Raw genomic sequence first — 72,089 nt, 5'->3', positions numbered from 1 at the left:
ACCGTACAGGTCCAAGTAGCATGCAAATACCTGTGGGGTCAGTGGAACAGAAAAATAAACATTCCTATTCTTCTTTAAACAAATAAAGGCCAGACACAACTGTTCCTATCCCATTCTACTGCTCACACAGCAGTGGTAGGGTACATTGTCTAAAAACACTACATATGAGGATAGCACAAGTGGCCGGTCGGAGTGGCCGTGCGGTTCTAGGTGCTGCAGTCTGGAGCCGAGCGACCGCTACGGTCGCAGGTTCGAATCCTGCCTCTGGCATAGATGTGTGTGATGTCCTTAGGTTAGTGAGGTTTAATTAGTTCTAAGTTCTAGGCGACTGATGACCTCAGACGTTAAGTCGCATAGTGCGCAGAGTCATTTTTGATAGCACAAGTGGGCTGTAAGGACACAAGTGTTCTTGCACCATTTTATATTATTGGTAAGTGTGTTTCTGAATTTCCCTCCCTTTTTCTAGTTTCCTGCCGTTTTATGTTCATCAAAATTGGCACAAGTCGCCATCTTGGATTTTTCAGCTTCCTGCCATTTTAAACTGGTCTCAAGTGAGCTATTTTGAATATCCTGCCATTTTACACTTTGGTTAACTGGTCTAGATCCTCTTCATTGGATTTTGTAATTTTCCAACATTTTCATATTTTCGCCATTTTAAATGTAGGACATTTGGATTAAGTATGCCATCTTGGTTTTGGTCATCACAGGTGTTGGAGAGGAATGGCGTAAAATTTAGTAGCGTTGAATGACACTGTAAACAGATGTCACCTCAAATCTGGTAAACGTGCGGCCTAGGCCGGTAGGCCATTTCTCCTACTACTCCCATGCCGTTGTAACACCAGTCAAACAATACATTAGGGAATCATTACTTGATAAAGGAGTAAGACAGCGTCGTGGACTATGGCCTAAGTCATTAAAGCTGCTTATTCATCAAGCACTAAAGAAAACCAAACAGAAATTTGGAATGAAAATGAATGTTCTGGGAGAGTATTTGAAACTTTGACATTTGGCAGCGGAGTTGTATAACTTTCAGACGCTGTTGAGGACCTGAAGTATCAGTTAAATGGAATGATGATGTCACAAAATGAAGTTAGACGATGATCTCCAACAAAAGTAAAACAATGACAATATAGCATACACGTATTAAAATGGGTGATTATGAAGGAATTCGAATAATAAATCAGATGTTAAAAGTAGTAGATGAGTTTCGCAATCTGAGGAAACAAATTCCAGACGATGGGGGAAGTAGATACGATATAAAATGCAGGCTGAGAATAGCAAGATAACTGTTTATGGAAAAGAGGAAATGGTTAACACTGAACTTAAATGTAAATATTGATAGATTTCATGCAAGTAGTTGACGTTAGTGACAAGTGTAAGATAATCAGTATAGACATGAGGCAGAGAGAAGATTTGCAAATGTGGTGATACAAAAGAATGTTACAGATTAGATGGGTAGAAGAGGTAGCTAATGAAGTGTATGTCAAATTTAGGAGAAATCGGCTATATGATAGAACCTGACTAACACAACGTTTAAGTCATTAGTGAAAACAACCCTGAGGAAGCAAGGAGTAGTTGATTCTGTAGTGTAGGGGGGGGGGGGGGGGATATATTAGTTACACACAGAGGTGAAAGGACTTTTACAGGATAGGAAAGCTTCATCCGAGCCCACAACAGCAACAAATAACTTGACCAGTTGGAATCTCTGCCTCAACATCGACAGGACGTTGAGCATTAATGATTTTTAGAGATACGAGAGTGGAGATCAGATGAAAAGTAGGGGCAGGGGGGGGGGGGTAGGTGGTAATAAAATCAATCTGGACAATATTTCTTTAATCTTAAGATAAGCAACCTAACTTGAATCAGCTGTATCCGGGACAGATGATGTAAATTGGAGTGCCTGTCTTAGGGTGCAGGAAATATTGTCTTGTTTTATTTTGTCCAGTCTGTATGAAACAGTAAACCCTTGATTCTTTGAAGTCTCGAATTCCCATGCATAAAGCAGCTCTGGCCTTTTTACTTTATACATGAATTAATGTGTTAAATGTGAGACGTTTAGTTTGTAAGTGAGAAAAAGGTTGGATATGGATTGAAACTATGTTTAAAAGTTATTGGAAGTCACTAAGTGCTTTCATTGTGAAACACAGGATGAATGTAGTCTGTGCAATTTGCGCTCCATTTTAAGCAAAAGTAAGTTTCTCGTGATTCTCAGTGTCTGTGATGTCATATAACCTGAAATATGTGTCGTAAATTGGTTCAATTTGGCACGTACAGTCAGCACTATATGTAGATGCTGTCTGCAAAGTGTTTTGAAAACAAAGTAAGTGGTAAGGAAATCACCTAACACGTCATGGTTCATGTAGTATTACTGTGAGCCATTTTAATCAGAAGCCAGTTTTACTCGCATCTAAATGTCTATGAGATTGTATCTCCTGAGCTCTGTGTCATACAATGGAATAATTTTGCAGGTTTCTTCTGTGGTATAGATGGATACTGCCAGCAAATTGTGTTGCACATAGTCAGTAGTAAGGAATTAATAAATTAAGCCTTATCTGATGCTGAGGTTTTAGTACCAAGTACATGAAAAGGGAAAATGTAGACCTTTATAAACTTTTTTTCTCTGTTTACTTTGTCAACTTGAACCATTTTCCTAAAATTTTGAAATTAGTGTGAAGTTTGTCGGAAGTCGTTAAGAACTCTAATTCTTAAATACCCGATGCATGAAGTCTGGGTATTTGAGCTCCGTCAGTTGCTAACTTTAATACTCGTCTCGTTGTATTAAACATTTAATGTAATATTATACTTCTTCATGAATACATCATGACATCATTTTAAATTTTTAAATTCGGTCAATAATAACCTGAAATTGTTGCCCGTAGAAACCGTTTGATAGGCAACCTATATGTGGTACAAGATTTGGGATTCCGGGACAGATGCTTAGCTACACTGACAGGAAAAGAAATCACACCAAGAAGGAATTGTGTGGCATATGCGAAAGCTGCTAAGCGTGTTTCTACATCTCAAAGATGATGTCTACCCATATTTCGTGCCAGTCGCATAAGAGTAGCGCTAGTAACCCCACTATGAGGATGAAAAATTAGGTTTCCTTCAAATACACGTAATAACGGCTGTGAGCTTTTGTTACCTTCGAGACTGGACGTGATGAGTTGATGTTAGTGAAGAAAGCCTTTAAGGCGACAAAGACGCCGTTATCCACACCTCACTGAGTTTAAGCGAGGTTCTGTAATAGCGCTATGAGAAGTTGGATGTTCCTTCTGCGATACTTCAGAAAAACGTGGCAGGAACGTTGCCACTGTACGTGTTCGTTGGCAGTAGTAGTCACTGGATTTTACAGTCGTAACACGGCGGGGCTCTTGCCGAGCACGTGGCACTACCGAGAGGGAAGGCCATCGTGTTTGGCACATGGGTCTGTGACGTCGTACCTGATCTCCAACAGCAATATGATCAGTAGTTGGCACCACAGTGTCACAACACACTGTTACAAATCGGTTACTTCAAGGACAGCACCGAGCCAGACATTCTGTAGACTTTGTTCCACAGAACCCAGAAATCCAGACCACCGCCATTTGTGACTTCGGTGGTGTGAAGCGAGAGCTCGATGAAGGGCAGGTGGAGATCTGTTGTCCCTTGGTGACAGTGATGCCCGTTGGTTGGAGGAGGCCAGTTTTGGGGCTGCAATCAACCTGCCTGTGTGTTAAGCACACTGCACCTACACCAGAGTTTTGTTTTAGCGTCCGATTTCGTATGACAGCAGGAACACTATCGTGGCTATCTCACGCACTCTGGCTCCAACCTTTTACGTCAGGATGGTGATTTGATCTGTTGTGCTGCTAGTCGTAATCAGCACGTCAAGGCTTGTTTTCCAACAGGATAACGTTCACTCTCACATGTCGACATGTTGCCTTGCGCTGCTCGATCACCAGATCTGTCTCCAATAAAACACATGTGGAACATCATCGGACCACATCTCCAGCGCCATCCAGAACCAGCATTAACCGTCCCTGTATTGACTGATTATGTGCAACAGGTGTAGAACAGGTATAGATCAATCTGACATCTAGCAACCGTACAACACAATGCATGCATGTCTGCAAGCTTGGATCCAACATTCTAGCGGTTACAAAGGTTACACTCCAGCAGTGTTTCACATTTTCATTGGATTACCTTGCGCTTAATGTAAGCTGAAATCTTGAAATGCTAATCACTTACATATGTTACGTAGGCAAGTGTATTCCTGAAATTTTATTACTCTATATCAATTACTCTTTGATGTTGCGACTTTTTTCCGTCGGTGTGTGTAGACTGATCAAATATTAGTTTCACAACCCTTACCCAGAATAATCACTAAATCGCGTTTTAGTTCCATATCCTGGTTTATACGTGTCTGCCTCAGTTGTCATATAGGTTCCTTTCCTTTAGCTCACTACCTTTACATTAAAGCGTAATACAGTGAGTGTGTCGCTATGTGATTGTTACTGATTATTCCCACAGTTACTAAACGTTTATCTTGTTTGCCATACTCAAATCTGTATACATTTCTTCAAGGTAATAAATAATGTATATATGCAGACTCGAGCGATGAATGACAGTTTGTACCAATGGCAGGATTCGAGGACAGATCCTCTAACCATCACACCACCATGGCGCAGTGGCTCTGAGCATGCCTCCCTCCACAGTATATATTTGCATTCACATGTTAGCCCACTTGGTGTTCCCCGTAAACTCAAACTGCATTTCAGAGGCGCTACAGCTGTAATGGAACATCATAGATGTCTGAGACTTAAAAAGGTCTCTGGAACCATATAGTTTCATTTGATTAAGGCAGCTGTGCCTGGCTTTCAGGCAGCATCCCCCATTTCGTTCGATGCTGAGGTGCTATTCCAAGACTCTTAGACAGGCAGTGGAATGCTGTTCAAGTTTGGGGGGAATACATAGGGGGCAGAGATGGGAATAGGAAATTTTGCTGAGGAGGGAGGCGCTCTAGGGTAGTCAGTGCAACTGTATTCCTGGGGTGGCGTAGTGGTTGGCGCATCTGCCTGAGTAAGCAAGAGACACGATTTCGAATCCCGACCTTGGTACAAAGTTCCATTCGTCATTTCTATGTACATACATCACAGATGTTTGAGATCTGACTCGGTGTTCAGAACCAAATAGTTTAATTTGAATCTAACCAATTTCCTACAGAAATAAAAGAATGGACTGACAATAATACATTGTCAAATACACCTGTGTGAAAACTACAGTGGATTTTTTTTTTCAATCAGAACTTTTCCACTAATCGTTGATTATTTACTTCCATATCGAAATATTAGTGCTGAAGATTAAGTGGAACGTTGTGATGTTTGAGTTGGACCACCAAAAACAAACATTGAGATGTGACATCTTGAAAAATCGAGGCCAGAATACCACTGAAACTCACTATATGTCAGACGCAGCATTTGTTGTAGGTGGGAGGTGAGGAACACACATTTGGTATACTGTTGGAATCAAGATGTCTACGTTCTGAGCGACATTTTTCTGGAAGCTATAGTTACAGACTTCCAAAACGATCATATGCATAGTGATAATAATGAAAACACCATGTCTGTTCAGTACAACAGTCGAAATCACGTACTGGGGTTCTTTGCAATCTTGCGTTACCTGCAGACTGAAAGGTCCACAACTAATGTGTCAAATGGCTACAGCTGTCTGCGTAATAGTCGAAAACTAGAAGTAACTGAAGCTCTTCATATGGTTAACCCTACATGTGTGTAAAACATAGTCAGATGTAGACTGCGGGAGCTGTTTCCCCACACTTGGATAGATCGGGTAGAAATGGCTTGTGAGTTCTGAGGGTGATTCAGCAGCATCAAACTATGGTTTTATGCAACCCGAAACACCTTCAGAACGCACACCAGATTTTCATTTTCTCTCACTCACTACACACAAACTATTACTCCTACAAAAAAAACTAGCAGGAAATATTTGTAGGGAATTTAATGTAGTGGAATTTTGTACCAGGATACGTTACCACTAAAGGCCAGGGTTTTCGAGCTATTCAAGAAAAACGCGTTTAAAGGTCACTTTTCTACGTTTTTCTTGAGAAACTCGGCATCTATGATCTCCACCCAAAATGTATACCTACACAAAATTTAATTACATAAAATTTCCTACAAAAATCTCCTGTCCATTTTTCCTGTCTGACAAACAGTTTGCACACAGCGATCAAGAGAATATGAAAATTTGTGTGTGGCATTTGAAGGCGTTGTGGATTTCATATAACTCATACGTAGGGACTGCTGAATCCCCCTGCATATTTGAAAAACTGATGTAAATAATATTGTAGTTATGATGTCAACTGAAATTGTTCATTGTGTCTTGAGAGCATAACTCTGGATATTTAACATGAAAATGTAATATCATGTAGGAAAACAATAGCTCTGGAAGAAGTTCAAGTAGTGAACAATAATATTGACACATTCGCAATTTTCATGGCGTCTTCTGTAAACGTCAGAAAACACTGGTAGCCAGAGATTAATGTTTTCATAGAATAAAGCTATCACCACCGTGTTACGTAAATCTTGCAGTGAAAGTTTCGAAGAGGTGTTGCATTCGAAATTTGATCTTCAGCATGATGCGAGAAGAAACATCATGTTTTTTACCTATTAATTATCTTATGTGCTATAAGATTCAATCATAACAACCCTGCGTCCAGTGTCTATTCTAGTTTGATGATTAGCTTCCCTGAAACTTTACCGCTAAGAAACCATAAGTTAATTTCAGTTACTTTGAGCGTTCAACGATATTGGTATTCACAACAATTTGACTGATTAGAGGCATTAATGACGAGCTGTAGCACAGACCTGTACAACACATCGTGACACGAAGTCATATACAACATTTCCTTCCAGAGGTCACCCACTATAGTAGTTCTGACACATGGCATGAATAAGAAGGTTCCCTCGTGCAATGTGATGGGTGGGATAGGCCTGGCAGTCTGCGTAGTGGTAGCAGAGATACTCATCGAAAGATGATATTGTTTGATAGAGGGGTGTTATACGACCGCCGGATGCCATAAACTTAGCAGGTCTCTGACAGAGGCATTTTGAGACTAAATTTTCCACAAGACACGTTCATGCCAAGTAGATGTAAATGGTTAACATTATTCGTTCACAACTGTGAGCATAAACAACATACATTCTTCAGGGTGATGGGAGACGTCACAACGTGACACAAAAAACGAGGTAACTGAACCTCGACAAAGATAGTGGAAGCCTCCAGTTCAACGGCAGAAGATCTTACCAAGGAACGAATCGTGTATCACTTTGTTTCTGTCAAATGGAGGTGTAAGGACATTATTGATTACAGCTCAGTATATATCATCAAAGCGTGAATTTGGCGCAGAAACCGATATGGCACAGACCTTTTTTAAATTATTTGGTCTTGTTATTCCAGTTCCTAAACAGGTAGTGCAAAAGTTGTTCAACCAGTACCGCTAAGTTTCTGCTATGGTGATTGTAGTTACGGTCTTGAATTTTAACTTCTCATTTCCAAGTCAGTGGTCTAACGAAATGTTTGTGTATCTAATATTGTAGCCACCCAAATACCCTAATTCATATACACTAAAGCATTTCTGGAATGATTTGCAGCTCCGACAGACAGTCACGCCAGGCAGATGAAAATATCTTCAAAGTATGAAACAAAAATCGTCAATTAACTAAGGTTGTAAATGATAAAGCTGTAGTTATCTGCTTTTAATAAATTTACCTGTGGGGTTAACGCCTATTATGCCGTCAGATGGTGAACATTGGCACCATTATAACACTAGGGAAACATTGTTATATCTCATATTGGACCTTTATGATAACATAGTAACAATGGCACTTACTGCATACCCATCTATGCTATATGCTTATGTTTAAGGTTCAAATCAAGCAAGGTGCATTTTTCTTCCACTAATATATGGTTATTTAGATCAGATTTTCGGCTTATTGCATCATCATCTGGAAACAGCTGAACAGCGGCAACAAGAGACGCTAGTGTGTCGGAAACGAAATATTAGAAGCAAAATAAATATCAACACAGAAATAGCATACACAAAATCTTTTTCATGACGTTAGTTGAGAAATGTCAAGTGGATCACTCTCGCTCCTCTTACGCACTAAACATAAACTGCCGTTCTAAACTTCAGTTTACAGGATGGATAGTACCAGAGTGTTCTGGGAATGAGTGTAGGATAGCAGACTCAGGAATCCTACATCGCCGTTCTTGTTTGAAGTGTCAAGCGTCTATCTGTGTCGCGTCGATGGCTGTGATGACAACTTGTACAATATAGCGCTGGGTTTCTTTTGTTATTGATGAACGAAGGTGAAAATTTCTTGTAATACTTTTAAAATCGTGTTCGTAAATGTAAAGTTGTTATCTGAGAACTGTGTAAAACTTGTTTTGATATCAAAATGCGTACATCTTGGTACAGGGCAACAGAACTGTGTAACAAATTTAATATTGAACGGAAATATGTGAAGCGATTTGACATCCAGACTAACCGGTCCATCAAACAACTCGTCTGCGAGAATACAAAGCAATCTACATTTGTCATTTGACTGCAAAATGATTCAGATTAAAATGTTGGCCCCGAATACTGCCAACCTTTATCTTTAGTCTTGAAAACAATCACTGTATCAGAAATGTTACTGTTATTACGTAGAAAATGAACATAAAAATTACCGCTTTTGACGAAATTGCTTGGAAATTAACATGGTAACACCGTGCTGAAATCTTCTAGTGGTATTAAGCCTCTGAACAAATACGATGTTTGTCCACGAATACACTCCGACAGTCATTGTACCTTACAGTGTAGATGACCGTTGATGATGATTAATTTGTTAACGTACCTGCGCGCACGGAACGTTCGTCTGCTCTGCAGCTTGTTGCTATTAGGCGTAATGATGTAACTGCTAAAAATCAAATTTGGTTTGTCGTATTTGCGATGTACAATGCAAGACGGAATGTTACCAGTTTTCACAAAATACTTCTCAGTATACAACTAGCTATGTACAGTTAGTGTGTGCGAAGGAAGTCAAGACAGTAAATGAAAATGGAGAACTAATCTTAACTACTGATAAAGAAGAAAAAAGACTCCAAGTTTTACTATGCTTCATGACGCCATGTCAACAACACACCTTTTTATAAAGTTCTCGCACCTAAACAAGTTATCAAAAATATTTCTTAACAACTCTCCTGCGTACAATTGCCTTTCTTGACACTTGTTTCAACTATAAGACAAAATCAGATGTTGCATTATAAAACTTCTACAGCAAACTTCAGCCATACGCAATGCTCTAAAGATAAGAAGCTACACAGTTACAAACATAAAACACTGGATTACTTCAGAAGTTGGCTTTTGTCGTTGTTCCATTAACATAATTTAAGTTGAGCAATATCTTTTCTCAGACCATATTATTACAAAATCTCTTTTTACACAATGCTGTCTCCGCTATATGGGTTCCATCATATCAAACCAAGTACATTGCAAGACTAAGCAGCACACACTGCTACTCTCTGAGTTACTCTGATGAACATCTCTGGTCTCAAACAGTCTACAGAGGATAAGCACATTTATCAAATTCACAACTTCATTCACATTTGTGATCAAAACTTCCTGAAAATCATCGTGGCAGATAGGACAGCCACCTTCCAAAGGTAGAGGGTGAAACTTGGTGCCGGCACAGAGCCTACTTCTGTCGAATAGCACCAATGAGATCCCATCCGACGAATGGATTATCTTTTGCAGTCTCTCATGCCCTCACTTCATGAGGCACTGAGCAGATGTTTGGAATTTAGTGTAGGACATAGGCGCGAAGACTGGTGATCAGGAACTTTCCGCCACCACCTCTCCTCCCCATGCAAGCAAAATACAGGAACTGAAATTTTTCCCCCGCCAGGATTCAAACTTGCTTATCTCTGAGCCATACGTCACTACACATGTATGCATTAGTGATCTCGGCTAGAAGGAGGGTACTGGAGGTTACAGGGAGAAAGAAAGTGAGGTACAATGCCAGTTATGTGGTGGTACAAATTTGTAAAACCGAATGTGATCACTCTGCCTGAGGTCAAGGATTGTGTGGCTGGTTGATTTGATCATGCCACACGCTCGCTGCGCTTCATACTGTCCATACTGTTAATTAACTGTGGCATTTAATACGCTTGGTACGTGACCCGTGTAATGAGTGTTCCATTTGACATTCCTCATTTAGTCGCATAACCAAAAACTATGTGTGTATGTTGACATCATCACTACGGATGTTCATATTTTCATTTTACTCTTTATAAATCCCAGGAATGTGCGGGAGGTGGCAGAGTTTCCCTCGGATCTGAAAGTCGGCGGCAGAGAAGGCTCGCCGATGGACAATGCAGTCGACTCTGACAATTCTGTGTCAATGAGAGAGGCAGCCATCGAGCGGAATACGATCCTCAGAGACTTACAGCTGACGGAAGACACGAGACATCTGCCCGGACACGTGAGTACAGGGGCTTTTCAAAAGCTGATACTCAATTTGAAACATAATTCTGTCCACTACAAACATATCAGTGACCTTATCGAGTGAATGCAACATCTCAAGTTGTCTCCAATCCCTGAATCCCTGTGTGAAGGTACACAACAGCGTTTTACAGTAATATGTATGAAAACTGCAACAGTAACATGGATTCATGCGAAAGGTATGGACTTCATGCCACAGATATAGTACCAGTACATGGCAGCAATCACGTGATTAAGAGTATATAATGAGTGTGTTTGAAACAAAGGAAAAAACTGTTGCATCGCGTAGTTGGTTGGGAGACCCTGCCAATCAGGTTCAGCTACCTGTTCGGAAATAGTTTTCTTCCTCCTTGCCCCTCTTTCCTTGCGGTGTGTCTTAAGTGTATATGTTGAGAGTATGTGAATTTGATGTCTGTACAGGGCGACAATTATTGAACTATATGAAATAAAATCGTCATAATTTCTGAACGGTTTGCGGTACGACGCTCAACCTGCACGGTTGGCCGCATGCATGATCCGAATTAGTTGCGCATGCCTTATTGTTTTCCGCCATTTCCACGTGGAAATGCGTTCGCCTGGTTAGCGGAGAGGCAGTCTGCCTTCAGCAGCGACACAGTGCAGACCGTGCTGCCCTCCGGCTGCGCTGTAGTGCACACGACTGTTTGTTTACGCCGGAGCAGCTTCACGTTTGCCGTGTTTTGAGTCTAGAACATGATGGCGCACTCGTGCAGAAAAACGGCTTTGAAGATCAACCAAAGGCACACGAGATTGAACGTTTTTATAAGTAACAACATTAAAATCGTTCCACGAGGAATAGTGGGAATCGATTAATCGATCGTTTAAAGCGTCGTATTTGCCAAGCTTATTGACGATGTGGCTTGTGAAAGACATCTCCAACGGTTACCGAACGGATATCGTTTCTGTCATGGTGCAGTGACAGTCGAGCATGTGGGAATGGGGATACGCACCATACGGATCTGAGAGATTCCGTTTGAGGTCCCATATGAATTTGTGCTCGATGCCTTTCGATCATACAATACAGTTCTATCCCACGTTGCCGAAAAATAGGCTAGTTTTACCACATACCCCGTTCTAAATGGGGTGAGACTAGTACGGATAGAACTGAGAAACCACATCCCCTCATATTTGTATATAGGGGGTTGTCGAGCGATTATAATATATAGTGGACAACCTTGCACTTGCTCAGGGTGCGGGAAAGAAGGACACATTTGCTGAGAATGCCTCCAGTGTCGTTTAGTGGAACCCTGCGGTGACCCAACAGATGACTGTATTACCGATGATGACCTTTGTGGAGGCCCTGAGAGAAGAAGTGAGTGACAGTTTCGATGGGCGCCAGCAGCTGCACGCTATGGAGAACATGGAAACCAACGGATCGGGACTGTGACCACCAGTTCCATTTCAGCAGGCACAGGAACCCACACAAGAGATGCAGCTGAAGGTTCCTCCAGGCTCAACTGTGGTGGGTGCCAGTGCCTCCACTGTGAGCGTGATAGACTAGGCCCAAGACGGAGGATATGCCATCGAAACAGCCTACATGGAAACATGACAATGGAAACAACGTTTGCCGAAAAGGAGAATAGCCATAGTCCCGAGGGGACAGTAGACGACACCGACAGTATCGACCTGCGACTAGAGGATTCCACAGATACAGAGATGACGTTGCACAGCGACGATAAGTTGAATTCTCCTTCTGGTGACCGGAAGGCAGGATTGGAGATGACGATTGTCCAACATCAGAGTAATAACACCGATGTCTGCCATCCTTCGGCTGGATCTGGAAATATGCTGTGGTACTGGGTGCAGGAAATGGACCAACAGGTGCAGGATGAAGATACGGACACGGCGATTGAGAATAGTCGTGGCCATCTGCCGGGAGGGGCCAGGGAATGTTGAATAACCCACAGCAGTTCACTTTTTAGCACCATCGCTTGATGACACCCCGCTTTCACTAATAAAGACACGCCAGATGTACCGCATTGCGATGGACAACATTAGTGGCACTTGGACACCACTTAAAATTCAAATGCTGAAAGAAATGTTACGCACCGCAGACGTGGGTATTTTACTCCTATAAGAACTGCGTTTCACATCGCCGCCAGAGTTCTGTGGCTACGATGCACACTATTCAGTGCACTATGAGAGTCGGTGTGGTATGATGATCCTCATCAGGGAAGGAATAGTAGTTGGGGGAAGTCATGTCTCTCCCTTCAGTACGTGAAATAGCGATCACTGTCGACGGCGTTCGTTTCATCAATGTATACACACCGTCTGGCTCCACAGAAAGAAGAGAAAGGGCGACCTTTTACACCGAAGAGATAGCACCGTTGTTCGCCGTCCAATATGACAATTACGTACTGGGCGGCGACTTTAATTGTGTCCTCGCCCGAAAGTACCAAGTCCTCATTATGTGCCATGCATGTAATTGGCAGCTTTGACTACCGAAATGGCGCTTCTGTATATCTGGGAACTGCAGCGTGGCGATAGAGCGGGTTACACGTATTTAACGGGATACACGGCGAGTAGACTTGACAGAGTATATGTGACGTGCACTCTACCGACGGCGATACTGGGTGCCGAAATCTGGCCAGCCGCTTTTACAGATCATATGGCGTACGTCTGTACGATTTCACTAACGCAGCAGAAGATGGGGTGGAGTAAGGGTCACTGGAAAATGAACACAGCACTTTTACATGCCGCTGCTTGTCGCCGGTCGATAGAGACGCTCTGGGAGACCTGTGTTCGTCGCCAACGGGCATACATCTCGGTTTTCCAGTGGTGGATCAAGTGCGCAAAACCAATGTTACAGAGAACATTGATACGATACGGGCAGGACAAATCGCAGTGGAACAGTACGATGGCGGATTTTCATTTTACAGCTCTGAGGAAGCTGATCACCCAACAACCATCGCCAGAAAGGCACACGGCCATGCACAGGAAAAAGTCAAGTTATTATAGCTGACGATACAAAGAATGGAAGGGCGAGATTGACGGACACAGTTGCTACCGAAGCCCCCTCAATGCACCACGTAGTACGTGAACGCCAACTACGATGAAGGACATTGATCAGGGAAATAATCTCTGGCCAGCAAGTTGTGACCCAGCGTGACATTGCGCAAGTGTGCAGGCTTTCACGGCCGGAATAGTCTTCAGTTAAAACTTCCGGGCTGAGAGGCCGTGGTCGATGTATAAAATTTCCACCTGACGTTTCGTCTCCAGCTGCGGGAGACATCTTCCGAGGTCGTCCGGCTACTGCCACTGAGGCTCCAGGTACTCTCGCATTTATAGAGCGCATAGAGGGCACCACCATTCGTCACGTGATGCCGACAGTATGCCTATCTTTGGAGGCGTCATTATTCTCGATTAAGAGTAATCGATTGTCATTCTTCTTGCGCAACGTCGACATCCATATTTTGTCCAATTTTAAAACTTCCTCTTTTCTATTAAAATTGTTGTGGTGTTTGTGGATCTCTATTGCTTCCCTATACATGCGTGCATGATAATGGGATGTTCGTGCTAGAACGCTAGTCTCATTAAATTTAATTTCGTGGTTCCCATCTCGAAAAACATGCTCAGCTACGGCCGATTTTTCCATGTGTCCTAAGCGACAGTTTCTCTTATGTTCGGCTAAGCGGGTGTTTACACTTCTTTTTGTTGTTCCAATGTATACTTGTCCACAACTGCATGGAATTTTTTATACCCCAGGTGTTGCTAGGGGGTGTCGAGCGTCTTTTGCAGTTCTTAAATATTCCTTAATCTTCTTGGTGGGTCTGAAGATAGTTTCGATCCCATGTTTAGCCAAAACTTTGCCGATGCGGTCCGTGACTTTATTAATGAACGGTAAGAAAACTTTTCCAGTAGGTGACCGTTGTTGCTCTGGAATTCTGGCTTCTTTTCTTCTTTGATGGAGGGCTCGACCAATTTCCTTGCTGGTATATCCGTTTTTCATGAAGGCCGAACGTAAGTGATATAATTCGTCTTGCAAGTAAGCCGGCTCGCAGATTTTGTTGGCTCTGTCCACCAAGGTTTTCATGACACCTCTCTTTTGCCTAGGATGATGGTTTGATTCCTTGTGGAGGTATCGATCCGTGTGAGTGTTCTTTCTATATACCTTGTGGCCCAGCGTCCCATCCACCCGTTTAATTACCGACACATCCAGGAAATTGAGTTGACCGTTGCTCTCTTTCTCCATCGTAAACTGTATCTTCGGGTTAATGCTGTTCAGGTGCACCAAGAAGACATCCAGCTCTTCTTCACCATGAGTCCACACTACAAATGTGTCATCAACATAGCGGTACCATTTAGCTGGCTTTTTACTGGCAGTCTGCAGCGCTCGCTGTTCGAAGATCTCCATAAATAAATTGGCAACTGCTGGTCTGAGAGGGCTTCCCATCGCCACCCCGTCGATCTGTTCGTAAAACTCGTTGTTGTACTGGAAATAAGTTGTCGTCAGGCAGTGTCTAAATAAAGCCACTAAGTCAGTCGGGAAAATATCTGCTATATATGAAATAGCTTCGTTTACAGGCACCATGGTGAACAATGACACTACATCGAAGCTCACAAGAATATCACTTATGGAAAAACTGAGGGAGATTAACGTTAGCTCAATGACGCCTCCAAAGATAGGCATACTGTCGGCATCACGTGACGAATGGTGGTGCCCTCTATGCGCTCTATAAATGCGAGAGTACCTGGAGCCTCAGTGGCAGTAGCCGGACGACCTCGGAAGATGTCTCCCGCAGCTGGAGACGAAACGTCAGGTGGAAATTTTATACATCGACCACGGCCTCTCAGCCCGGAAGTTTTAACTGAAGATTGCGCAAGTGTTCACCGACTATTTCCGCCAGTTATACGGAACTGCACAAGTGAACCATGAAACACTAAATGATGTCATCTTTGAAATGCCAGATAGAGGACCATTACTGTATGCAGAGTTTCATCACAGTAATAACGGAGGACGAGATAATAGACGCAATTGCCAGGGGAGCTCCAGGACAGGACGGCTTCCCCACTGAATTTTAGCCGCGCCTTTGCATACCTCATGGGACAGACGTGGATTCAGATGTATAATGAACTCCTGTTACCACAGTCTGAGATACCTGTCAGATTCACGGAGAGTATCATAGTCCCAATACTCAAACCACGTGGTGGCAGAAGGTCAGGAGATTATAGACTATTTAGCCTCCTGAACTTGACTACAAGATTTTTGCGCGCTTTCCTTGGGCTCGCCTGAAGTCTTCAATTTCTGATAGACTCCTCAGAGATCAAACGTGCCTCGGTAGTAGGAGTAATGTCCATACGGCGGTTGATGATTACCGAGATACCGCCGCATTAGTAGCGGCGTGCTGTCTGCGCAGGGCACTAATCCCTATTGACTTCGATCATGCGTTCGACAGGGTGGATCATACCTTTTTGCACACCATGATGGGCAGTTTGTGAAATCCACAGGCCTTCGTTCTAGTGATCATGCGACTGTTACACAGTGAGCGATCCAAGGTCTCAGTGAATGGGCGGGGCACTAACTACATTGTCATTTCACGGTCAGTTCGTCAAGGTTACCCTCTTTCGATATTTTTCTATGCGATGGCGTTGGAACCCTGCCTATATGGTCTCCGAAGGCGGCTGGAGGGAGTGCCGTAGACACACCTGACCTTTTATTGGCGCGCTTATGCTAACGATGTGCTCCTGCTGGTACTGACAGGCGACGAAGAGCGTACGGCGTTGGTATGGCTACAGCGAGACCGGATGGCGGCCGGAAGCGTGCTTAATTTAAAGAAGTCACGCTACATGAATGTCAGTCGAGGATTACGACTGGGGGTAGGTAGGCCCGCTCATGTTAGTTAACATCATAAAATGTTTAGGTGTGTCAGAGAAGCCTTCCCAACAACACGACTACCGACGTCACGAGATGTTTACCAAATATTACTGCACCGGTGCCCCAGAAATACCCAGGAAAAGAAGTACCCAGACAAGAACAGGCGACAGATATGGCGTATTATACGGAATGTTTACCTCTCAACGTCCTTACACTCAACATGGCATGTGGTAGTAAATAGGACGTTCGCAACAAACCAACGGCGGCATGCGATTCATTTGTCAGACATTCCATTACGTTTAAGCTGTGCAACAGTGGACGCTGATGAACATCGTTTAGCATGTCGTGGGACGCCTCCAGCGTGGCACTTGGCACGACAGATATTGGCGTTCCTGTTACGCACCGCCCCTCACACAATTCCACACAATTTTACCCCAAGAATCTTATTTTCCACTGCATATAGCAAATGCAGCGACATGGGTACGGAGAATGGTTGTGGGCTACGTCTACAAAGAATCGGAAAAGGAAAAAATGAATTTTTGGCATATACTCCTGGCTGGACACGTGAAGCTGAAACAGCATAAGAAATATTGGCAAGTCTTCGCTAATTGTCCACGGCAGACATTTACCGACCCACCGGCCAGATAGGGTGTGATGGGTGAGAGATGAGATAGACGAAGTAAGCCGAGACAGACATCGATCACACTCAACGGAACCTTAATTTTTTCAAGAAGATGACCCAGTCTTACGGCAACGTCTGGAGAACGGGTCGATAGATGGCTCTATTGCTCTATCGACCATCGGAGGGTGATCAGGCTTCGCCCCCCGCCCCAAATTGAATTTCGTTTCATTGCTGTAGGAGCATCTACATCAACATCTACATCCCTACTCTGCAAGCCACCTGACGGTGTGTGGCGGAGGATACTTCGAGTACCTCTACCGGTTCTCCCTTCTGTTCCAGTTTCGTATTGCTCGTGGAAAGAAGGATTGTCGGTGTGCCTCTGTGTGGGCTCTAACCTCTCTGACTTTATCCTCATGGTCCCCTCGCGAGATATACGTAGGAGGGAGCAATATACTGCTTGACTCCTCGGTGAAGGTATGATCTCGAAACTTCAACAAAAGCCCGTAAAGAGCTACTCTCCTGCAGAGTCTTCCACTGGAGTTTATCTGTCATCTCCGTAACACTTTCGGGATTACTAAATGATCCTGTAACGAAGCGCGCTGCTCTCTGTTGGATCTTCTCTATCTCTTCTATCAACCCTATCTGATACGGACCCCACAGAGCTGAGCAGTATACAAGCAGTGGGCGAACAAGCGTACTGTAACCTACTTCCTTTGTTTTCGGATTGCATTTCCTTAGGATTCTTCCAATGAATCTCAGTCTGGTATCTGCTTTACCGACGATCAACTTTATATGATCATTCCATTTTAAATCACTCCTAATGCCTACTCCCAGATAATTTATGGAATTAACTGCTACCAGTTGCTGACCTGCTATTTTGTAGCTAAATGATAAAGGATCTATCTTTCTATGTATTCGCAGCACATTACACTTGTCTACATTGAGATCCAATTGCCACTCCCTACACCATGCCCCGCTGCAGATCCTCCTGCATTTCAGTACAATTTTCCATTGTTACAATTTCTCGATATACCACAGCATGTTTCTTTTGTGTTTCTACTACTCGTAATGTCATCATTTGGACATTTTCAATTTTATTAATTTCCTTACTTAACTAACTTCTAATTAAGAAAAATCGGATAGAACGTCTGCAAAACAAAGAAAAGAAGAAAAGGAAAATGGTTACGTCCTTGCCTTCTGTGCAGCGGGTTTGATTCCCGACCCTTTTGGAGATTTTTTTCCCCCGTGGACTGGGTGTTGTGTTGTCCTCATCATCCTCTCGTCATCATCGACGGGCATATCACCTAAATGGCTTCACATGAAATAAGGCTTGCAACACGGCGGCCGAACCGGGACGGGACACCCGGCCAACAGTGCTACACGATCATTTAATTTTATCATGTGAAAATGTCACGGTACAACCTGCCTGAACGTATAGTGCTTTTGAAGACCTACTATGCCAGCAATAACACTCCAAGTGCTGCTCAAAGGATGCTGAAGGCAACCGATCTTTGATTCGCAAGTTTGAGAGAACGGATAGTGTTTGTGATGATGGGGCTGGCAATATCGGTCGTCCAAAAAGGCAAAAAGGGTGAAAACGCATGAAAACATCGAAAAGACATGCGCTGTGTTTCAAACCAGACTCAAGAAATCGATCAGACGAGCAGCATGCCAAGAGAAAATCAACCGGGAGACACTGCGACAAATTGTTGTTAACGAATTGCGTCTCTTGCCATACAAAATTCAAAACCAATCATCCATGAAGCCCCAGTGAATGGAACAATGATTGTGTTTCGTCAACACCATTTTCCACAGAATTAACGAACAGGACTTTGTTAGGAATATGGTTTGGTTTAGTGACGAATCCCATTTTCATATTTGGAAGGGTGCGTCAATAACCAAAATTGGTGCATTTGGGGACTGAGAATCCGCATTTTGCGATAGAAAAATCTCTTCACACTCAATGGAAGACTGTGTGGTGCGCAGGGTTCAGTCACGAAATACTCGGTGCAATATTACTTGATGGCACAGTGACTACCGAACGGTACGTGAAGGTTTTGGAAGATGATTTCATCCCCAGTATTAATATGCACCCGTGGTCTACATTCCGCCTTTAGCCGCGGAGCAGCTCGGACTTGTTTACGTCCCGGCTGCGAACGTTCGCGGAAGAAGCGGTGTTTACACCGTCGTCACTCGCGTGTGTTACTGTTTGAATCGAAAGCCATGGCACACAATTTCCGAAAAACCACGATGCAGTTCACGTTCTGTAACGAGTATGCACGACCGAAGGCTTTCGAAATCGAACGTTTCTTGAGGGACGAAGTGCAACTTAATTACACGGAGATTATTGGAATTCATTTATCAATCGTGAGCAGCACTCTTTACGTAAAGATGATTGACGACGCAGCATGCGATAGGATCATTGAAGCCGCCAAACGAGGATTCCAGTTCCGACAATCCGATGGTCATATTGGCGAAGTTTTAGTCGCTCATTCGGGCCTGGGCGTGCGTACGATTCGAGTCTTCGAGCTGCCTTTCGAGGTACCAGAATCATTGGTCACTGAATCGCTCCAGCCATATGGCAGAGTTATCAGTCATACGGCCGAACGTTGGGCAAGTTTTAGCACGTATCCAGTGCTCAATGGTGTCCGACAGGTGCGAATTGCCCTTACGAAACATGTGCCATCGTACATCAACATCGGCGGCTGTCGAGCTATTGTCATCTATGATGGACAGCCCCGGACATGCTCCGGGTGTGGTGGTGAAGGACATCTTCGATCTGCGTGTATGCAGAGGAGACTCGTGCAACTCCCCAGCGGAGACCTCCAGAATCCGACTACACCAACGTCACTACCGATGACTTACGTGGCGGCGCTTCGCGGAGAGGTGACGCCGAGATCGGAACGCACTATCGAACCGACGCCGCACTTGATTGAGGCGCCCTCGGACCCCACTGACAAAGGAATGACTCCGACCAACCTCCAATCCCAGACGTTACAGGTGGTGCAAAAAGAGGTTGACAGCATCACAACAGGCATGGAAGCTGAAGTGGAACGGCCCCAGGGCGTTGTGGCGACGGCGAGACTGCACGAGATACAAGATTCACCGACACCAGAGGCCGAGGTGAGGGCCCGTAAACAACGCTCGCCAAAGCGCCGCAAGAAGCGCCGACTAAACTCTGCGGAGACGCTATCTTCTCTTCTTGGGAGCCCAGAGGAGACTAACACTATGGACCTGTCTGACTTGGAACCACAAGCTTCGGATGTCGCAGACCATATGAATTCGGACAGTGAAAAGATGTCATGTCGCTCAGACGACGCATCCGCTCAGGGGCCTGCTACCCCTTCTGCGATGGAGTCTAAAGCTGCGAAAGAACAACAGCTGTCACTCATCAATGCTGCACAGGAAAATTTGGAGCACCACAATTATATCAGCTGGTATGAGCAGGACGATGAAATCACCGATGCGGACCATTCTGCTGGTGGGGACTCGCATCCGTCTGCATCTCAAGAAACCTAATACCGCAGGGACACGTCCGTCGGGCGGCCCTCTGCGGATGTGCAAAGGGACTGTCGATACGGTGAAACTTTGTTATTTTAACATCATGTGGAGACGACAGCTACTCGACCCCAGGCATACAGAATAGGGACAGTGAATGTAAATACCATTAGATCGCCCGTGAAACAGCAGTTGTTTAGGGACATGATATACGCGTCGGATGTGGATATACTGATGGTGCAGGAAATCTACATTCCTGAGTTCCAGGAAGTCCATGGCTACATCTCTTACACCTCGCCGCACTCGAACAACGACAGTGGAACGGCGATATTGGTCCGAGACGGGATTCCGGTTCGCGACCTGGCTTATCTACCTTCGGCACGAGGACTGGCGATAACTGTTAATGGAATTCGCATTTTCAATGTTTATGCCCCTTTCGGCACCGACAACAGACGGGCGCGTGCGAGATATTATTCGGAAGAGATTGTGCCCTTATTTACCGGCAGATTCGATCATTTCATTATAGGTGGTGACTTCAATTGTGTTTTAGCCCAAAAAGACCAGACTCCACATTACAATACCTCTCGTGAATTGCATGTGCTATGCCGGGATCTGGAGTTAAGCGACACCTATGACATGATTCATAGGAACCGTGAGGGATATACTTTTTATACCAGTCACTCGGCGAGCAGACTCGATCGAATATATGTTTCGGTTGGCCTACAGGATAAGGTGATCGACGCGGAACGATGGCTTGCGGCATTTACTGATCTTCTGGCTTACATTTGTACCATATCACTCCCTAGGCAAAGTGTGTGGAGAAGCCGCGGGACATGGAAGCTCAATTCGTCACTTTTGGCAGTCCCCGAATGTCGTCAGAGAGTCGAGGAGGTATGGGCTACATGTCAACGCCGTCTACCAACATATACCTCCGTGCTTCAATGGTGGCTCGAGTGTACTAAGCCGCAATAAGAAGAGCGCTCATACAGTATGGTCGGGATAAGACGAGATGGCAAAGAGACACTCTTGATTATTATTACACCATGCTTCGTGAGCTGTCCTTCCAGGTGCCGTCTCCAGAACATCAAGCGGAAGTTCATCGTGTCAAGGCACAAATCCTATCGATCACGCGACAACGACTGGATGGCATCCCAATACGGGCACGATGTCTCGACACCATCAATGGGTAACGTACCTCGATGCACCATGTGTCGCCGGAACATAAAAGTTACCGCCGGGCATTGGTAACAGTGCTGAACGGTTTAGATGGCCGTCCACTGACAACACAACAGGACATTGCAAATGAATTTTTAGAGCAATTCCGCCACCTCTATGCCGGTACACCGACGGACCGTCTCGTGGGGGAAGAGATGCTGAAACATCTGCAAACGACACTGACAGCGACGGATAAGGCAGCGCTTATGGAGCCACTCACAGAAGACGATATAAAGGTGGCACTCACAAAAGGAGCGGCCCATAAATCACCAGGGCCAGATGGGATTACGCTAGAGTTTTATCGAGAATTCGTGGACATGATGATGCCACAGTTGGTGTCGATGTACAATGAGGCGATGCGTCCGGACATGCCCCTACCGTCGGATTTTGTGACGGGCTTTCTTCTTCCCATCCCGAAGATGGCGGGGAGTTGCAGTGTTAATCAATATCGGCCTCTCACTATGCTAAACACCGGTTATAAAATCTTTGCACGACTACTAGCGTCTCGTCTCAAGCTGGCGATATCCACGACAATATCCCCTGATCAGGCTTGCCTAGGGGTGCGAAGCAACATCTCTTCGGCGTTAAGTGAATACCGTGACGTTATCGCCCTTGCGGAAACGAGTAAAATGCGAGCAGCGATGATATCTGTGGACTTCGATCGCGCGTTCGATAGGATAAACCATGACTTCTTGGCGTCAGTCATGAGCCGAATGGCGATTCCACCTGTTTTCATCTCCATCGTTATGAGGCTAATACGAGGGGCTACATCGAAGGTGATTGTAAACGGCCGGGAAGCGGGCTCGATTCCCATTAACAGCTCAGTCCGACAAGGGTGCCCACTCTCCATGATGCTGTTTGCGATAGCGCTTGAGCCGCTGATGTGTGTTATGAGGCGCTCACTTATTGCGATAGCGCTTAATGAGAACTCTTTCGTTTGCCGCGCATATGCGGACGACATGATCCTCCTTGTCAGATCAGGACATGAAGTGCGTCAGGCTGTTGAACATCTAGACTCTTACGGGACGGCGGCAGGCAGTGTCGTTAACATGACGAAATCCAAAATAATGGACATTGGACGGGGTCTGGAAGACGTACCGGGACCGTTTCAGACGGTGGAATCGCTGAGATGTCTGGGGATTACATTTACCCGTTCACTACGACGGTCAGCGGCAGCGAGTTCTCGGCGGCTTCTGCAGAATGTTCGTATGACGATACGCAACAACTCACTCAGAGCCTTTGACATGATCCAACGTGTGGCATACACCAACGTTCACATAGCGTCACGACTGCCCCATTTAGCGCAGATCCTACCAATACCGAAGGGTATTGCAGATCGCCTCATGGCTGCCTTTGGTTACTATGTTAGTACTGGGATGTTATTTAAGGTCAAGTATGATACGTTAACACTACAGTTCCGGAACGGTGGCCTTAACCTCACAAACGTGAGAAACAAAGCTCTGGCGCTTTACATGCGAGCGATGATACGAAATAGGCAACAAAGAAAGCATACCATAACGTCAGCTCTTATAGAAGTACTTGTGCCGCCTTCGTACGAACCCCCTATTGCGATGGGCAATATTTCGCCTCCTCTTGCACACATTGCCTCATTTCTTGTTGATTACAGTTATGTTCGTCTGAAAGTACCTTCGACGAGAATGCCCACGACTCGGGAGATCTATAGATGCTTGATGGACCACCATGGCCGCAATATAATGGAATTCAAATACCCGTCGAGAACGTGGAACCACATTTGGTGTGCAGTGCATACTCCATTACTGTCAACAGCAGCGAGATCGATGTGGTATATTCTTATAAACCGTAAACTTGTGACCAGGAGTCGATTACATACAATTCATATGGTCGATTCTCCTCTTTGCACCAACTGTGGACTGTTAGCAACGGAAGAACATGGTTTAGTGTGTGGCGCAGTGAGGGACGTCTGGACGCTGACGCGTCGAATACTGGCCTTCCTTCAGCGCACTAACTACACAGAAATCACATCGGATGTACTTTTTCTACCGGACAAGACCTTTTTTCCCAAACAAAAGACATATGCGGTCAATTGGATCGCTGGACATGCGACGAAATATTTGTATTCGTACGATATTAAGTCCGTGATGGATTATTGTATGTATTTACAAGAACAACACGAGCTCATACGGAGTCATACGAAATACAGGACTTACTTTTCCAATTTTTTAGGAAGTGATAGCTGGGGTGTCCGCCCGTGACTAGGATTGTCATTTACTTTATTGCTGTTAAAAAAAAAGGGCGGCCTTTGTGTTGATTTGTTGGTTTCCAAATTGTTTTTGCTGTCTCGATACTTTTCTGATCCCTAGGACAGCACAATTGTACGAATAAAGATTGTTTGTTTCCCTGCCTTCCTGTTCAAAATTAAAAAATAATAATAATAAAAAATAACAAAAGCGTAATCATTAGCGCAAAAAAAGGGGGTAGCGTCTTTGATTCACAATCAAGAATGTCTTCGGTCCCGGGTTCGATCCCCGCCACTGCCTAAATTTTGATAAATAATCAGCATTGACGACTGAAGACTTCTGGCATAAGAAGTCGTCCTCATTCTGCCAACGGCCTTGTCAAAGAGGGCGGAGGAGCGGATAGAGGTTCAGGGCACTCTCTTGTCCTAGGGGTGGGAAATTGCCCCTAAATGCGGAAGAATCAGCAATGATCAACGACATGAGGATGCAGAAGGCAATGGAAACCACTGCATTAAAGGCACGTAACGTGTATCCACAGAACATGTGGTCTGTAGTTGAAGAAGTGTCATGATGATCTCCCCATTGGCAAAAGATTCCGGAATAGTCCCCATTCGGATCTCCGGGAGGGGACTGCCAAGGGGGAGGTTACCATGAGAAAAAGATTGAATAATCAACGAAAGGAAATGTTCTACGAGTCGTGGCGTGGAATGTCAGAAGCTTGAACGGGGTAGGGAAACTAGAAAATCTGAAAAGGGACATGCAAAGGCTCAATCTAGATATAGTAGGGGTCAGTGAAGTGAAGTGGAAGGAAGACAAGGATTTCTGGTCAGATGAGTATCGGGTAATATCAACAGCAGCAGAAAATGGTATAATAGGTGTAGGATTCGTTATGAATAGGAAGGTAGGGAAGAGGGTGTGTTACTGTGAACTGTTCAGTAACCGGGTTGTTCTAATCAGAATCGACAGCAGACCAACACCGACAACGACAGTTCAGGTATACATGCCGACGTCGCAAGCTGAAGATGAACAGATAGAGAAAGTGTATGAGGATATTGAAAGGGTAATGCAGTATGTAAAGGGGGACGAAAATCTAATAGCCATGGGCGACTGGAATGCAGTTGTAGGGGAAGGAGTAGAAGAAAAGGTTACAGGAGAATATGGGCTTGGGACAAGGAATGAAAGAGGACTAATTGAGTTCTGTAACATGTTTCAGCTAGTAATATCGAATACCCTGTTCAAGAATCACAAGAGGAGGAGGTATACTTGGAAAAGGCCGGGATATACGGGAAGATTTCAATTAGATTACATCATGGTTAGACAGAGATTCCGAAATCCGATATTGGATTGTAAGGCGTACCCAGGAGCAAATATAGACTCAGATCACAATATAGTAGTGATGAAGAGTAAGCTGAAGTTCAAGACATTAGTCAGAAAGAATCAATACGCAAAGAAGTGGGATGCGGAAGTTCTAAGGAATGGCGAGATACGTTTGAAGTTCTCTAACGCTATAGATACAGCAATAAGGAACAGCGCAGTAGGCATTACAGTTTAAGAGGAATGGATATCTCTAAAAAGGGTCATCACAGATGTTGGGAAGGAAAACATAGGTACAAAGAAGGTAGCTGCGAAGAAACCATGGTTAACAGAAGACATACTTCAGTTGATTGAAGAAAGGAGGAAGTACAAACATGTTCCGGGGAAATCAGGAATACAGAAATACAAGTCGCTGAGGAATGAAATAAATAGGAAGTGCAGGGAAGCTAAGACGAAATGGCTGCAGGAAAAATGTGAAGACATCCAAAAAGATATGATTGTCGGAAGGACAGACTCAGCATAGAGGAAAGTCAAAACAACCTTTGGTGACATTAAAAGCAACGGTGGTAACATTAAGAGTGCAACGGGAATTCCACTGTTAAATGCAGAGGAGAGAGCAGATAGGTGGAAAGAATACATTGAAAGCCTCTATGAGGATGAAGATTTGTCTGATGTGGTAAAAGAAGAAACAGGAGTCGATTTAGAAGAGATAGGGGATCCAGTATTAGAATCGGAATTTAAAAGAGCTTACGGTCAAATAAGGCAGAAGGGATAGATAACATTCCATCAGAATTTCGAAAATCATTAGGGGAAGTAGCAACAAAACGACTATTCACGTTGGTGTGTAGAATATATGAGTGAGGCGACATACCATGTGACTTTCGGAAAAGCATCATCCACACAATCCCGAAGACGGCAAGAGCTGACAAGTGCGAGAATTATCGCACAATCAGCTTAACAGCTCATGCATCGAAGCTGGTTACAAGAATAAAATACAGAAGAATGGAAAAGGAAATTGATAATGCGCTAGGTGATGATCATTTTGGCTTTAGGAAAAGTAAAGGCACGAGGGAGCCAATTCTGACGTTACGGCTAATAATGGAAGCAAGGCTGAAGAAAAATCAAGACACGGTCATAGGATTTGTCGACCTGGAAAAAGCGTTCAACAATATAAAACGGTGCAAGCTATAGGGAGAGACGGATCATATACAATATGTATAACAACCAAGAGGGAATAATAAGAGTGGACGATCAAGAACGAAGTGCTCGTATTAAGAAGGGTGTAAGACAAGGCTGTAGCCTTTCGCCCCTACTCTTCAATCTGTACATCGAGGAAGCAATGATGGAAATAATAGAAAGGTTCAGGAGTGGAATTAAAATACAAGGTGAAAGGATATCAATGATACTAATCGCTGATGACATTGCTATCCTGAGTGAAAGTGAAGAAGAATTAAATGATCTGCTGAACGGAATGAACAGTCTAATGAGTACACAGTGTGGTTTGAGAGTAAATCGGAGAAAGACGAAGGTAATGAGAAGTAGTAGAAATGAGAACAGCGAGAAACTTAATATCAGGATTGATGGTCACGAAGTCAACGACGTTAAGGAATTCTGCTACCTAGGCAGTAAAATAACCAATGACGGACGGAGCAAGGAAGACATCAAAAGCAGACTCGCTATGGCAAAAAAGGCATTTCTGGCCAAGAGAAGTCTACTAATATCAAATACTGGCCTTAATTTGAGGATGAAATTTCTGAAGATGTACGTCTGGAGTACAGCATTGTGTGGTAGTGAAACATGGACTGTGGGAAAACTGGAACAGAAGAGAATCGAAGCATTTGAGATGTGGTGCTATAGACGAATGTTGAAAATTAGGTGGACTGATAAGGTAAGGAATGAGGAGGTTCTACGCAGAATCGGAGAGGAAAGGAATATGTGGAAAACACTGATAAGGAGAAAGGACAGGATGATAGGACATCTGCTAAGACATGAGGGAATGACTTCCATGGTACTATAGGGAGCTGTAGAGGGCGAAAACTGTAGAGAAAGACAGAGATTGGAATACGTCAAGCAAATAATTCAAATAATTGAGGACGTAGGTTGCAAGTGCTACTCTGAGATGAAGAGGTTGGCACAGGAAAGGAATTAGTGGCGGGCCTAGTCAGCAGACTGATGACAAAAAAAAAAAAAAAAAAAAAAAAAAAAAAAAAAAAAAAAAAAAAAAAGTTAACTAAAATAAAATTAAAAGTGACCCTGATTTCGACAAAATGCGGTTCATGTAAGACGGAACTCGACCCTATCGAAGCAGGCGGGTGTTTGATGTCCTGGAGGAGCACTTTGGTGACCTCATTCTGGCTCGGGGGTACCCAGAGAAGGGTACCTTGTTTGGCCTCCACAATCTCCGGATCTGAACACATGCGACTAATTTTGTGGGCCTATTTAAGGATAATGTGCACAGCAACAACCCCAAAACCACTGCGAGAGGAAAACAGCCGTCCAGGACGTCATCGACAGGATCGGTATTCCGACACGTCAGCGGGTCAAGCAGAATTTCGCTACTCGCCAGCGACACGTCTTGGCTAATGAAGGCAGGCACATCGAACATGTCATAAACTAAATCCAAATATCTGCAGTGACGTTGACGTGTGTGGACCCCGTAGTTTGTAATGAATTTACGTTTCTTTCGTATAGTTCAATAATTGTCACCCTGTTCGTGTGCTCATGGGGTCATGTTTGTGTTGCAAAATGACGAGAGAAGGCAGAGCGCGAAATCCAGTGCCAGCCCATATCCGACGCCTCTCGAACAGCAACAAGAGTAGGCCCAAAGTTAACAAGACCATCTACTGTACAGATTATCGTCAACGGCGTCACGTCTCCTCGCTCCATGGTTCACTGCCGAGGAGTTTTGAACTTACTATGGAGAATTAGCATTAAGTAAGATAATCAGGAATTTCACTCTCCCAAATCTCCTTCCATGGATGGCCAAATATCCCCATCGTCAGATTTCGAGCTGACTAGCCCTCAGTCGATCGCCACTACATAGTGTTATGTTACTGATCTTGCCTATATAAGCTGGTAGTTATGGTACGGTATCACTGAGGATTTTTATATGGTGCTTGGAACTCTCCCAACTCGTGGTTAATAGAAGAATTCGCAAGACGTTAATCATGGTTACGGCAAGACATTGCCAGACATATTGTACTCAATCGTATCTCGAGCACGTTCAATGGCTGTCGTATCAAGGAATCATGGGAGCTAGAGAAAGAATGACACCAGTCATTCTTCTAAGAAGAATTGGACATTTTCCGCTACAAGTGATCATTTATCGTCCTGATAAAATATGTCAGAAGCAGGGATACAATGTTGGCCTCTAATAGAAATATATGCCTGATGCAACTAGTCGTAGTTCACATAGCAGACAATACCCAGAAGACTGCGTAGCACACGGAATGTAATGATGTTTCGTATGAATAATATGGACGTTTATTCTGCATTAAGTTCCAAATAGAGATTATCGAACGTGGACACCACAGTAGTATCTCAAGTGTGTGCAGATATCACAGTAGCGTCACTCGTTTGGAATCCCTGTACAGGGCACAACAAAACAATTTCGATCCACTGTGGGAGGTGGTAGAGGATGCCGTCAGGAAAAAGTTGAGGTTTAAAAGAAATATCCGAAAACAGACATGCCCTTCATCAGCGAACATGAGTTTCTCTGCAGGCAGAGCACTAACAGTGTTGTGCGGTCTTTAATGATCTCAGGGTATTTCCAAAAGTCACACTTGGTGTCTGTCGGCACATAAACATTAGGTTTACTGGTGAAGTGATCACCCAACCACACCTGTTGGCTTCCAAAACTTCGGTGGGGTCCGCCTTCTTAGCTGAGTGGTAACGTGCGTACCTCCCAAGCATCGGGCCTGGTTCGCTTGTTATCGTGGACTGGGTCTTTTGTTGTCCTCATCATCATTTCTCCATCATCATCGGCCCGCCAACTCACACAGTGTGGCGTTGACTGAAATAAGACTAGCACTCGGCGGCTGAAATTCGCCGAATGGGGCCTCCCGGCTATCAATGCCACACATTCATTTCAATTCGCTTCGACGCGCTGTACCGTTGTTGGATGACGCCTCCGGACATGAGTTCCTGTCCTTTGTTTGTTCCTCAAGATACCCTCCACAAATCCCTTAATGTCTGTAGCTATCATTTTTGTAAGACTCCGTATATTTCCATTCCACTCGTCACTGTCAACCAATGTTCCTGTGCCTCCTACAATCAGAGAAATTTGCTTCACTTCTTACTAGTGGAATTACAAGTAGGATTGTTAATACAGGAAGTATTTCATCGAACAGGCATACACCATAGTGATGACATTTTAACGTTCAGTCGCTTTTGTCAGACACTAAACAATGAAAACCTGTCTTGCGTTGCTCAACAACACAGCGTATCTACGAATTACAGCTCCAGAGAATATGACAAAACTGCGCAATGCAACTGGGAGGCTGTGCCGACCCGAGTTGTACGCAACCATCTCCTTACCGTCCGAGGTTTAGTTACAAGCAACAGTAAAATCTCCCCTGACCTCTGATGCAAGAAGGAGATTGACTTTGGAACACGTGGAATGGAATGTGAGTCAGTCGTGTCACGTTCTCTTTATCAGTGAGTACAGGATTCTTCTGATGTCTGATGTCTGATGACCATCGTAGAGGAACGTGAAGGTGGCCAAGTACCGGCGCACATGTCAGGAATGCAGTGTCAATATTTCAGCAAGGAGGAGAGTTAGCCATTTTTAGACCCGTATCATAGGTGGATATCGGTAGTCTCTCATAACTACTGAGGGAACATAATGAGCAGGACCATTCAAACTATTTTCCAGCTATCCTTTCGTCGATGCGTTTCCCATGCCTGTTCTTCTGCATATGATCCTTCAGTAACTTCCTTTGCTTAATGAGGGAAATGTCCCTTCTGAGTTTATCTTTTATGTGCTTTCAATATTCCTTTGACGTACTGTCAGTCAATATCGCTTCACAAAAAACCCTTTTCTTTTATTTCCCATTCATTCAAAACCATCAGTAAAGATTCTGAATGCTCTAGAATACTAATCGAAATAATGGCTGCACAGCCACGTTACGTCTCCCAGACAACATTTGGCAATACTACTAGCTGAATGATATGTTGTCGTTTACTTCCGTTCAGCAGGAATATTATCCAAGGCATTAGTTTGTTTTGTGTCACCTTATAATCTAATGAATTTCAAGTATCTGTAGTTACCAAATAACAATTTTATGGTATGACAGATAACAATAGCTCCAATTTTTACACCATTACATGGCATTTACTTTCTGTAGCTTTGATTACATTTACTCATAATCTGAGTTTCACATGTAACAATTTTGTAAGCTATTTTCTGTGATCCCCGCAGTTAAAATCATTTCAATCAGCGCATACTGACTTCAGTCTGTACCTATTGACAGGAACAAGCAATTGTCCAGCTAACTTAAAATTGTATTCTTATTTCGTGCACCCATCAATTTATGAAGATCTGTACAACAATTTTGTGTTCACAAATACATTAAATTTTAGATAAAATTTCATTTTGTCACTAAAAACCGAGAAGCAGATATAAAAGAAATATCTTCTAAAATCCACTTTTCTTAGGCAATCTATTAAATGTTCTTTATTCCTTGGAAAAGAGAATTTTCTAATGACTTCCAAATTTGGGGAAATGTTTCCACCCTTTCAGTTGTTGTCACATAGCCTAAGAAATTCCATTTCCAATTTGACAAATAAGACTTAATTAATCATAACCTATGCCTCCCCTATTAAAAGATCCAAATGCTTCTTTCAGAACCATTAAATATCCTTTCCATTATTTACGGCCATTAAAAAGTGGTCTAACTAAAGAGCTGTTTGCGAATTTACTCCCTTCTACGTAGCCTGTCCAACGTAATTAGAAATTGCAAAGACGATTTGTTTAATCTAACGGAAACGCTCCAGTACTGATAATATGTTGTCCTGAATTTCAATAAACATTTGTGTGAGATAAAAGCCAGCTGCAGTTGACAATTTACCGTCATGGCATCCATCCAATACACAATGTTTTTCTAGATGTGTGCATGTCAAGGAAGTTAGCACCCCTTACCGGTGTATATTACTAGATTTGAAAGTGTTGTGATATAATAGCAGACAGCTAAGAAGAACAGGAAACGGGTGGTTTTTATGTATGTTGTAGCTCCAGAGAGACGAAGTTCGAAGCATTTTACATAAATCAAATGGTTCAAATGGCTCTGAGCGCTATGGGACTTAACCTCTCAGGTCATCAGTCCCCTAGAACTTAGAACTAGTTAAATCTAACTAACCTAAGGACATCACACACATCCATGCCCGAGGCAGGAGTCGAACCTGCGATCGTAGCGGGCAAGCGGTTCCAGACTGAAGCGCCTAGAACCGCACGGCCACAACGGCCGGCTAGTGAAGGAGTCTTCCCGATTTGAAATTTATGGTTACTATCTTTAAGCTAATGTCCAGGAGATTTATGCTGCCTCCCCCCCCCCCCCCCCACACCATGTTGTCTTTATGTTAGTGTGCTACAAATTTGTAGAGCTGTCTATTAGAACCTTTCCACACACAGAGTATCACCTATATATCTGTACCATTACTAACATGTTTTGCTAGTGGTTCCCTCTTTAGAAAATCAATTTTAACGTATTGTTCTAGTGCCTGGAATCAGTACTAGGAGAATATTGATAAGAAGGAACATAAATACATGTACTCGTAAGGCTACGCGGTTGTGCACTTAAAACAGGATATAATGTTAGATCGCTTCAGAGCACAACTTATCAGTTATGTGGAATGAGACGCTGCTAATATTCCAACGTAAGAAATATATTTCCAGTGCATGGCATACATCCTTCTTGCTGGTTTCTCTAAGATAAACTATGGTAACAAACTGTATAATGAAAAAACTACTACCATGAAACATTGGTTCTGCGTAATACATGCACATTATAGCTTTACAGAGATATAGTACTTCAGAATTGATAGTGTACTTGATTTACGTAAAATGCTTGGAACACCAACCGCCTGGATCTCAAACATGCATAAAAACTACACGTTTCTTGTTCTTCTTCACCGTCTGCTATTATATCACAACACTTTCAAATCTACTACCATACACCGGTAAGGGGTGCTACCCTCCTCGAAATGCACGCATCTGGACAAATGTTGTGCACTTGGATGGGTGTGGAATCGACAAGCTCCATTCATTCACGAATGCCGAATGTAGCGGTCTTCTCCTGGTCATATGCAGATTTAATCGGTAACGGTGATACTTGGCGGATTGGTCAAAAACAGTGCGAGCACGTCCTTCAGTCGCTAACTTTATTATAAGAATGCGATAATGTACTGTGACGCCCATCTGCATAGAGATTGATCGTAAATTACACACTATGTTCGAGGTGTTACCAAAAATGGTTCAAATTGCTCTGAGCACTACAGTACCCAACATCTGAGGTCATCAGTCCCCTAGATTTTAGAACTACTAAAACCTAACTAACCTAAGGAGAAGACACACATCCATGCCTGAGGCAGGATTCGAACCTGCGACAGTAGCGGTCGCGCGGTTCCTGACTGAAGCGACGGCGGCGAGGTGTTACCAATATATTGATCGCTGTCTGGTATACTTTGATGACGGTATATTTTTAAGAATTAACAACGAATCGACGTACCTGCACAGTCCTCTATCTGCATTTGCAATGGTACTCGCAATGTAGAAGAGGGGCAGTTTAACAATGATTCTGAAATTGGGAAACATGCTGTCGCATCATTGGTCGGTATTGATCTTACTAAAAATTGCTCAAATTGTTCGCACTATCAACTGTGATGCTTATTATTACGTAACATGGACGGTGTCGTCAATCCCCCTACTCCGGTATGCTTTGATTACCACATAATGGTTGACTTTGTAAATTAAAGGATGATTCTGAATCTGTTATATCACCGACATTGCTATTCGCGAGTGGAGATATCAATTTCCTCTCTTTCTTTCGAGTTTTCAAGTAAAGATCTTTACAGTTGGGATAAGTTTCTATTTACTCTTTGGTTTACAGCATTCTCCACCTCGCTAATGTATCGGGTTTCTAGAGAAATAATTTCCAGTGTATATTTTCGGGATTGTATTGTGCAAGCAGTACCGCTATGCAAGTGATATAGTTATGTGCTTGATATCGAGAAGTATCGGGAAAATGGTATGATATTCTGGTAAACCACGTGAATATACATGTTATTGTAATCTCATAGTCTGGAGATGGCTGTAAAAAGCAAGCAAGCAAGCAGGTCGCGGCCAGAAACAGTAACGTCTTTGTGTCGAGGGGAACCGACCCTGCTTCTGTACAACAGTTCGGAGAGTGATCTCGGTCAGCCGAGAGTGTTCTGGTCACGTGTGGGGCGAGTGTGTGTGCTGGGGCAGATGACTTGTGACCGTCGGCTGCGGTGGACGGCCTATCAACCTCGAGGGAAATATCTAATGCTGCGATGGCTACATAAGATCTATGTGCTTATCCTATCTGTCTTCGCGACACATTTACGAGTTTCTGGTGGTCGCTTGCTGTATGCAGGATTCAGAAGTGATGATTTCGTTTGGAGTAGGACACGAATTGCCTATTTACTACACGGTATGTGGCGATGCATGACAGGGTTGGAAATCGGTTTCACGCTAAAATCTTCAAGCTTCCGTCGTCATTGGCAGGACAGTGTAAGTGAGGAACTGTCTTGCCGTATTTCATGATCTGTAGACCACTTCTGCAGGGTTTAACTGTCAGTTCAATATGGCGATCAGTACAAACTAGTTATGCTGCTGAAAGTCTCATCTGCAGAAAAAAAAGGCGGCTAGTGCTCCCACACAGGCAGCATCAGTAATCTGGCGGCTAAATTCAGTAAGAGCCAATCAGAATGCTCCCATCATTCACAAGATATCCTTTGTGCTGGGACTGGTTTGAACAATATGGGGGCTAGGTATCTATAGAAATTTCTGAGAGTAATGTGATTTTCAAGTGTTCAAAGACAAGTTGAAACAGACAATCCATCTCTGACGGAATGCTGTCCATCATCCACCATAGCGTCATTAGGAAATCTCCATACCAACAGCTGTAGAACACCGAAAATTTCAACCACTTTTGTCTTCTGTAGAGCTGTTTTATTGACCATTAGCCACTAGCAGTATGTACAACCCGTTACCAGCGATGTGGAAGTCTTAGGGTACTCTTAGCAGTGCCAGCTGTGTTAACAGTTCTAGCGGCACAGTCTATTACACGACGAATTTGTAGCAGCTCTGAAGCGAATGCTGCGAAGTGTTTCCTTCAGTTTAGCAATCGAGTTGAACTTACGAGAGCTTGTCAGGGAAGTGCAGCAGGTAGTATAGCACTTACCAGCCCATCAGTAAAAAAATCAGTAACAGCTGGCCGGCCGCGGTGGTCTCGCGGTTCTAGGCGCGCAGTCCGGAACCGTGCGACTGCTACGGTCGCAAGTTCGAATCCTGCCTCGGGCATGGATGTGTGTGATGTCCTTAGGTTAGTTAGGTTTAAGTAGTTCTAAGTTCTAGGGGACTAATGACCACAGTAGTTGAGTCCCATAGTGCTCAGAGCCATTTGAACCAGTAACAGCTTGCTCTGTACGTGCTTGAGCATTGTGCTGCAAAATGTTTGTCACGTCCTGCAGAAAGTGTCATCACATCTGTCTCTATGCTGTTCACTTTTGGAACACAACCTGCGACCAGCTTAGAGACAGATGTGATGACACTTTCTGCAGGACCTGACCATCATCTTGCAGGACAATACTGAAGCACTTACAGTCCAAGCTGTTACTGATTTGTTTGACTGATGTGGCTGCTAAGTGCTATACCACCTACTGCACGTCCCTGACTTAAGCCCTCGTGAGTTCAACTCGGTTTCCAAACTGAAGGAAATTTCATGGTATTCGCTTCAGAACTGCTCCAAATTCGTGAGACATTAGGCTGAGCCACTCAAACTGTCAACACAACTGGCACTGCTAAGAGTATTCTACGACTTCCACATCGCTGGCAACGGGTTGTACACGATGCTGGTTACTACTTTGAAGGTCAGTAAAACTTTGAAACACGTATCTACTTTGTTCGGGCTGTAAATAAGTAGTTGCCGCTATTAAAGTTCCAACTCTGGTACATACATCGAATTGAATTTTGTTTCCACTGTATCCGCTGTGCATCACACACTTTTATCTAGTGAACTCTCGAAACTGGCTATCATCAGCTTGCAACTTGCTGGCTGACATGAGCAGTAGCGCAACAGAGCCACCAGGTCGTTATGTAACTGCGGGTTGTCTACATCAGGGGCACATATGCACTCAGGGGTAAACCTGTTGTTCCCCTTTGATTGACAGGTCTTAATCCTATTGTTCTCCTTAGGTTGACAGGTCCTTAACCTATTGATGTGCTAAAAGAATCCTTCCATATGAGTGACAGGTCCTTAACCTATTATTCCCCGCCTCCTTCCCCCATGCCACTCAAGAAACCACAAACCCACTCCCTCCCCCTCGCTACTACAGGTACACTTTTAGGTTTGAGTTATTAAAACAACCCCTCTCAGTTTTATAAATTTGATTGACTACTTAATTAAACTGATTAGTTAATTAACCTCTCCCATTTGGTCAGTGCCCTCCCCTCCCACTCTAGACACTGTATGTAATATTGTTTAAGTATTTAAGGCAGTGTATGGAATATAGTTTATTTAAACAATTTATGGGATTCAGCTAAGTGCTATAGAATATAATTTATTTATTTAAAGAATATTTCAGGAAATCGATCCCCTCTCCCCACCACCCAATTCGCCTCCTTCCCCCCTGCCCTCTCCACCACCCCTACTGTAACTGGAAATTGGCAGCTCGCCTGTGGAGAGGAATTGTCTCACAAAGGGAAATTCAAGGGTATATCGTTTATTTGTTAAAAAAATCAGTTTGCGGGTGTTGGATTTCTCTTGTTCATCATTCTCTGGTGCTTATAAAGATACTGGTATTGTAAGAAGTAATTAAATGAATCGTATTTCTTTTTATTTCAGTTGCACCAGGAGTACCATCATGAAACACAGATCACACGTGATTACACAATTAAAAATCTTTCGATCGCGAAGGACATACCATCCACCATCCCCTCTCCACTGGACCACACAGAATGCCACCGCACATGATCCCAGTAGTCGGTATGCACCAGTTTCCTCTGCAGAGTGACAACACGACAGTCATCTGCCGAATTATGTGCAGGAGTCAGTTTGAGCCTCGCAAGCATGAAGCAGCGCCATCCCTTTCATACTTGACACCTGAGAAATACCTGTCGAAACACGTTTTTACCTAAGCACCGTTGCTGGCGCGATGCTGTACAGTGAGATATTTGCATAGCAGGTCACACTCAGCGAGATGTTTGCATAGCGGCTCACACCCACAGGCGCAGCTAAAAGGTTGTCAGTGTTATAGCATCACATGTTTATGTAAATAACCGCCAAGTCTCCTTGAAGGAAATCGTAAAGTTGGCTTGTTGTAGGAGTTTTCATGATATCTCACAATGTGTGCATGGAAATTCCTGCCCTAAGACGATATGTCTACGAAAATAGTCCAGAATAATACTGAGTACATTCCTTCTGATTGTCCTAATGAGGCTTCACAGGCTACCATTACTGGAAATCCTGACGTCCTGTGGGATGCTGTTCCTCATCCACCAGTGTGGCGTTAGGACATCTCCATACCAACAGCCGTAGCGCACCGAAAATTGCAGCTACCTCTCTCTTCTGTAGAACAGTGCTTCGAATTCTGCTTGCGTAATTGTTCAGATTTTCCTGCCTGTGCTTAGACAGTGATTTCACGAGTGTGCGTGTACGTAGTGAGGGCTTTTAGCAGTGATAGCATCAACAGTTCCTGATACGCATGTTCAAAGCAGGAATTTAGGTTGCAAGGAGAGTCACGCATTTTTACTAACGGCTGTAGCCTTCAAAATGATTTTCAAGGAAATTTGTAATTATTAAGCCATTTTTAAATGGAAACTAATATTGGATTTAAGATTAGAAAAAAGGGGAAATTTTATGTATATAACGATACATTAGACATTTCATGGCAAGATTCAATGGACGTCAAATATGCAAATATGTTGTTAGTTCAATTAGGGACTATCTCGGAATAGAGGAGAGATGTAGCTAATTACACTGTCAGATAGGATTTGAAATGGGCATAAGGCCCACAAGAACATTCATCCAGTGACCGTAGCTGTGTTAGTCGCTTGGAGAGAAGTCGGCAGCAGACTGATGTACTGAATCGCAACGCAGTTTTTGTGCTCAATCGTCATTAATAGGGTGCGAGAATTGCAATTAACTGTCCGTGGTAAGTCGGAAAGAAGACACTTGACTCCCAGGAGGACGTACATCCGGAGACTGTAGCCACGTTAGTCGCTTGGAGAGAGGTCGGCTGGAGACTGAGGTACTAAATCGCGACACAGTTTGTGTCCTCTGTCATCATTACGAGGGTGTAACATCTACAATTAACGGTCAGTGCTCCGCCGGAAACAAGCAACTTGACTCCCAGGAGAACATCCAGCCGGTGACTGTGGCGGTGTTAGTCACTTGGAAGAAGCCACCTGGATGCTGAGGTACTGAATCGGGTCGCGATTTGTGTGTTTCATCTTCAATACGACGTGCGAGGCTTACAATTAACTGTTAGTGGGGCGACGGATAAATGCAAATTGATTCCCAGGAGAACGTACGTCAGACGACCGTAGCCGCGTTAGTCTTTTAAAGTAAAGTCAGCTTTAGGGTGAAGTACTGAATCGCCACACAATATGAGCGTTCCATGCTCTTTACGAGGATACGAGAGTTACAATTCACTGTCAATGGTGCGTTAGAAACAAGCAACTTGACTTCCAGGAATCAGCGATCATAAAGCGATTACTGCATCCATGATTTCAGCCGTAAATAGAAATATTTAAAAAAAGTAAGAAGATTTTTCTGCTCAGCAGAATTGACAAAAAGCAGGTTTCAGAGTACCTGAAGACTCAACACAAAAGTTTTGTCTCAAGTAGAGACAGTGTTGAGGATCAGTGGACAAAGTTCAAAACCATCGTACAATATGTATCAGATAAGTATGTGCCAAGCAAGATCGTAAGAGATGGAAAAGAGTCACCGTGGTACAACAACCGAGTTAGAAAACTGCTGCGGAAGCAAAGGGAACTTCATAGCAAACATAAACATAGCCAAAGGCTTGCAGGCAATCAAAAATTACGAGAACCGAAATGTAATGTGAGGAGGGCTATGCGAGAGGCGTTCAATGAAATCCAAAGTAAAGCTCCATGCACTGACTTGGCAGAAAATCGTAAGAAATTTTGGTCTCATAACAAAGTGGTAGGTGGATCAAAACAAAATATCCACGCACTCTGTGACCAAAATGGTACTAAAACAGAGGATGACAGACTAAAGGCCGAAATACTAAATGTCTTTTTCCAAAGCTGTTTCACAGAGGAAGACTGCACTGCTGTTTCCTCTCTAGATTGTTACACAGATGACGTAATGGTAGATATCGAAATAGACGACAGAGGGATACAGAAACAAGTAAAATCGTTTTAAAGAGGAAAGGCCGCTGAACCTGATGGGATACCAGTTCGATTTCACACAGAGTACGCGAAGGAACTTGCCCCCCCTCCCTCCCCCTTCTTACAGTGGTGTACCGTAGGTCTCTAGAAGAGCGTAGCGTTGAAAAGGATTGTAAAAAGGCAAAGGTCATCCCCGTTTTTAAGTAGAGCCGTAGAACAGATGTGCAGAACTATAGACCTACATCTCTAACGTCGATCAATTGTAGAATTTTATAACACGTATTATGTTCGAGTATAATGACTTTTCTGGAGACTAGAAATCTACTCTGTAGGAATCAGCATGGGTTTCGAAAACGACGGTCGTGTGAAACCCAGCTCGCGCTATTCGTCCACGAGACTCAGCCACAGACACGGGTTCCCAGGTAGATGCTTTGTTTCTTGACTTCCGCAAGGCGTTCGATACAGTTCCCCACAGACGTTTAATGAACAAAGTAAGAGCATATGGACTATCAGACCAATTATGTCATTCGATTGAAGAGTTCCTAGATAACAGAACGCAGCACGTCAGTCTCAATGAAGAGAAGTCTTCCGAAGTAAGAGTGATTTCAGATGAGCCGCAGGGGAGTGTCGTAGGACTGCTGCTATTCACAATACACATAAATGACCTTGTGGATGACATCGGAAGCTCGCTGAGGCTTTTTGCGGATGATGGTGTAGTATATCGAGAGGTTGTAACAATGGAAAATTGTACTGAAATGCAGGAGGATCTGCAACGAATTGATGCATGGTGCAGGGAATGGCAATTGGATCTCAGTGCAGACAAGTGTAAATCGCTGCAAATACATAGAAAGAAAGATCCTTTATCATTTAGCTACAATATAGCAGGTCAGCAACTGGAAACAGTTAATTCCATAAATTATCTGGGAGTAGGCATTAGGAGTGATTTAAAATGAAAAATCATATAAAGTTAATCGTCTGTAAAGCAGATGCCAGACTGAGATTCATTGGAAGATTCCTAAGGAAATGCAATCCGAAAACAAAAGAAGTAGGTTACAGTACACTTGTTCGCCCACTGCTTGAATGTTGCTCACCAGTGTGGGATCCGTCCCAGATAGGCTTGATAGAAGAGAGAGAGAATATCCAACAGAGAGCAGTGCGCTTCGTTACAGGATCATTTAGCAATCGCGAAAGCGTTACGGAGATGATAGATAAACTCCAGTGGAAGACTTTGCAAGAGAGACACTCAGTAGCTCGGTAAGGGCTTTTGTTGAAGTTTCGAGAACATGCCTTCAGCGAGGAGTCAAGCAGTATGTTGCTCCCTCCTACGTATATCTCGCCAAGAGACCACGAGGATAAAATCAGAGACATTAGACCCCACACAGAGGCATACCGACAATCTTTCTTTCCACGAATAATCCGGAACTGGCATAGAAAGGAGAGGCGATAGAGGTACTCGAAGTACCCTCCGTCACACGCCGTCAGGTGGCTTGCGGAGTATGGATGTAGATGTAGATGCAGGATTATGTCCATATGGGGACCGTCACAGCGTTAGTCACTTCGAGAGAAGTAGGCTGGAGTCAGATGTATGGAATCGCGACGGAGATAGCGGGTTCCATCGTCATTACAAGGGGCGAGTGTTGCAGTTAACTGACTGTCGTGCGCAGGTAACAAGAACTTTGACTCCCAGAAGACGTAAATCCAGTGACCGTAGCCGCGTGAGTCGCTTGGAGAAATGTCGGCTGTTGAGTTAAGTATTGAATCGTGACGCAGTTTGTGGGTTCCATCATCATTTCGAGAGTGCGAGAGTTGCAATTAACTGCCCATGGTGCGTCGGAAACAATAAATGTGACTCCCAGGAGAACGAATTTTCGGTGACAGTAGCCGCGTAGGTCGCCTGGAGAAAACCTGCAGGAGAGTGAAGTATTGAATCGCCACTCAATTTCTATTTTCCATTATCATTACGAGGGTGCGAGACTTACAATTAACTGTCTGTGGTGCGACGGAAAAAAGCAAACTAGACTCCCAGGAGAACGAACATCCGACGACCGTAGCCGAGTTAGTCTCTTGGAGAAAAGACAGCTGCAAACTGAAGTACTGAATCGCCACACAATTTGTCTGTTCCATTGTCATTACGAGGATTCGAGGGTACAATTAACTGTCAGTGGTGCGTTGGAAGAAAGCAACTTGACTCCCAGGAGAACGTAAATACGCTGACCGTAGCCTTGTTAGTCGTTTGGAGCAAATTCTCCTGGAGACTGAAGTATTGAAATACGACGCAATTCTTTGTTTCATCAGCATTACTAGAGTTCGAGGGTTACATTTAACTGTCAGTCTTGCGTCGGAAACAAAGCACTTGACTGCCAGGAGAAAGTGCATCCGCTGACAGTAGACACGTTAGTCGCTTGGAGAGAAGTCGGCTGCAAACTGAAGTATTGAACCGCCACACAATTTGTGTGTTCCATCGTCGTTACTAGTGTGCGAGATTTGCAATTAACTGTCAGTGGTGCACCTGAAACAAGAAATTTCACTCCCAGGAGAATGTCAATCCAGTGACCGTGGCAGCAAGAGTCGCTTGGAGAGAAGTCTGCTGGAGACCGATGTATTGAATCACGACCCAGTTTGTGTGTCCTATCGTTATTACAGGGGTACGAAGATTCCATTAACTGTCCCTGGTGCGTAGGAAACAAGAAACTTGAATCCCAGAAAACGTACATCTGGTGATCGAAGGCGCATCAGTTGCTTGGAGAATATTCATCGTGAATGTTTTGCATGGCGACACAATTTTTGTGTGTTCCATCGTCGTTACGAGGATGCGAGTGTTACAATTAACTGTCAGTGGTGTGTCGGACACATGCAACATGACTCCCAGGAGAACGTCCTACCGGTGATCGAGGCGGCGTAAATCGCTTGGAAGGAAGACGGCTGGAGAATAAAGTACTGACGCGAGACGCAATTTGTTCGTTCCATTGTCATTACGCGGGGATGAGGGTTAGATTTAACTGTCAGTGGTGGGTCGGAAACTAGCACCTTGAGTCACCATACGATGTCCCTCAGGTGACTGTGGTGGTGTTGGTCACTTGGTAAGAAGTCGGTTGGACATTGAGGTACCGAATCGTGAGGCAATTTTTGTGTTCCATGGCCATTATAAGGGTGGGAGGGTTAGAAATAAATGTCCAAGGAGCATCGGAAACAAGAAACTTGACTCCCAGGACTGTGTAAATCCGCTGACTGTAGCCGCGTTAGTAGTTTGGAAAGAATTCGGTTGAAATAAAGTACTGAATCTTGACACAATTTGTATGTTCCATTGTCATTACGAGGATACGACGTTAACAAGTAACTCTCAGTGGTGCTTCGGAAACTACCAATTTGAATCCCAGTAGAACGTCCAACCAGAGACGGTGGCTACGTTAGTCGGTTTTAGAGAATTCGGCTGGAGACTGAAGTACTAAATTTCAAAGCAATTTCTGTGTTACACTCTAATTACGGGGGTGCGAGGGTTACAATTAACTGTCAGTGGTGCGTCAGAAACAAGCAAATTGACTCCCGGTAGGACGCAAATTCGTTGGCAGAAGCCGTGTTAGTCGCTTGGAGATGAGTCAGCGGGAGACTGAAATAGTGAATCGTGGCCCAATTTGTGTGTTAAATCGCCATTATGAGGTTGTGAGGGCTTCAATTAACTGTATGAGGTGCGTCGGAAAGAAGCAACTTTACTGCCAGGAGAACGTTCATCCACTGACCGTAGTTAGATTTGTCGCTTGGAGAGAAGTTTACTGGAGACTGAGATATTAAATCGGGCTGCAGTTTGTGCATTCCTTCGTCGTTATGAGGGTGCGAGGGTTACAAATAACCCTCCGTGGTGCGTCGGAAACAGGAAACTTGAATCCCAGGAGAACATGAAGCCGTTGAGCGTAGCTGCGGTAGTCGCTTGGAGAGAAGTCAGCTGCAGACTGAAGTACTAAATCGCGACACAATTTTTGTGTTCCATCCTTATTACGAGAGTGCGAGTGCTGCTATTAACCGTCAGTGTTGCGTCGGAAACAAGCAGTTTGACTCCCAGGAGGACGTCCAAACGGTTACCTTGTCGGCATTAGCCGCTTGGAGAGACTTTGGCACGAGGATAAAGAACTGCATCGCCATACAAATCGCGTGTTCCATGGTCGTTACGATGGTACGAGGGGTAAAATTAACTGTCATTGATGCGACAGATACAAGTAACTTGACTCCCAGGAGCACGTCCATCTGGTGTCATTGGCAGCGTACCTCGCTTGCAGAGAAGTCGGCTGCAGAATAAAGTACTGTATCGCGACGTAATTTGAGTTTTCCATCGTCATTATGTGGGTACGAGAGTTGCAATTAACTGTCAGTGGTGCTTCATAAACTAACACCTTGACTCCCAGGAAGTCGTCCATCCGGTGACCGTGGTTGCGTCAGTCTCTTGGAGAGACTGAAGAATTGAATCCCGACCCACTTTGTGTGTTACATCGTCATTACGAGGTTCTGAGGGCTACAATTAAGTGTCAGTGGTGCGTCGGAAACAAGCTACTTGACTCCCAGGAGGACTTAAATCCGTTGACAGTAGGTGCGTTATTCGCTTGGACAGGAGTCCCCTGGAGACTGATGTATTGAATCGCGGGTTAGTTGCAAATCCCGCACACTAGTAATGGCGATGGAACTCATAAACTGCGTCTCAATTCAATACACCAATCTCAAGACGACTTCGCTCAAGTGACTAAAGCAGCAATGGTCACCGGATTGATGTAATCCTGGGAGTCAAGTTTCTTATTTCTGACACACCACTGAGAGGGAAATGTATCCCTCGTATTCTCATAATGACGATGGAACACACAAAGAGCGTCGGGATTCAGTACTTGAGTCTCCAGATGACTCGCAACTTGACTCGCAGCTTGACTCGCAGGAGAACGTCCATACGGTGACCGGAGAAGCGTTAGTCGCTTGGAGAGAAGTTTGCTGGAGACTGATGTATTGTATCGCGAGGCATTTTGTATGTTACATCTTCATTATGAATGATCAGAGGTTGTAACTACGAGTCCGTGGTTCGTCGGAAACAAGAAACTTGACTACCAGATGAACGTACATCCGGTGACTGTAGCCACGTTAGTCGCTTGGAGACAAGTCGGCTGGAGACTGACGTATTGAATCGCGACGCAATTTGTGTGGTCCATCGTCATTGAGAAGTTGCAAGGGTTGAAATTACTTGTCCGTGGTGCGTCGGCAACAAGCAGGTGGAAACCCAGGAGAACGTACTTCCGGTGTGTGTGGCTGCGATTGTCGCTTGGAATGAAGCCGGCTATAGACTGCATATTGAGTAGCGAGGCACTTTATGCCTTCCATCGTCATTACAAGGGTACGAGGGTTACAATTAATTTCAGTGGTGCGCAGGAAACTAGCAAATTGACTACCAGGCGAATGTATTTCCGGAGACCGTGGCCACGTTAGTACCTAGGAGGGAAGTCAGCTGGGGACGGAACTACTGAATGGAAAAGCAATTTGTGTGTTCCACCGTCATTACGGGAGTACCAGTGTTACAATTAACTGGCAGTGGTGCGTCGGAAACAAGCAACTTGACTCCCAGTAGAACTTCCATCAGGAGACCACGGCTGTGTAATCCCCTAGGAATGAAGCCGGCTGGACACATGTATTGAATCACTACGCAAACTGGGTGTTACATTGTCATTACGAGGGTGCAAGTGTTGCAATTAACCGCCTGTGGTTTTCCTCAAACACAAACCTTGACCCCCAGGTGACGTACATCCGCTGAGAGTAGAGGCGTCAGTCACTTTTAGAGAGGTCAGCTGGAGACATTTTTTGAACAGCGATGCAGTTCGTGTGTTCCATCGTCATTACCAGGTTACAATATTGCAATTAACTGTCAGCGGTGCGTCGGAAACAAGCAAAATCACTCCCAGGAGAACACCCATGCAGTGACAGTGGCTGCACTATTCACTTAGAGAGAATTCAGCTGGAGACGGGACTACTGATTTGCGACGCAAGTAGTGTGTTCCATCGTCATTGCGGGGGTAAGACATAAATAACTGTCAGCAGTGCGTCGGAAACAAGCAACTTGACTCCCTGGGGAACGTCCATCCACCGACCATGGCTGCGTTAGTCGCTTTTAGAGAATCCGGCTGATGTCTTGGATACTGACGTAATTTGTGTGTTCAGTCGTTCATTACAATATCTGAGGTTTACAATTCGCTGTCAGTGGTACATCGGATCAAAAAACGTGACTCTCAGGAGAACGTACATCAGGTTACCGTAACTGCATTAGTCACTTGGAGAGAAGTGGGCTGGAAACTGAAGTACTGAATTGCGATTCAGTTTGTGTGTTCCATCGTCATTACAATCGGAACCAACTCAGATCAAACCCTTCGAAGACACAAGTGTGAGCCTTTCATTTAAGGAACAGGGAAGCTAATCGTGACCTACATATTGCATGGTCAGGCATCCAGCATCTTCACGCACCTAAAACTCACCGCTAGAACACCAACATGAAAATCTCCGTTCGAATCAACTTAATTCACAAACTGGCGGGAACACAGTGGGGATCACATCAACAAACTATTCCCTGTTCTGCAATGACACTGTGCTTTTCTACTGCTGAATATGGTTTGTTACAGGTCATCCCATGCCAGACAACTAGACATTGCTCTCAACGAAACTTGCAGGTTTATCACAGGTTGCTCAAAACCCACCCCAACTGATAAGCTCTATTGCCTGGCTGGAATAGCGCCACCATGGGTACGCAGAAAAGTGACTGCCAACAAGGAGAGACTGAAAGTGGAACAGGTCAGTGCCCATCCACTGCACGGACACAATCCACCATAGCTACGGCTGAGATCACGAAAGATCATCCTAAGAACGTCCGACAAGCTCACCATTTCACCAGAGAAGGCAAGGCTGGAGTTATGGAAGAAGTCGACGTCTCACCTGCAGACGCCCGGAGCTGAAGAACTGCCACCTGGACACGACGAGAGCTGGCTGTTGTGGAAATCTTTTAAACAGATTACGATCCAGAGTTGGACGATCCAGAGCCAAACTGAAGAGATGGGGCTTCATAACAGAAGATACGTCCTGTGATTGTAGACAAGAACAAACCACAAGCCACATGCTCCAGTGCCTTTTGTGCCCTACATCCTGCACGAAGATTGATCACCTGCAAGCCACTCCAAGCGCCTTGGAGGTTGCAAAGTACTAGGCACATATAATATAAATACTAGTTATATATATATATATATATATATATATATATATATATATATATATATAAGTCCCGTTCAAGGTCACCCACCTAGCGAGCAAACCAGAGTGGCTACCTTTAAAAAAAAAAAAAAATTCACGAGCGGTCTGGTGCGACCCATAACCACCTCAATCAATATTTTTTTTTAGAAAGCAGATAAGGAAAGGAGATAAGGAACTTTATTGTCTATAATATATCATACCATCTCCATTGATCATTATTTTACAATTCCCATTACCAACTTTGGCCCATATAAAGAGGTACTTATCAGCATTTAATTTCTTCTTCTTTCTAGTACTCAAAACAAATGGCATGCTTGGGACTAGAGTACCATAAGGATGTTTAGCCAACAGTCCTGTAGTCTCGGAAATACTCCATGTCTTCCAAGTCAGAATGTTAGCATCGGGAAAAGCTTCAAGGCCACCATAATCTGCTTGATTGCCCCACACAACAGCAAGTGTGAGCCAAGTACTACCTCCAAACACAAGTGAACGTACAAGCAGGAGGATCACACTTATTAGTCAGTTTTACGTCGGATACAAGAAATTAGACTCCCTAGACAACGTTCATCCGGTGAACGAGGCAGCGTTAGACGCTAGGAGAGAAGTCGGCTGGAGACTGATGTATTGTATCGCGACCCAGTTTTTCTGTTTCATCGTCGTAAGGAGGGTTGGTGGGTTTCGGGTAACTGTCAGTTTTGCGTCGGAAACAAGAGACCTAATTGAGAAACTTCGTTTATTCGGTGATCGTGGCTGCATTATTCATTTGCAGAGACGTCGGCTGGAGACTGATGTATTGAATCACGACGCAATTTGTGTGATCCGATGTCATTAGGAAACCTGGAATGTTACAATTAACGCCCAGTTTTGCGTCGCAATCAAGAATGTTGACTCCCAGAAGAACGTCCATTAGGTTACTGTGACAGCTTTAGTAAATTGGAGAAAATACGGCTGGAAAATGACGTATTCCATAGTGTCTTCCCTCATCATTAGGATGGTTGGATGGTTACAATTAACTGTCAGTTTTCGTTGGAAACAAGAAGCATGACTACCAGGAGAACGACCACCCGGTGACCATTGCAACGTTAGACCCTTGGGGAATACTCGGCTGGAGACTGCTATTTGTGTGTTCCATCCTCATTACGAGGATGGGAGGCTTACAATTATCTGTCATTTTTGCGTCTGATGCAAGAAACTTAACTCCCAAGTGGACGTCCATTCGGTGACCGAGGCACCTTTAGACCCTTTGAGAAACGTCAGCTGGAAACTGATGTATTGAATGCTGACGCAACTTGTGAGTTCCATCGTCATTACGAGGGTTTGAGGTTTACACTTATTTGTCAGTTTTGCGTCCAATACTAGAAACATGAATCCCTAGAGAAGGTCTATCCGGTTAACGAGGCAGCGTTAGACCCTAGGAGAAAAGTTGGCTAGAGACCGATGTCTTGTTTCGCCACGGAATTTTTGTGTTTTTATCGTCATTAGGAGCATTGGAGGGTTACAGTTAACTGTCAGTATTGTGTAGGAAACAAGATATTTGATTCACAGAATTTCGTCCATCTGGTGACAGTGGCTGCGTTATTCACTTGGAGAGGATTCGGCTGAAGACGGATGTATTTAATCTTGACGCATTTAGTGTAATCCGCCGTTAATACGAGGCTAGGACAGTAAGAATTAACTGTCAGTTACACGTCGGAAACAATAAACTTGACTCCCAGAGAGCGTTCATCAGGTGACCGTTGCAGCGTTAGACCTTTGGAGAAAAGTCGGCTAGAGGCACATGTATTGAATCGCGACGCAATTTGGGTGATCCGATGTCATTAGGAGAGCATTTGGGTTACATATAACTGTCAGTTTTGCGACGGAATCAAGAACCTTGACTCCCAGGAAAACGTGACTGTAACAGCTTTAGTCCATTGGTGAGAAGCCGGCTAGTGTCTGATGCATTGATTTGAGACGCAACTAGCGAGTTCCCTCCTCATTACTAGGATTCGAGGGTTACAATTACCTGTCACTTTTGCGGCGGATACTACAAACTTGACCCCCAAGAGAACGTTTATTCGGTGACCGAGGCAGCGTTAGACCCTTGGAAAAAAGACTGCTGGAGGCTGAAGTATTCAATTGCGACGCAATTAGTGTGTTCCAATGTCATTAGGATGCTAGGAAGATTACAATTAACTGTCAGTTTTGCATCGGAAACAAGAAACTGGACTACTAGGAGAACGGTTATCCGGTGACCATGACAACGTTAGACCTTTGGAGAATAGTCAGCTGGAGACTGTTGTATTGATTCGCAATGCTATTTTTGTGTTCCATCCTCATTATGGGGATGGGAGGTGATATGTCTGCGTAAGCAATGTATTGGACTGTTCCATTAACCAAAACCAATTCCCCAAGTGTAACACCAACACAAGACAGTGATCCGTCTTCAAATCATAACTACATACAAGAATAATGTAGAAATCAACTGAAATAATTTCCTACTGGTCTCCGACAGAGACTTCTCCGATATACCAAACCTGATCCAGAGATCGGCGGCAAGATGCAAGCCGGGCTGCCGGGACGTCAGCTATACACGTCTGCTGACTGTCGATGAACTCCCGAAGTGCGGCCGAGCGCCGGCCTTTATAACGCCTTTGTGGATGAGTACCTCGGAACTATTTTCCTTCACGTAGTTTGACGTGTGAAAATAGCTCTGGGATCTGCAGCGACCTCTTCCTTATGTATATGTGGGCCGGTAGTGGCCCCTAGTGGCCGCTGGTGTCTTTGTTACGGTGTTGCTGTTGTTGTGGCCGTTCATCAATATTGCTTGTCAGTTGCGTAGTACTTCGGTGTGCCTGCGATGAGGGCAGCCCATGGCTGCAGGCTGTCAGTTTGGTTGCTGATACTCTAGGCGTTGTGATGTCTGGTGGAGAAGGGGTTACACTTTTTTGTCAGTTTCGCGTCGGAAACAAAAGACTTAAATTACAGAAGTTCGTCCATCCGGTGAGCGTCGATTCGGTAGTCTCTTGGAGAGAAGTCAGCTGGAGACTCATGTATTGTATCGAGACGCAATTCGTGTGCTCCGTTGTCATTAAGAGGGTGCGAGACTTACAATTAACTATCAGATTTACGTCGTAAAGAAAAACCGAGACCCCAGGAAAACTTCAATTAGGTGACGGTGGCAGCGGTAGCCCTTTGAGAGAAGTCAGCTGGAGGTTGATGTATAGAGTTGCGACTCAGTTTGTGGGTTCGATCCTCATTACGAGGTTGGGAGGGTAACAATTAACTGTCAGTCTTGTGTCGGATACAAGAAACTTGACTACCAGTAGAGCGTCCATCTTGTGGCCGTAGCTGCATTAGACCCTTGAGATAGAAATCAGGTGGAACCTAAGGTATTCAATCGCAACGCAATTAGCGTGTTTCATCCTCATTACGAGAATGAGAGAGCTACAATTATCGGTCATATTTGTGTCGGATACTACAAACATAACTCCCAAGACAACGTCCATCCGATGACCGTGCCAACGTTACACAATTGGAGGAAAGTTCGCTGAACACCAATGTATTGCATCGCGAGGCAATTTGTGTGTTCCATCGTCATTAGGAGGCTATGAGGGTTACATTTGACAGTCAATTTAGCGTCGGAAAAAAGAATCTTTACTACCAGGAGTACGTATATGCGGCGACAGTAGCGGCGTTAGACCCTTCGAGATAAGGTGGCTGGTCACCGGTGTACTGAATCACGATGCAATTTGTGAGTTTCATCCTAATTATGAGGGAGGGAGGGTCACAAGTTCCTGTCAGTATTACCTCGGATACCAGAAACTTGACTCCCAAGACAACGTCCATCCGGTGACGGAGGCAGCGTTGGACCACAGGAGAAAAGAAGGTTGGAGACTGATGTACTGAATCGTGACACTATTTGCGTGTTTCATCGTCATTAGGAGGGTTGCAGTTAACTCTCACTTTTGCTTCGGAAACAAGAAAGTCGATTCCCTGGAGTTCGTACGTCTGGTGGCCGTGGCTGCGTTAGTAGCTCGGAGAGAGGTCGGTTGGAAGCTGATGCGTTGAATCGCGACGCAATTTGTGTGATCCAATGTCAATAGGAGGGTGGGGGAGTTACAACCAACTGTCAGTCTTGCGTCACAAACAAGAACCCTGACACACAGGAGAACGTCCATTAGGTGATCGTTGCATAGTTAGTCCCTTGGAATGAAGTAGGCAGGACGATGATGTATACAGTCGTGACGCAATTTGTGGGTTCCATCGTTATTACAAGGGTGCGATTGTTAAAATCAACTCTCACTTTTGCGTACGACATAAGAAATTTAACTTCCAAGAGAACGTACATACGATAATCAACGAAGCGTTAGACAATTGGAGAAAAGTCGGCTGGAGACTGACTTATTGAATCGCGACGTAATTTGTGTGATCCGATGTCATTAGGAGAGCTGGAGGGTTACAATTAACTGTCAGTGATGCGTCGGGATCAAGAACCTTGACTATCATGAGAACGTCCATTAGGTGACTGAGACAGTTTAGTCCACTGGACAGAAGTCGGATGGTGGCTGATGCATTGAATCGCGACGCAATTCGTATGTTCCATACACATTACTAGGATGAGAGGGTTACAATTAGCAGTCATTCTTGTGACGAATACTACAAACGTAACTCCCAAGACAACATTTATCGCGTGACCGAGGCAGCGTTAGGCACTTAAAGGAAAGACAGCTGGAGACTGACGCATTCAATTGCGACGCAATTAGTGTGTTCCATCGTCATTAGGATGGTAGGAGGGTTACAATTAACTGTCAGTTTAGCGTCGGAAACAAGAAACTTGACTACCAGCAGAATGTTTAACTGGTGACCATAGCAACGTTAGACCCATGGAGAATAGTTGAATCGAGACTGTTGCATTGAATCACGACGTTATTTGTGTTTTCCATCCTCATTACGAGGATGGGGGGGGGGGGGGGGTTACAATTATCTGTCGTTTTTGCGTCGGATACGAGAAACGTAACTCCCAAGTGGACGTCCATTCGGTGACCGAGTCAGCTTTAGACCCTTTGAGAAAAGACGGCTGTAGACTGATGTATTTTATCGTGACGCAATTTGGGTGTTCAATCGTCTTTAGGAGGCCGGGTGGTTACAATTTACTGTTAGGTTTGCGTCGGATAAGAGATACTTGATTCCTGGTAGAACGTCCACCCGGTGACTGTGACAGCGTTAGACCCTTATATAAAAGTCGGCTAGGGACTAATGTATTCAATCGCGACACAACTTGTGCGTACCGTCCAAATTACGAGGATGGGAGAGTTACACTTATTTCTCATTTTCACGTCAGATTCAAGAAACGTGGTTCGTCCATCCCTGACCGTGGCTGCGTTAGTCATTTGGAGAGAAGTCGGCTGGAGACCGATGTATTGAATCATGTCGTATTTTGTGTAATAGGACGTCAATACGAGGCTGGGAAGGTAAGAATTAACTGGCAGTTTCGTGTCGGATACAAGAAACTTGATACCAGGAGAACGTCCATCCAGTGAACATGCCAACGATAGACCGTTGGAGAATAGTCGGCTCGTGACTGTTTTATTGAATAGCGACGCTTTTGTGTGTTCTATACTCATTACGAGGATTGAAGGGATACAGTTATCTGTTATTTTTGGGTAGGATATAAGAAATTTAACTCTAAAGAGTACCTCCATACGGTGATCGACGCAGCCTTAGACCACTGGAGGAAAGTAGGCTGGAGACTGATGTATTGAATAGCCACGCAATTTGTGTGTTCCATCGTAATTAGGATGGTGGGAGGTTTACAATTAACTGTCAGTTTTGCACAGGAAACAAGAAATTGACTCCCAGGAGAACGTCCTTCCGGTGACCATAGTAACGTTAGACCCTTGAAGAATAGTTGGCAGGAGAATGTTGTATTGAATCGCGACACAATCCTCATTACGAGGTTGGGGGGGGGGGGAGGGGGAGGGGGTTTACACTTATCTGTCCGTTTTGCGTCGGAGACAAGAAACTTGACTCCGAAGAGAACATCCTTCGGGTGAACGAGGCAGCGTTAGACCCTGGGAGAGAAGTCGACTGATGTATTGGGACACGGTTTTTGTGTTTCATCGTCGTTAGGAAGATTGCAGGATTACAGTTATCTGTCAGTTTTGCATCGGAAACAAGAGAGTTGAATCACAGAAGTTCGTCCATCCGGTGACCGTGAATGCGTTAGTCACTTGGAGAGAAGTCGGCTGGAGACGGATGTTTTGAACCTTGATGAAATTAGTGTAATCCAACGTCCATACGAAGGTGGGACGGTAAGAATTAACTGTCAGTTTTGCGTCGGAAAAAAGAAACTTGACGACCAAGAGAACGTCGTTCCGGTGACCGTAGCAGCGTTAGACCCTTGGAGAAAAGTCCGTTAGAGACTGATATATTGAGTCAAGTCGCAATTTGTGTGATACGATGTCATTAAGACAGATAGAGGGTTACAATTATCTGACAGGTTTGCGTCGGAATCAAGAACCATGAATCCTAGGATAACATACATTAGGTGACTGTGACAGCTTTAGTCCATTGCAGAGAAGTCGGATGGTGTCTGATGCATTGAATTGTATCGCAATTCGCAATTCGTGTGTTCCATCCTCATCACTAGGATGGGAGGGTTACAATTACCTGTCTTACGGCGATAGATACTACAAACTTAACTCCCAAGACAACGTTTATCCGGTGACCGAAACAGCGTTAGGCCCTTGCAGAAAAGACGGTTGGAGTCTGACGTATTCAACTGCGACGTAATTAGTGTGTCCCATCATTATTAGGATGGTAGGACTGTTAGAATTAACTGTCAGTTTTGCGTCGGAAACAAGAAACTTGAATACTAGGAGACCGTCCATCCGGTGACCATGGTAAGTTAGACCCTCGGAGAATAGTCGGCTGGTGACTGTTGTATTGAATGGCGACGCTATCTGTGTGTTCCATCCCCATATCGGGGGTGGGAGGGTTACTGTTAACTGTCAGTTTTGCGTCGGATAGAAGAAAAATTACTGAATAGAGAACATCCATCCGGTGACCGAGGCAGCGTTAGATCCTGTAGAAAGGTCGACAGGAGACCGATTTTTTATATCGCGACGCGATTTGTGACTTTCATCGTCATTAGGAGAGTTGGAGGTTTACAGTTACTGTCAGTTTTGCGTCGGAAACAAGAGACGTGAATCACAGAAGTTCGTCCAACCGGTGACCGTGGATGCGTTAGTCGGTTGGAGAGATGTCGGCTGGAAGCTGATGTATTCAATCGCGACGCAATTTGGGTGTGTCTATCGTCAATCCAAGGGTGGGTCTGTTATATTTAACTGACAGTTTAGCGTCGGAAAAGAGAAACTTGACTCCCAGGAGAACATTCATCCGGTGACCGAGGCAGTGTTACATCCTAGGAGGAATGTCGGCTGGCTACTGATGTATACAGTGGCGACGCAATATATGTGATCCAAAGTCATTAGGACGAGGGTGGGTTACAATTATCTGTCAATTTTGCGTCGGATATTAGAAACTTGACTCCTGGTAGAACTTCCATCGTGTGATTGTGGCTTTGTTAGACCCTTGGGATATAAGTCGGCTGCAGACTAATGTATTGAATCGCGCCGCGATTTGTGTGATCCATCAACATTACGAGGATGGAGGGTTACACTTATCTGTCAGTTTTGCGTCGGATACAAGAATCTTGTCTCCCAAGAGAACGTCTATCCGGTGACCGAGGCAGCGTTAGACCATAGAAGGAATGACAGCTGGAGACCAATGTATTGAATCGCGACGCAATTTGTGTGTTTCATCATCATTAGGAGGATGGGATTGTTATAGTTAATTGTAATTTTTTCTTCGGAAACAGGAAACTTGATTCCCAGGAGTTCGTCCATCGGGTGACTGTGGCTGCGTTAGTATCTCGGAGAGAAATCGGCTGGAAGCTGATGGACTGAATCGCGACGCAATTTGTGCGATCCAATGTCATTAGGAGGGTGGGAGGTTTACAACTGACTGTCAGTCTTGCGTCGCAAACAAGAGCCTTGACTCATACGACAATGTCCATTAGGTGACTGTGGCAGAGTTAGTCCCTTGGAATGAAGTAGGCTGGAGGTTGATGTATACAGGCGTGACTCAATTTGTGGGTCCAACCTCATTACGAGGGTGGGAGGTTTCCAATAAACTGTCAGTTTTGCGTCCGGAAGAAGAGTCTGGAATCACAGAACTACGTTCATCCAGTGACCATGACTGCTTAGTCGCTTGGAGAAAGTTGGATGGACACTCATGAATTGAATCGCGACGCAATACGTGTGTTACATTGTGAATACGAGGGTGGGCCGGTTAGATGTAACTTCCAATTTACCGTCGGAACCAAGAAACTTGACTCCCAGTAGTACGTCCATCATGTGATCGTGGCTGCTTTAGACCCTTGGGATAGAAGTTGGCTGGAGACTGATGTATTGAATCGCGATGCAATTTTTGGGTTCCATCCACATTACGAGGATTGGAGGTTTTCAATTACCTATCATTTTTGCGTCGGATATAAGAAAGTTAACTCCCAAGAGAACGTCAATCCGGTGACAGAGGCAGCGTAAGACACATGGAGAAAAGGCGGCTGGAGTCTGATGTATTGAATTGTTATACAATTTGTGTGTTCCATCTTCATTAGGATGGTGGGAAGGTTACAATTGACTATCAGTTTTCCGTCGAAATGAAGAAACTTGTCTCCCAGTAGAACGTCCATCCGGTGGCCGTGGTAGCGTAAGACCCTTAGAGAATAGTCAGCTGGAGACTGATGTATTGAATCGCGACGCAATTCGTGTGTTCCATCCACATTACGAAAATGGTAGGGTCACAATTATCTGTCAGTTTTGCGTCGGATACAAGAACTTGACCAAGGCAGCGTCAGTCCCTTGGAGGAAATTCGGCTGGAGGCTCATGTATTGAGTGGAAACGCAATTAGTATATTCCATCGTCATTGGGAGGCAGGGAGGGTTACAATAAACTGTCAGTTTTGGTCGGGAACAAGAGACTGGAATCACAGAAGTTTTGGTGGCCAGCACTGTTTCAGAGGCTAAGACATCTGGAGGTACCGCAATCACTGCACAACAGTTTTCTGGACTGCTGTAAAGACCGAGTAGTCGAATGGCAGATGGACAGCCGGAAAGTGAGTAAAACAATTACCAAAGGCTGTCCTCAAGGGTCGATCTGCGGCACCATCTTCTGGGACATAACAATCGAACCCCTCCTACAACTTCTGGATGGGGATGACAGGTCAGACGGAATTGTCACCTATGCAGATGACCTATTAGTTGTAGTCACTGCAACCAACAGAGACCAGTTAGAAGAGAAAGCCAGTGGATTACTACAACAGTTACTCAGTGGTGTCATAACAACAAACTCAGGATATCCGAAAACAAAACCACATACACTTTACTGAAAGGATCACTCCAAAGGAATCCTTCGGTTAAAATTGGGGACACAAACATCAAACGAGCACGCATTACGCGCTATCTTGGGGTACACATAGATGAAAAATTGAATTTCCACGAACACATAAGGCTAACAACAGACAAAGCAGAAAAATACTTTACAAACTGGTGAGGCTAAATTCAAAACAGTACAGACTACCTCTACCAGTCATACGTACATACCACTGTGCGCTCTTCGACTCAGTACTCAGCTTTGCGGCTAGTGCGTGGGCACATAGACTGAACGTGGTCACCAACAAAGCGTCCGTCAGACGAGGGCAGAGAAGTGTCCTACTTAGGCTACCTGGAGCCTCCGGTACCACCTCAGCAGATGCACTATGTGTGGTGCTCGGAATATGCCCCATGGATATCACGATCAAATAAAGAGCTGCAAGGTATTGGTTAAAGGTGGGGAGGCTGGATAAGGTACACACAATAACCGGTGTGGCCATAGAGACGATACGTCACCTTAAAAGTTGGCGTTTGGATACGTGGCAAGGTGAGTGGGATGTAAGTGATAAGGGACATCCACTGCCCGACTTCCTCCCTGATACAAGGGAGCGGTTGAGAATGAGACATATCGATCCCAGCCGCGGTATGGTCCATTTCTTAACCGGGCACGAACCTTATCCCACGCACTTAAACCGCGTGAGTCTGAGGCAGACACCTACATGCACATGCGGGGAAGAAGGTTCCCCAGAACACACTGTCTTTTTCTGCGGGCAATACGCGAACAATAGAATACACTACACTTAGAGTACACAGATACAGACATAGATATATACACAGCAATAAGAGACGAACAACAATGGGCACAATTAAACGCACTGACAAACAGTATTTCAAAAACAACACATGAAGAGTATATGCGGACACGACATCACAGACATGCCTATGTGGAGCGTCACAGAAATCTCCAGAGGATGGGCAGCGATACCCACAGTGACAGGGAAAATAGTGACAATGAGGAGGAACAGGAGGAGTAAGCCGAGATGTGGCAGTAAATAAGCAAATTGCTGGCAATCCAGCCAAGAAAACACCAAATGCTGTACATCGATGCGCTCCTAATGTAGTTAATACATAGGATTAGTAACAAATAGGATAAGAAACATTATTTCTCATTTTGTGTGTGTGTGCGTGTGTGTGTGTGTGTGTGTGTGTGTGTGACTGGCGGTCAACGGCTCGATGAAACCATTCCGAGGTATTCACCGTCAGTCACATTCGTTGATGGTACTAACAAATCTCTCATCTGTCCTATCTTCTTTATATTCTTCTTAAAAACAACAAAATTTTACTTATATTGCAACCTCAAATTATTGTTATTTTGAATCATTCTTTGAAATGTTGTAGATAAAACAAAAGGAAAAAAAACTGTAAAAAGATGGAAAACGAAAATTGTAAGATATACGACCTGTTTTAAACATCAGGTAACAGGTCTATAATTTGGCAATAAATAAAAATTTCCCGTATGCATGCAAAAAATTTCCCCCGTATCACAGAAGTTTGTTCATCCGATGACTGTGACTGCTTAGTCGCTTGGAGAAATTTGGCTGGACACTCATGTATCGAGCGCGACGCAATTTGTATGTTCCGTCGTCAATACAATGGTAGGACGGTAGGAATTAACTGTCAGTTTTGGGTCGGACTCAAGAAACGTTACTCCCAGGAGAACGACCATCTTGTGAACGTGGCAGCCTTAGACGCTTGGAAAATAAGTCGGCTGGACCCTGACGTATTGAATCGCGATACTGTTTGTATTCCATCCTCATTACGTGCTGGGAGGGTTAGAATTAACAGTCAGTATTACGTCGGAAATAATTAATTCAAATCCCAAGAGAACTTTCATACGGTGATCGAGGCAGCGTTAGACACTTCGAGAAAATTCGGCTGGACACTGATGTATAGCATCGCGACCCAATTTGTGTGTTCGAGTTCTCATTACGAGAGAGGGAGGCTTACAATTATCTATCAGTTTGCGTCAGTTACAAGAAACTTGACTCCCTAGAAAACGTCCATTGGGTGACTGAGGCAGCGTTTGTTCCTAGGAGAAAAGTCGGCTGGAGAACGGTGTATTGAATAACGAGGCAATTAATGAATCCAATGCAATTAGGAGTGTGGGAAGGTTTCAATTAACTGTCAGTTTTCCGCCGGAAACAAGATACTTCTCTCACAGGAGAACGTACACCCGGTGACCGTGGCAGCGTTAGAACATTGGAGAAATGTTGGCTGGAGACTTACGTATTGAATCGGAATCGGAATCATGCAACTTCACTCCCAGGAGAACGCACATCCGGTGACCGCAGCTGCGTTTGTCGTTTGGGAGAAACTCGGCTGGAGACTGAGGTTTTTTTTTTGGCCATCAGTCTACTGACTGGTTTGATGCGGCCCGCCACCAATTCCTTTCCTGTGCTAACCTCTTCATCTCAGAGTAGCACTTGCAACCTACGCCCTCAATTATTTGCTTGACGTATTCCAATCTCTGTCTTCCTCTACAGTTTTTGCCCTCTACAGCTCCCTTTAGTACCACGGAAGTCATTCCCTCATGTCTTAGCAGATGTCCTATCATCCTGTCCCTTCTCCTTATCAGTGTTTTCCACATATTACTTTCCTCTCCGATTCTGCGTAGAACCTCCTCACTCCTTACCTCATCAGTCCACCTAATTTTCAACATTCGTCTATAGCACCACATCTCAAATGCTTCGATTCTCTTCTGTTCCGGTTTTCCCACAGTCCATGTTTCACTACCATACAATGCTGTACTCCAGACGTACATCATCAGAAATTTCTTCCACAAATTATGACCGTTATTTGATATTAGTAGACTTCTCTTGGCCAGAAATGCCTTTTTTGCCATAGCGAGTCTCCTTTTGATGTCCTCCTGGCTCCGTCCGTCATTGGTTATTTTACTGCCTAGGTAGCAGAATTCCTTAACTTCACTGACTACGTGACCATCAATCCTGATAAGTTTCTCGCTGTTCTCATTTCTACTACTTCTCATTACCTTCGTCTTTCTCCGATTTACTCTTAAACCATACTGTGTACTCATTAGACTGTTCATTCCGTTCAGCAGATCATTTAATTCTTCTTCACTTTCACTCAGGATAGCAATGTCATCAGCAAATCGTATCATTGATATCCTTTCACCTTGTATTTTAATTCCACTCCTGAACCATTCTTTTATTTCCATCATTGCTTCCTCGATGTACAGATTGAAGAGTAGGGGCGAAAGGCTACAGCCTTGTCTTATTACCTTCTTAATAAGAACACTTCGTTCTTGATCGTCCACTCTTATTATTCCCTCTTGGTTGTTCTACATACTGTGTATGACCCGTCTCTCCCTATAGCTTACAACTACTTTTTTCAGAATCCTTAACAGCTTGCACCATTTAATATTGTCGAACGCTTTTTCCAGGTCGGCAAATCCTATGAACGTGTCTTGATTTTTCTTTAGTCTTGCTTCCATTATTAGCCGTAACGTCACAATTGCCTCTCTCGTGCCTTTACTTTTCCCAAAGTCAAACTGATCGTCACCTAGAGCATTCTCAATTTTCTTTTCAATTCTTCTGTATATTATTCTTGTAAGCAGCTTCGATGCATGAGCTGTCAAGTTAATTGTGCTATAATTCTCGCACTTGTCAGCTCTTGCCGTCTTCGGAATTGTGTGGATGATGCTTTTCCGGAAGTCAGATGGTATGTCGCCTCACTCATATATTCTACACACCAACGTGAATAGTCGTTTTGTTGCCACTTGCCCTAATGATTTTAGAAATTCTGATGGAATGTTATCTATCCCTTCTGCCTTATATGACCTTAAGTCCTCCAAAGCTCTTTTAAATTCCGATTCTAATACTGGATCCCCTATCTCTTCTAAATCGACTCCTGTTTCTTCTTTTACCACATCAGACAAATCTTCATCCTCATAGAGGCTTTCAATGTATTCTTTCCACCTATCTGCTCTCTCCTCTGCATTTAACAGTGGAATTCCCGTTGCACTCTTAATGTTACCACCGTTGCTTTTAATGTCACCAAAGGTTGTTTTGACTTTCCTGTATGCTGAGTCTGTCCTTCCAACAATCATATCTTTTTCGATGTCTTCACATTTTTCCTGCAGCCATTTCGTCTTAGCTTCCCTGCACTTCCTATTTATTTCATTCCTCAGTGACTTGTATTTCAGTATTCCAGATATTCCCGGCACATGTTTGTACTTCCTCCTTTAATCAATCAACTGAAGTATCTCTTCTGTTATCCATGGTTTCTTCGCAGCTGCCTTCTTTGTACTTATGTTTTCCTTCCCTACTTCTGTGATGACCCTTTTTAGAGATGTCCATTCCTCTTCAACTGTGCTGTCTACTGCGCTATTCCTTATTGCTGTATCTATAGAATTAGAGAACTTCAAACGCATCTCGTCATTCCTTAGTACTTCCATATCCCATTTCTTTGCGTATTGATTCTTCCTGACCAATGTCTTGAACTTCAGCCTACTCTTCATCACTACTATATTGTGATCTGAGTCTATATCTGCTCCTTGGTACGCCTTACAATCCAGTATCTGATTTCGGAATCTCTGTCTGACCATGATGTAATCTAATTGAAATCTTCTCGTATCTCCCGGCCTTTTCCAAGTATGCCTCCTCCTCTTGTGATTCTTGAACAGGGTAATCGCTAATACTAGCTGAAACATGTTACAGAACTCAATTAGTCCTCTTTCATTCCTTGTCCCAAGCCCATATTCTCCTGTAACCTTTTCTTCTACTCCTTCTCCTACAACTGCATAACAGTCGCCCATGACTATTAGATTTTCGTCTCCCTTTACGTACTGCATTGCTCTTTCAATATCCTCATACACTTTCTGTATCTGTTCATCTTCAGCTTGCGACGTCGGCATGTATACCTGAACTGTCGTTGTCGGTGTTGGTCTGCTGTCGATTCTGATTAGAACAACCCGGTTACTGAACAGTTCACAGTAACACACCCTCTTCCCTACCTTCCTATTCATAACGAATCCTACACCTATTATACCATTTTCTGCTGCTGTTGATATTACCCGATACTCATCTGACCAGAAATCCTTGTCTTCCTTCCACTTCACTTCACTGACCCCTACTATACCTAGATTGAGCCTTTGCATTTCCCTTTTCAGATTTTCTAGTTTCCCTACCACGTTCAAGCTTCTGAATTCCACGCCTCGACTCGTATAACATTATCCTTTCGTTGATTATTCAATGTTCTTCTCATGGTAGCTTCCCCCTTGGCAGCCCCTCCCGGAGATCCGAATGGGGGACTATTTCGGAATCTTTTGCCAATGGAGAGATCATCATGACACTTCTTCAACTACAGGCCACATGTCCTACGGATACACGTTACGTGTCTTCAATGCAGTGGTTTCCATTGCCTTCTGCATCCTCATGTCGTTGATCATTGTTGATTCTTCCGCCTTTAGGGGCAATTTCCCACCCCTAGGACAAGAGAGTGCCCTGAAACTCTATCCGCTCCTCCGCCCTCTTTGACAAGGCCGTTGGCAGAATGAGGCTCACTTCTTATGCCGGAAGTCTTCGGCCGCCAATGCTGATTATTTATCAGAATTTGGGCAGTGACGGGGATCGAACCCGGGACCGAAGACGTTTTGATTATGAATCAAAGACGCTACCCCCAGACTGAGGTACTGAATCGAAATGAAATTTGTGTATTCATATTCATTAGGGGTGTGCGAGTGTTACTGTTAACTGTAAGTGATGCGTCGGAAACTATAAAATTGTCTCACTGGAGAACGTCCATTCACCGACCATAGATGTGTTAGTTGCTCTTAGAGAATCCGACTGAAGTCTGATGTCTTGAATAGCGACACAATTTGTGTGTTCCAACGTTCATTACGATGTCCAAGGTTTACAATGAGGTGTCAGTGGCACATGAAACTTGACTCCCAGGAGAACGTATATCAGTTGCCCGTAGCTGTATTAGTCGTTGGCGAGAAGTAGGCTGGATACTGAATTACTGAATTGGGGTACAATTTGTGCGTTGCATCGTCATTATGAGGGTGGGAGGGTTACACTTATCTGTCAGTTTTGCGTCGGATACAAGAAACTTAACTTCCAAGAGAACGTCCTTCCGTAGGCCGCGGCAGCGTTAGACCCTTTGAGTGAAGTCTGCTTCAGGCCGATATATTGAATCGCGACGCAATTTGTGTGTTTCATCGTCATTAGGAGGGTTGGATGGTTACAGTTAACTATCAGTTTTACGTCGGCAACAAGAAATTTGACTCACAGGGTAACATTCACCCTGTTACCGTGGCAGCGTTAGACCCTTGGAGGAATGTCGACTGGAGACTGATGTATTGAGTCGCGTCGCAATTTTTGTGTTCCATCCTCATGAGGGAGGGAGGGTTACAATTATCTGCCAGTAATTCTTCGGATATAATAATTTTGATTCCCAAGAGAACGTCCATCTGGTGACAGAGGCAGCATTAGACCATAGTAGAAAAGTCGGCTGGAGGGTAATGTATTAAATAGCGACGCAATTTGTTTGAGTGCGAGTGTTGCAACTATCTGTCCGTGGTGCGTCGGAAACGAGAAACTCGATTCCCATGAGAACATACATCCGGAGACCGTAGCCGCTTTAGTCGCTTGGAGAATAGTTCCTTATTATAGGGGACGATATCCTTCGTATCCTTGTTAGCGAGAGTGAATTTCAAAACTCCTCCGCAAAACACCGATGGCCCATGCAAGAGGACTTGGGCGCCTATGTAATTGTTGGTAGTCATAGAAATGATGTCTATTTACTTAAAAACTGTAAGACGCGAACGAACTGTGATATTAAAGTTAATTATTTTTGGTCATTCGAATGTTTTTCATGGAAACCCTTATTTGTGATGTCGTATTTCGAAACTGGGGAAGTGAGGTTTAAACTTAAAGTTTTAATTGATATGTTTATTGACAAGAATAAATACATCACAATGTGTAGACGTAATTTTGACGTTCGAAAGACACAAGAAACATAATTTAAATGTAGATCATACGTTTATTGGGCGCTGAGTTAGTCCCCTCACGTCTCATTCCACAGGATACCCTATCAATATTGTATCTAACACTGTCTTTGCTGTATCCTCTCCTATTCTGAGTTAATCTCTACTTGAACATATTTCATTATTAGGCCTTCATTGACCTCCCTATGACCTTGAATAATGTATCATTTTATATGCAAAAATTTTCGCCCTTTTCAAATCTTAAATCAAATATTAGATTCCGATTTTAAAAAACCACTTTAACTTCCAAATTACTTTCAAAATCACGTTCACGGTCATGGGCTTTAGTAGCAATTCATCCCCCCATTTAATACCTACAACTTTCAGCTAAAATAATATTGCTGTTCCTGATCTTGGTCCCGAGTTACTCCCACTTAATGGTTTAAAGTGTTCCTCCCTGTATGTTATGTAAATTTAGACAAAGCCATTGAACGTCTAAGACTGCTTATAGCGTTGACCACTGTTGGCAATATAGCTCATTACAATGAAATCCTTTGAATCATTTCAGAGTTTCAGGGATGCAGTACTTTCGAGTAATTACGGCTGCAAAACTGTAAGAACTTTACAAGCCAGCACAAAAAACGTCTAGCATAAGTATGTTTCAGTATGAAGTTTGGATGACTTGCAGCATGCGGATCTTCTACATACAACGCTGCATATGTGGGACACTAATGGTTTTAAGATTGTTTTAATAATCAGTATGACATTCCACATGATAAAACATTTAACAACTGTAATACTGTCAGAAAACAGTTATGTTGTGGACATACGAACATATAGTTCTCCTTGTTAGGGAACGTGGCTTTTCAACATAATTTATGCCTTCATTGTAAGAAACAAAATTGTCCAAGCTCTCCAGTAATGATCATAAAACAAAGCATTCATCATTTTGGACTTGTTTTCTTACAAAGAAGTTGAAAGATAGTACTGCAGGAGCAGGCCTCTTAACTTCGACAAAGCTAATGTTGTGCCATGAGACAGGTAGCCAGAAGCGTCTGAGCTCACTGCATGAACATGAAAGTTCAAAAAAATTTAAGTACGTGCAGGTGAGCGCTACAAGCTTTCTGTAGGAGGGACGACGCTACTCTCTTACAAGTGCCAACCTTTTCTGTGCCACTGCCCGATAATAGTGTACCGGTACAGTGCAGTGTTGAACTGTCCAGGTAACGTGCTGTAATGTCGCACATGTAGAGGCAGCATGTGATGCCAGATACTCCCAAAAACCTTGTGCAATACACTGTAGCTCTGTTTCAATAACATCTTCCATTTGCTAACAATCCTAAGATGTCATTAACGTGCACTCGAAGCCAAAACAACATATGCTCTCTATTATGACTCTCCATAACAATGGGCAGAAGAAGACTTGGTGCACGATCACCTCTGTTGAAGGAACCACACCTGTATTCATCAGATACGATTTAAAGATCCTATAGAAACATAAAAATCCTATAGAAATATAAAAATCCTATAGATACGTAAAAATCATATAGAATCATAAAAATCCTATAGAAACTGACCGAATTGTCAGTTTCATAAGTCACGGCTGCAAAATACTAACGCGAATTCTTTACAGACGAATAGCAAAACAGGTAGAAACCGACCTCGGGGAAGATCAGTTTGGATATACGTAAGACAATACTGACCCTACGATTTATCTTAGGAGAAAGCATTTGTAGACTTAGAGAAAGCTTTTGACAATGTTCACTGGAATACTCTCTTTCAAATTCTGAAGGTGGCAGGGGTAAAATCCAGGGATCGAAAGGCTATTTACAATTTGTACAGAAACCAGATGGCAGTTATAAGAGTCGAGGGAGATGAAAGGGAAGCAGTGGTTGGGAAGGGAGTGAGACAGGGTTGCAGCCTCTCCCCGATGTTATTCAATCTGTATATTGAGCAATCAGTAAAGGAAACAAAAGAAAAATTTGGATTAGGTATTAAAATCCATGGAGAAGAAATAAAAACATTGAGGTTTTCCGATGACATTGCAATTCTGACAGAGACAGCATAGGACTTGGAAGAGCAGTTGAACGGAATGGACAGTGTCTTGAAAGGAGGATATAAGATGAACATCGACAAAAGCAAAACGATGATAATATATTGTAGTCAAATTAAGTAGGGTGATGCTGAGGGAATTAGATTAGGAAATGAGACACTTAAAGTAGTAAAGGAGTTTTGCTATTTGGAGAGCAAAATAACTGATGGTGGTCGAAGTAGAGAGGATTAAAATGTAGACTGGTAATGGCAAGGGAAGCGTTTCAGAAGAAGAGAAATTTGTTAACATCGAGTATAGATTTAAATGTGAGCAATTCGTTTCTTAAAGTATTTCTATGGAGTGTAGCCACGTATGGTAGCGGAACATATACGATAAATAGTTTCAAAAAGAAGAAAATAGAAGCTTTCGTAATGTGGTGCTACAGAGAAAGGATGAAGATTAGATGGGTAGATCGCATAACTAATGAGGAGGTATTGAATAGAATTGGGGAGAAGAGGAGTTTGTGCCACAACTTGACTAGAAGAGACGAATATACCAAGCATATTCAGAAGGATGTAGTTTGCAGTAGATACTGGGAGATGAAGAAATTTGCACAGGATGGAGCAGCATGGAGAGCTGCATCAAACCAGTCTCTGGTCTGAAGACCACAACAACAACGTAGAAACATACATTAACTATACCACACTTACAGGTGCATATGCAGCAGGGTCAGAAATGGTTTAGAAATCGTCTGAAAACGTCCAATGCCTATGTCTCAAAATTAACTAACTGCATATCTTCTATAAAGCTTCTAAATCGCACGTCTCTGAAATTTATTTACGAAGGGATAGGTGACCTCCTGGACTGTAGGTAACACTCTACGCCACTGGGTTTGTTTCATGTCCATTGCGCTCTTCCCTTGATGATAGTATAGGTTTTTTGACCATAAATGAGTTACATAAGAATGTTGTCTTTCTTTTGGTCATATTTACCTGTGGCGTTTCTGATGACAGTGAATCGATTTGTCAGGGGCTATATATATTTTTAGCTCTCAGATGTTGAACTATACTTTCAGAGTGGTGGGTGAAACCGTTTAAACTTAGCACAGCTGGATAACTAACATTTTAATCACAGTACAAGTGACATGTGACATCAGGGAGAACCCAGTATTCATCTTTGATATAGAACATAAAACACAATAAACCTCAGTCTATACTCCTATATCCAGGTTTGCCACATTGGATTCTCATCTTGAATTGGGCGACCTATGTGACACTTTCGACCTCACATTTCTAGACCCGCCATCTTGGAGTCTATACTTAGTCATAAGTGATCTGACAACCACACAGTCTGTGCTAGTGTCCACCAAGTCCACTGTACTGGATTCTGACATCGCAGAGATGAGGAAAATCCAGTGGCCATCATGGATCGTCATCTTGAATTCTCATGTCATAGGACTGTGCCATCATCCCAGATCAGTGATCTTCGATCACCATATAGGATTTTGATGTCATAGGAGTAAAGCACTCCGTCTTCAGGCCACAAGTGGCCCATCGGAACCATCCGACCTCCGTGTCATCCTCAGCTGAGGATGCGGATAGGAGGTGCGTGTGGTCAGCACACCGCTCTCCCGGTCGTTATGATGGTTTTCTTTGACCGGAGCCACTACTATTCGGTCGACTCATAGGAGTCGGTTAAAGGAGTTTTTTTTATTTCTCTCCATTTTATGCTTGGGATTCTAAATTTAGAACGCACGTGAAATTTAACAATCATACGCACTGGGTCCCTAACCCTAGGTCTGCCATCTTGATTCCGTTCTTAGCGCAAGTAACCAAATTACACCATTGTGTTTTCGACCCACTGCATGTTGAATTTCCCGATCAGTTTACACTGAAGAAAACTGTGTTATGAGCGTGATGTCAGAAGAGTGGAGGGAAGTCCTGTTACACAATGGGGATATTTTCAATTTCCTGCCAAATTTTTAATTTAATGCCATTTTATATATAAGGTTTTGTCCTCTGAAATCAAAGTAGAGGGTGGAGGGAAACTCTGAATATGCATGACATCATTGAAGACGTTAAAGGGGGAGGGGGGAAGTCTGGCAGTAATGCACAGAAGGCTCAGACTGGGTAAGTCACCCTACTCAAATAACTTACAAGTGCATTGGGGGGTTTCCACGTTGTTCCTAAAAGTCACAACTCGACCCTGGACCATTATTCAGTGGAAAATATTGTATTGTCATTATTTAATTGGCAGGTAGTATTGTCGGTGGACCAGTGGACGCCACAGGCTGACACCATGCTGCCTCACTTTCTTATCATCGTGCGGACGCAGGGTGGGCTGGCATGTGAGGTGAAGCCCCCCTCCTCTGTGGATGACGCCAGGGAGCTGTTGAGCCACATCTCTGCTCTGGATGCTCGCCACACCATCAGCGAAGTCATCATCGTCAACTCTGAGTCAGTAACCCACCAAATTCAATTACTCACATTACTTGTAATTATTGTACTATATAGCAGTTAAAGCACATAGAACTATTTGCAAAAATCTACCACAACGCTGAACGTGTGATTTAAGTTCTTCCAGCATTATTCAGTATTACAAAAGTACCCTCTATGGTAGCTTTACATTTATTAATGTTCGGAACTATGTTCATCCAGTTTCTACTACTCGCTGCTCATCATCCTCGTTCTTGCATTTTGCACAGCCTGATGGAGCAGTAGAAGGTAACTAGTGAGGTGAAGTTGAAGAGTCTTTGTACTGCAACACAGAACGAGCTAATATAAGTGAATTTTGATTTTGATATGTTATCACAAATTGTGCAATTGCTTAAGTAATCTTTCAACCTTCTTGTAAAATAATTTTGCTGAAGCAGTTTTAAAGTATTCACATTAAGAATGCATCTTTCAGATGGATGAACTGGAACATAACGGCCTGGTAACAGATAACCCAGATAAATTAATGGAAAGTTGGACTAGGGTTACAGGGGTCCACTTCCTTATTGAGCAGCTGAACTAAAATTGTATGTATTTCTCTTGCATCTGATATGTTGAGGGTTTCCCATAACTACCAAGTGCAAACATAAAAAAGAGTTAGATTGGGTATTGGGTAATCGTTGCTTATCAATTAATATCTATATTAGAGCAAAGATTAAAGTTAAATTCGTAAAACTTGCCACTCACAACCAACGGTTGTTGTTGTGGGTTTCAGACCGAACATTACTTTATTGCATTTCTCTAAGGTAGTCTGTCCTGTTTACCCATCTTATCCCCTTCGTACCTACAGCGCACTACATCCATACATAAGTATATATGTCATTAACTGTCTTCTGAAGCTGGTGCAGTCATTAAATACTCTAATACACTGCGGGAGGTTATTCCAGAACGGGGCTCTGTTGTGTAGAGGAATCCTGCATACTCGGTTCGCTGGACCACCAATCAAATAACTCGTATTAATGAGTTTTAGTACAAAAGACAAGTACAAATACTTTGAACTGAGAATTCTTGTAGTCCTTTATGCATGATCCACGAGTGCAATGACACAAATGTGTCGTAAGCAAGGGGCCACATGTAAAATAATCAGTCTTCTTCAGAACAGACAAACACAAGTGACACTTCTACTCCTAGCGACCGCTACTAACGAATGTCTGTTAACTGAACTGCAGTGACTGCTGGTCTCTCACTACTACGTAGAAATTGTTAATAAAGAGTAATTGTGTGTGATCACTACATAGCCTGTTTTCGTGAAGACAGTACCTTTTTTCTAAGAGGTACACTAGGGTACTGGGCTGCAGTACATTCCTAGGTTCCTCTCTTAAAATTGCTTCTAGAAACTTCGTAAGTAATCTTTAGTAGGTATCTGGCGTCCTTCTCCAAGTACCTGTCATTTGAAGTTTTTCGACATTTCCACGGCACTCTTCCGTGAGTTAATCAAACCTGCGAGCACTCGCGCTGGCATAATTCGTATACGTTCATCATCCACTGTTAATTCTATCTGTATGCGTGCCACACTCTTGAGCAGCATTATCAGTCGATCGAACGTCGTGTAAGGAGTTTCCTTTTTGGACTGACTGTATTTTCGCAGTGAATCGAAGTCGGATTCCTGTTTTACCTGCGATTTAATCTTTATCATTCAGCTTCATAGCCGGCTGCTGTGGCAAAGCGGTTCTAGGCGCTTCAGTCTGGACCTGCGCGACTGCTACTGTCGCAGTTTCGAATCCTGCCTCGGGCATAGATGTGTGTGCTGTCTTTAGGTTAGTTAGGTTTAAGTAGTTCTAAGTTCTAGGTGACTGATGACCTCAGATGTTATGTACCATAGTGCTCAGAGCCATTTGAACCATTTGCAGTTTCATATCCACAAAAATTTTTACCTCTATCTGTTCAAATGTTTCAAATGGCACTGAGCACTATGGGACTTAACATCTATGGTCATCAGTCCCCTATAATTTAGAACTACTTAAACCTAACTAACCTAAGGACAGCACACAACACCCAGTCATCACGAGGCAGAGAAAATACCTGACCCCGCCGGGAATCGAACCCGGGAACCCCGGCGTGTTACCTCTATCTGTCTTCCAGTTGATTATACTAATCGTCATTTACTGATATCGTCATACGACACTGTGTTTCTTCGTTCCGTAAAGTTTATATTTTTTCATTTCTGAAAATTCAGATGAAGTTACCAGTTTTTGCACTACTCTGAAATCTAATTGAGATCAGTCTGGAATTCGTTCATGTCTTTCAGTTAACACTTCATGATAGGTAACTGTATCATTTGCCAAGAGTCTACGACTGTTAATGCTATCTATCACGCCATTAACATACAAGAGGCCCCTCAAAGGTTGTAACGGATCTCCTCGATGCACATCTAAAGCTTCTTCCATATTCGTCGGTGACTCTTTATCCGAGATAACTTACGGCACCCTTCTTATCGAGAAATTCTCTATCCAGTAGCATATTTAGTGTCACTTTTGGCAAATTATGAAATACTGCAAGCACCTCATTGCCGTGATCTGTGGCTTTAAGCACGTCAAACAAGAAAACAGGGATAAGTTTTCGCATGACGGTTCTTTACAGAATCCCTGCAGGTTTGCATGGATGTGCCAATCTGTTCGAAACACCTGACTACATTTTAGCGCAGAACATATTGTAATGTTCCACAACAGATGGATTTCAGGTGGTTGTTTTGTGATTCATTTCTGTCATCTTCTAGCACAATGATGTGAACTACGCATTTTTTTCAATTAGTGGATGTAGTCTTTTGATCCAAGGATTTTTTAGTGTATTGTTATTAAAAGAGGCCTGCAAATTCTGTGTCACTCATCTTTGGGAGATTTAGATTGGGTTAATACTCTGGGCTCTTGTTTCGTACAAAATCTTTGAAGAGTTCTTTCGATAACTTTCATCCACTTTAGTCGGAGAAAACTTAAAGCATTGGCCTTTACGTAGCGAAAAATATGTCACTTAGCGTGTCTCTGTCTGTAGCTTCTTTTACTGTTTCTTTACAGAGACAGTGTACTATGGTGGGTCCATCCAACCAGGACGATTTCTACTGGATATACATGTATCCAGCCCTTCCTCAATTACTTTCTGCTTGTTTCAGTTGCCTGTGTACTTTGGTAATCACAGTTTATGCAGCTTTACCGCGATCAATAGTGTGTGTTAGTTTCCATTAGGTCTAATAGCTGTACATCAGGAGGGGCTTTCTGAACCACTTATTCTCAGTAGTTTTGTATTGTTTCACATGATATGTCGTTAATAGCATCACATACAAAACTATAGCTATTGTGGTCTCCTCTCATAACTGTATGAATAGGAAACATATGTACCCATTATTTTCAGACACATCTAAGAGTCTACAGAAAGACCCAATTGCCAAACAGAACCCACAGTGGACGCTGTCAAGGTGATCTCGCAAGCTGGAGCCCTTCAATTTTCCCCACACATAAAAGGACTTCAAAGTCTGGTCCCAGATGTCCGCTTCCTGATGCAGTATGACATCAGTCACAAAAAAATCTCGAAACAATCATCTTCGAATATCAGAACATATGCAAGGACAATTAAGTACAAAACATTGACACTATTTTAACAAATCTTCTGTTAGCTCAAGAAGGAGCCCAATAGTTATTTAATAATGAAGTCCTTGGATCAAATCTCTTGAGTAGTAAAACTTCTTTTACATTTTTAAAATTCTATATTTACATTTACATTGAAAGTTAATTAACAAATACTAAATCATTTTGTCATAACGACTAACATCTTTTAATTTTTAACTACTAATCATACTGAAAAATGAAAATTAAAAATAAATTAAAATTTGCAGCAAAAATGCAAAGTGTCTAATGAAAAATAAAACAGTTTTTCTCTATTTCCAGAGAATGAATAATACACTCCTGGAAATGGAAAAAAGAACACATTGACACCGGTGTGTCAGACCCACCATACTTGCTCCAGACACTGCGAGAGGGCTGTACAAGCAATGATCACACGCACGGCACAGCGGTCACACCAGGAACCGCGGTGTTGGCCGTCGAATGGCGCTAGCTGCGCAGCATTTGTGCACCGCCGCCGTCAGTGTCAGCCAGTTTGCCGTGGCATACGGAGCTCCATCGTAGTCTTTAACACTGGTAGCATGCCGCGACAGCGTGGACGTGAACCGTATGTGCAGCTAACCGACTTTGAATGAGGGCGTATAGTGGGCATGCGGGAGGCCGGGTGGACGTACCGCCGAATTGCTCAACACGTGGGGCGTGAGGTCTCCACAGTACATCGATGTTGTCGATAGTGGTCGGCGGAAGGTGCACGTGCCCGTCGACCTGGGACCGGACCGCAGCGACGCACTGATGCACGCCAAGACCGTAGGATCCTACGCAGTGCCGTAGGGGACCGCACCGCCACTTCCCAGCAAATTAGGGACACTGTTGCTCCTGGGGTATCGGCGAGGACCATTCGCAACCGTCTCCATGAAGCTGGGCTACGGTCCCGCACAGCGTTAGGCCGTCTTCCGCTCACGTCCCAACATCGTGCAGCCCGCCTCCAGTGGTGTCGCGACAGGCGTGAATGGAGGGACGAATGGAGACGTGTCGTCTTCAGCGATGAGAGTCGCTTCTGCCTTGGTGCCAATGATGGTCGTATGCGTGTTTGGCACCGTGCAGGTGAGCGCCACAATCAGGACTACATACGACCGAGGCACACAGGGCCAACACCAGGCATCATGGTGTGGGGAGCGATCTCCTACACTGGCCGTACACCTCTGGTGATTGTCGAGGGGACACTGAATAGTGCACGGTACATCCAAAACGTCATCGAACCCATCGTTCTACCATTCCTAGACCGGCAAGGGAACTTGCTGTTCCAACAGGACAATGCACGTCCGCATGTATCCCGTGCCACCCAACGTGCTCTAGAAGGTGTAAGTCAACTACCCTGGCCAGCAAGATCTCCGGATCTGTCCCCCATTGAGCATGTTTGGGACTGGACGAAGCGTCGTCTCACGCGGTGTGCACGTCCAGCACGAACGCTGGTCCAACTGAGGCGCCAGGTGG

This window comes from Schistocerca gregaria, chromosome 3 (assembly GCF_023897955.1).
Source record: "Schistocerca gregaria isolate iqSchGreg1 chromosome 3, iqSchGreg1.2, whole genome shotgun sequence".
NCBI classification, from domain to species: domain Eukaryota; kingdom Metazoa; phylum Arthropoda; class Insecta; order Orthoptera; family Acrididae; genus Schistocerca; species Schistocerca gregaria.
The sequence above is the reverse complement of the archived record's forward strand: the minus strand, read 5'-3'. Positions refer to the sequence as shown.